This window comes from Lathyrus oleraceus, chromosome 3, assembly GCF_024323335.1.
Source record: "Lathyrus oleraceus cultivar Zhongwan6 chromosome 3, CAAS_Psat_ZW6_1.0, whole genome shotgun sequence".
In the NCBI taxonomy this organism is placed as follows: Eukaryota; Viridiplantae; Streptophyta; class Magnoliopsida; order Fabales; family Fabaceae; genus Lathyrus; species Lathyrus oleraceus.
In genome coordinates, this window is record NC_066581.1 from 328,867,225 (window position 1) to 328,939,313 (window position 72,089).

At 38.1% G+C, this 72,089-nt stretch overlaps 1 non-coding gene across 1 annotated transcript; it reads right to left on the bottom strand.

Moving 5' to 3' along the window:
• Positions 1-30,102: 30,102 nt before the first annotated feature.
• LOC127134093 (small nucleolar RNA R71) lies at positions 30,103-30,209 on the bottom strand. The gene has a single exon (XR_007807864.1). It is a non-coding gene; the product is annotated as a small nucleolar RNA R71 (small nucleolar RNA).
• Between the last annotated feature and the right edge of the window lie 41,880 nt (positions 30,210-72,089).

Consider the following 72,089-nt stretch of genomic DNA (forward strand, 5'->3'; position numbering starts at 1 on the left):
GCATGGTTGCAATACATGGCTCCATTTGGTAAGTATCATGACCAATTTCCATTTTACTAATGCATGATCCCATGTTATCATTTCAGGTTGATTAGCACATGATTTTGGACCTTTTGACATCATTTAATGGGCCTATCACACGCCCATGCAAGCTTGCACACTAGAGTTGCTATTTTTGGCATTTGAATGGAAGTGTGTGAAATCAATTGCCAAGCCTATAAATGCAACTCATTCTGCTCAGAATCAAGGACCCTTGGCCCAAGCTTTGAACTGCAAACACCCTTACCCTCCCTTGATAGAACACCTTGAGGATTTCTCTTGAAATCAAGTTTGAATTCCCCTTCTATTTTGGGATTGAAACTCCAATGGTTCAAGCCATTTTTGCATCCAAGTCATCTCCTGCAAGTAGATAGAAGCAAGCCAAGCTACATTGAAAGCAAGATCGAGCTTAATTGAAGCAAACCGAAGGTGAATTTTCAGATTTTTCTCTTCTTCAATTCTCCCTCAATTCTCCACCATTTTGCTTGATCTTTAGTTGTTTTAAGACCTACCAATGTAGGCAATAAGATCGAGTTGCTTAGAGGTTAAATCAAAGCAACTCAGTTCATGATCCTCAATTTCCAATTCGATGTATCTTTCAATATAATGAGAATTGGAGAGTTTTTAGGACATATTTGGATTCCTGACATTTTTTCCTTCAATTTAGTGTACTCACTTTTCATTTTCATGGAAGTTGGTGGTGGACCAGTCCGATGAGGTCCACCGGAGAAGATGATCGGAGCTAGGGCTCCGGTGGTGCGCTGGTTCAATCCAGGCCATCTGATCCTTGATCCATGTTCTAATCTCAGCCTTCCATCTTGATTACCATTGGTGATGCGCATTGACTTTGGTCTATGGTGGACTTGATGCGTGTGGTCATCAGATATGCCACCTCAATTAATGAGGGAGATCTGATGGCCCTTATTTTTTCTCATTTTATTTAATTTCTGATTTTATATTTTAATTAACTTATTTTGTTTAATTCATAATAAATTCATTTTTACTCCAAAAAATATGGGACTTTCACAAAAAATCTTTAAATATTTTCTTCTTCCATATTTTGAATTATAATCACTTTTTGGATTAATTTTGATATTTTTTGTGAATTAAATGATTTTGGACTTGTTTTTAAATATTTTAAAATACTTTTGATTTTCCAAAAGTACTATTTTTTTTGTCTAAGGTCCTTTGACCTTATTTGACCTAGGATAAATACCTTGTCTATTTATTTGGTGATTTGAAGGGATTTAAGGTTTTGTCCATTTAAAAATGCATTTTAATTCATTTTAAAATGCATTTTTAATTTTTTAATTGTTTGGTAATATTGTTGAGCCATTTGGTTGACCTTGTGATGTTTGACTTTCTGTTTGGCCTTGATCATGGTTGATTTAAACTTTTATTTGATCAATACTATTGGACTTAGGGGGTTGATGAAATGTACATTTCATCCCTCATAATGAATGGATAGTATTCGTCAGATCAAATTCCTCCTATGATCAATTTGGGTTTCTATTTCCCATTCCCTCTTCATCTTCATCCCTATTCTTCCCCAATCCATCATTGACCAATGATTTCTCTAGTGTCCAAATGCTAGTTGATTCATCATTGACCTTGTGTCAAATGAATCAACATGAGATAGGTCCATCCCATTTTTATTTTTGTATGTGGTATGTTTTAGGAGCTTGGTTCTTTGTACCATGTCTCTAACATGCATTAACACCAATATCTTTATTGCCCGGCCTCAGATAGTTGTGACTTCTATATAAGTCCAATTATGATTGCTTAACATAGAGCTAAATTTGTCCCACAAGGCATATCATTCTAGTAAGTGAGATTATAAGTCTCCCATTCTTCATGGCATTGTGTGAAAACTTGACCTTTTTTTCCTTTCATGAGAGCTAGTGGCATACTTTTTGATTTATCCAAGTTGGAGCCCTTCTCATGGATGATGTCTTGACTCATGGATTCATACTTATGAATGAATGGTTGAGTGTTCTCTAAAGAATGACTTAAACAATTAAAACTCTTCACTAACATTTTACTAACATTTCACTAACATTTCTTTACTTACAAGTCATTTACTTAATGTGATTTAAATTCAAGTACATTTATCATTCATTGCCATTTACATTTCATGCAAGATGTTTATGTTTCTATCATTTTCACTTTGCTCACTTGAGCCATATCATTTGTGCTTGTATATATTGTGTGCTTGTGATGTTGTTCTGTTTGTGGTGTTAGGACCTTAAGATACTTAATAAACAACAAAAACCCTAAAAAATATGTTGGTGGACTGTTGGACCTTTGCCCTTGACTTGATATGAACTCTTGGACTTAGAAGTAGGCAACATTCCCTATGCTCTAAAGGACTTGGACAATGCCAATATTTTGAGACTGAGCCATCCTTGATAGTACCTTTCATCTGATGCAAGCCTTGGTTTCCACTTGGGTTCATCTGTCACTTTGTCTCTATGCTTAATTGTTATACTATTACTATTGTTAATTGTCTGATGATTGTTTTTGAGAGTTTGCCAAGTAATCTTTCATTTGATACATTTGAAGACATTGAAGTCTGCTAACTATTGGAGTGTTTGCTTGGATATTATGGCTATCTTTATTTGATGCCTGGGTCTTCATATTATTTGCTTGCATGTTGCTTATACTTGTTGCTTGCACAATAGTCCAAAGGATATGGGTTTCTATCTGACATTCTTGTCTTGTGGATTGCTTCCCATTGGTCAGATCTTTTCAACTCTTAACTTTTAGTTTTGTTTAGGGAAGTCCCTTCATCTCCTCCATTATTTCTTAAATTTCAAAATCTCTCTCTCCTTTTAAAAACTTTCTTTGTTTGTGTTTTCAACTTAGACATGTTTTAATGAGTATAGACTTTGGCCTTATGCCATTGATTTTTAAAACCTTTTTCTTTAATCAAGCTTGTGAATAAAATTAATTATATTGACTTCAATTTAAAAAGACAAAAAGAATTAACAACTTCATCTAACTCTTTTGGCCTTAGTGCCATTTTATTTTAAATCTTTGTTAAAATTAATTCACCAACTTCTCTGAAATTTTTACCATGAACTACGGGGTTTTAATCCCTCATTTTTATGTTGGTACGTAGGCATAAGATCGAAGGTCTTGTTAAACACAAAAGTATAATAAATGAATTCTTTTCTTATCCCTCCATTCCATTTTTATCAAACATCTTTTCAACAAATACACTTGCGCACAAAAAAGGCCCCCCTAGGAGTACCTAGGACACTTTGGATGCTAATACCTTCCCTCTGTGTAACCAACTCCCTTACCTATAATCTCTGGTATTTTATTAGTTTTGATTTGAAAGCCTTATATCTCTAGGTTTTGTTCGTGCTTTCCCTTTTCCTTTGGAAACAAATAAGGTGCGGTGACGACTCTGACTTTTCATTGACGTCGGGTTTAACCATAGATCGATGGTCACAAATACACCGCTACAATTGCAAAATCCCAAAGTGAAGAGGATCATATAGATCACTTGAAGAAGCTATTTGAGCGTCTCCAGAAATTCTGACTACGACTGAATCCTGCTAAATGCACCTTTGGTGTCTGATCTGGAAAGTTGCTTGGTTTCATTGTTAATCAACGAGGAATTGAGGTAGATCCAGACAAGGTCAGAGTAATACAATAAATTCCTGCTCCACGTACAGAGAAAGAAGTTAGGGTATTCCTTGGACGATTGGATTATATTTCCAGGTTTATATCTCATATGACTGCTACGTGTGAGCCTATATTCAAGTTGCTTCGAAAAGATCGAGCAGTTAAATGGAACTCTGACTGCCAGAAAGCTTTTGAGAAGATCATTCAATACCTGCAAGAGCCCCTTATTCTAATTCCACCTATTCAAGGGAAACCACTCTTTATGTATTTGACTGTGCTTGAAAAGTAAATGGGATGCGTCCTGGGGAAACACGATGAATCTGACAGGAAAGAACATGCCATCTATTATCTGAGCAAGAAGTTTACCGATTATGAAACCCGATATTCACTCTTGGAGAAAACTTATTATGCTTTAGCACGGTCCGCTCGCCGTCTAAGGCAGTACATGATTTGTCACACCACTTTGTTGATCTCAAAAATGGATCCAATAAAGTATATCTTTGAAAAACCTGCTTTAACTGGAAGACATGCCCATTGGCAGATGTTACTGTCCGAATATGACATCCAATATATATCTCAGAAGGCCATTAAGGGAAGCGTGTTTCCTGATTACTTGGCGCACTAGCCTGTCGAAGACTACCAACCGTTGAAATTTGACTTCCCTGATGAAGACATTATGGTTAGGGGTGGAAATTGGATCCATTAAGACAAAATTCATCCACCAAAAAATCCATCCTATCCATCCACTACATAGAAAATAAGTTAATGGATTGAATTAAATCCATCCAACACATTTTAATGATCCAATAGATTTTTTTTATCTAATTCTAAAAAATGATTTTTTTAAAATATTTTTTTTTTAAATACAAAAAACCAATTTGTCTTAAAAATTTTAAAATCGTTTTTTTTGAAAAATATCAAAATTCGATTTTATTTTCGAATTTTCTTTATGAATTTAAAAAAAATGTTTTTAAATACTTTTTTCTGAAAATACAAAAATATGTTTTTTCCCCCAAAAAAATATTTTTTCAAAAAAATGATTTTTCTCGAAAAAAAACTGAATTTTTTTCTTAAAAAAATGATTTTTTCAAAAAACTAAGTGGATTTTTTCCAAAAGTAAAAAAATCGAATTTTTTAAAAATAAAAAAATTAATATTTAAAAAAAAACAATTTTTTCAAAAAAAAAAGGATGGATGGATATCCATCCATTAAAAATATGATAATGGATGGATTGGATGAATTTTATTCTTGATAGATGGATTGGATTGGTTATTTTTAAGAAACTTTTAGTGAATTGTTAATGGACTAATGGATTATTTTGATCCATCCATTAACGATCCAATCCATATCAATCCAATCCATCCATTTTGCCACCCCTAACTATGGTAGTAAAAGATTATGAAATCCCAGGACCTGATGAAGGGCCTGAACCCGAATCTTGGTGGAAGATCATGTTCGATGGTTCCTCCAATTACATGGGGCATGACGTAGGAGTTATTATGTTAAATCCGGATGGTGGATACACTCCTTTCACAACAAGGTTGTGTTTTGACTGCACAAACAATATAACAGAATATGAGGCGTGCATCCTAGGCATTGAAGCATCAATTGACATCTGAATCAAAATCCTTGAAGTATGTGTAGACTCAACCTTGGTGATCTACCAAGTCAAAGGCTAATGGGAAACCTGTGATACCAAGTTGATCCCATATCGTGCCTATGTCTTAGAGCTGATAAAATACTTTGATGAAATCACTTTCCATCATATCCCGAGAATTGAGAATCAAATAGCTAATGCCCTGGCTATGTTGGCTTCAATGTACCAAGTTAGATTCCATAATGAATCGCCTCTCATTCAGATAAAGCAGAAAGTTGAGCCTGCCTACTGTCAGTTGGTTGAAGAGGAGGCCGATGGTAAACATTGATTTTATGATATCAGATGCTATTTGCAAAACCAAGAATATCCAACAGATTCAATAACCCTTGACAAGAAAACTTTGAGGAAGTTAACATCCAAATTCTTCTTAAGCAATTGTGTGTTATACAAGAGAAACCACAACATGGTTCTGCTCAGATGTGTGGATGGACACGAAGCAAACCTGCTGATCAAAGAGATTCATGCAGGATCATTTAGAACTCATGCCAATGGGCATGCCATGGCCAAGAAGATTTTGAGAGGTGGTTACTACTGGTTGACCATGGAATCTGATTGCTTCAATTATGCCAGAAAATGTCATAAATGCCAAATTTACGCTGACAAGGTGCATGTGTCGCCAACACTGCTAAACATTTTGACACCACCTTGGTCGTTCTCAATGTGGGGCATCAACATGAATGGCGCCATCGAGCCTAAAGCTTCCAATGGTCACCGCTTCATACTAGTTGCCATAAATTACTTTACCAAATGGGTAGAAGTTGCCTCTTATGCTAATGTGACAAAACAAGTGGTCGCGCATTTCCTCAAGGAGATTATTTACCGCTATGGAGTTCCAAGCCGGATCATTACATACAATGGGATGAATCTGAACAATAAGACAATAAAAGAATTATGCGAAAACTTCAAGATTGAGCACCATAACTCTTCACTATATCATCAAAAGATGAATGGTGTTGTTGAAGCCACTAATAAAAACATGAAGAAGATCCTGCAAAAAATGGTGAAAACCTACAAGGATTGGCACAAAATGCTATCCTTTACACTACATGGCTATCGGACCTCTGTCTGCACCTCAACAAGGGAAACCCCATTCTCTTTGGTATATGGGATGGAAGTTGTTCTCCCAATCGAAGTGGAGATACCTTCAATGAGAATCTTGATGGAGACTAAGCTAGAAGAGGTTGAATGGATCCAAAACATATTTGACCAGTTAAACCTCATAGATGAGAAGCAAATGACCTCTCTGTGCCATGGGAAATTATACTAGAAACGGCTCAAGAGGGCTTTTAACAAGAAAGTATATCTTCGGGAATTCAGAGAAGGAGACCTCGTGCTCAAGAAGATCTTGCCAATACACAAGGACTCACATGGGAAATGGACTCCCAATTATGAAGTCCCATATGTTGTAAAGAAAGCCTTCTCCGGAGGTACCTTGATCCTTTCATCTATGGATGATGAAGAGATCTCACACCCTGTGAACTCTAATGGAGTTAAAAAAATACTATGCCTGATAAAAACTCGCTAAGTCGAAAACCTGAAAGGGAGACTTAGACAAAAATGGGTATCCCGGTGGATCGAAAACCTAAAAGGGCGATCCAGGCAAAAGTTAGGGATAATAAAAAATGATAGCTCGCTAAGTTGAAAACCCGAAAGGGTGAATTAGGCAAAAAAGAGCGCCACGGTGGATTGAAAACCCGAAAGGGTGATTCAGGAAAAAATTAGGGACAAAAGTCATAAACTGCATCAGTTGTCAATGACCAACATAGAAGAATCAGAGGTGGAAGGTCAATCCTATTACCCCCTCTAGAAGCAAGATTTTGGGGAGACATGTTTATTAGGGATGGTAGTGGTCACTGGATTCAGTGTAAAACTTCCCTCATTTCCATTTTAAAAATTGTAATATTCCATGGAGCTACGCCATTTGTGTGCTGCCATTCTTGAATAAAATACAAATTTTTCCTACCAACCACTATCAATTATGTTCTTGTATGTTTTTTCTTTGTTATGAAAAATGTCATTTATTTTTTAATAATCAAATTTTGAAACTTGAAAAGAAATAAAAACGTATTAAAAAAACAACACAAAATTGCTTTGACATAAGTGAAGGCCAAAAGGAAATCATTTGTTTTCCCGAAACTCTCAAGGTTGTAAAAGCACTCATAGATCACCGACAATAATCTCCATGAATCAAAACTTATTAATCCTCTAGAAATACCCCCTTGGATAGTGGTACTTGTCTCTTGATAGATTCTCCTTTGAATGTGCCTATCACGTGTACTTGGTTGAGTTATTGGTGTTGAGGAATCAGGACCTTTGTAAACAGTCTCAACAAACTCCCAGTCTGCCTAGCGTCAGCATTGCATATCATGATCATTCATATATCATGCATAAAACCAAGATCAAATCATGTATGGTTCAAAGTGTACTTTGCACACATTCGCATTGACCGATGGTCTCGTTATTGATTGTTATCCCTGAACCTAAAATCCAGTTGTGGCACTCTGTTTGGAGTCCAATCATAATTGGTCACATGAAAAGTCAGTTATCACTAGTGTTAAGTCCCATCCAATTCTCATTGGTATACCCAAAGTTTGGTTTCCAGTGGTATCTTGTTAGAAATCCAATTGTTATCTGGAACCCTTAAGATCTAGTTGTTACTAGTGTTATTTCAAAATCCCCTTTGTCACTGGTATCTATTTAAAGCCCAATAGTAATTGGCGCTCTGTTATTAAAAATCCAATTGTTGGCTTTCTAAAAAATCCAGTCATAACTGGCACTCTGTTTGAAAATCCAATTCTAATTGGTACTTGAAGTTTGGTTGTCGCCAACATCATTTAAAGACAAGTTGAATTTGTCACCAATCCATTAGAAGTTGGTTGTAACCCATTGCTTGCGGTCCAAGTACAATTATTGTTGGCATGTACAGAGAGTTTGATTACCCTGTTTTTCCTGATGGTTCCTATAAGGTCATGTATGGCTCGTCATTTTAAGGAATTCCCGGAAGCTTGGATGTTATTCTAGTTAGAAATAACTCGAATGATGTTTGCCTTGATTAATTTCTTCACAAAGAATCGTCTTAGCCTTTTACATGGATGCTCTTCTCATAAGAAGATACCTGCTTCGATTTGACCTCAAAGCATTTCAATCTTCTTCCCTACATTGGTAGGACTTCGGCCAACCAAAAGTCACATAGAATAATGGAGAATTGAGGGAGAATCGAAGAGATGACAATTCTGGAAAATTACCTTCGAGGGAGCTTCAACCTTGCTTGATCTTAATTCCAATTGTCCTTGGCTTTGTTTCAGAAGCTTGTAGGAAGTGATTAAGATCAGAATATGGCCTAGACTCTCGGAGTTTCAATCTCAAAACAGAATGAGATTTGAAGCTCGATTTTCAAATGAAAAGCTTCAAGATTATCCTTTAATGGTGAGGGTTTGGATTGCAGGTTCAAAGCTTGGGCATGAGGTCCTTAATTTTGAGCAATGAGGGTCTTATTTATAGGCCATGAGATCCATTTTCACACACTTCCAAAAATTGCCAATTTTAGCAATTCATCTTGCATGCTTGCATGGGCATGTAATAGGCCCAACAAGTGATGTATTCAGGTCCACAATTGAGTGAGAATCATGCTGAAATCATGTCATGTGACCATGCACTTGTGTTTGAAATGTGGAAGTGAAACTCATCCAAATGGTGTCTCACATTGCACCCATGTGCAAGTCCTTCATTCTTTGGCTAAATGAGATGATCTTGGACTTTTTGGAAAGGTGAGATCTAGGGGAACAACTTTCATGTTGAACACTTTTTTCATTTGAATCTTGGATCATGATGAATTTTGAGGTGGAAGTTTGGAAAATCAAACATGTTTGAAAATTTTCTAAGTACCAAGTCAATTGCTCACTCCTTCCACCTTGAATAACTTTTGATATGGACTTAAAATGAAAAAAGTTCCTTCATAAATGTTGTAGCTATTTCAAAACTATTCAATTTGGTTACAAATGTGACCTCATTTTGATTTGGCATGAAGGAGTTATGCATTTTAGAAATTGAGGAAAATCACTTGTTCATTGGTAATGGTCCAAAGTGACCTATAATATTTCCTCTTGACACATGCATTTGCAAGTTGAATTTGAACTTCCTCCAAAAATAAAAGTTGAATTAGACATATTGAATTTTATCATGGAATTTTAATGGCTTTCATATCATAAAATTGAGCATGTTATGGTCCTTGGGGAAGTTGACCTCCAAACTAGGGTTCAGACAAAATGACATATAATCGTTCACCATAAAAATTTACTTTCCAAGCAAAACTAGTTCTTGACTTCAACATGAAATTTGTTTGTAGTGTCATTTTGAGTAACTTTTATCTTTGAATTATTTGTATATGAAAACAATTGTAGGAGACAGGGTCTAGGGAACCCCAGTTTTGACCAGTTGACTTTCTCTGGTCAACCACTATGAATCATCCTGATAGCTTGATATTATCTTGACTTTTGGGACTCATGGAGAATCATATATGAATAAGATGATGTAATATTAAGTATCCCTTGAAATTTTTGATCAAATTTTGATGAAACTTGTTGAAGAAGTCACACAAGACACCCATATGAATTAGGGTTTCCAAGGCTAACAAACTTCAAACTCTTGATGAATTATTGATCAAAATGACATGTGAAGATCATGGGGATCCATATATGATGTCTAGAGTCAATGTGAACCAATTCTTGATTGAACTCCTTCCATTGAGGGTCTCATACCCTAGATATGAGCTTGATATAACATGGGTGAACACACACACTACCTACAAAAGTAACAAACTATACATTGACATATTTTTTTGTATTTTGGTTAGTAAATGATGAAAAACAAAGTATGATACAATCAAAAGTGTGCTTGGTAATCTCTCCCAATGCAAGCCCAATGAATGAAGGGTAAAGAGGATGCCAAGGTATGATCCCAAAGCCAATGCATATGATGAGGTAGCATGAGGGATCTTAGGGTCAAATTTAGCCGTGCAACTGTGTAGCTTTGGAAGCTTATACTACTTGGGTGAAGAAGAGAGCTTTGGAGTTGAAGATGTCGTATGCTTCTGAGAGACTTGTGTCTTTGGTTGTGGCTGAGCCATCAACTCTTCCTAATCAAGATATAAAGGAGTTGTAAGACGCACTTGTAACACCCCGATAATAATAAAACAATTATTTAAAATTGAGTTAATAATTTATTTATTAATTTAATTAAATAATTGGGAATTTTATTATTATTATTATTTGTTGGATTATTATTATTATTATTATTATTTGGAAAATATATAAGTTGGAAATAAGAGAAGAGAGCCTCATTTGGAACAGAAGGGTTTTCACGTGAAAAGTTGAGAAGCTGCAGAGAAGAGGAAAAAGGGCAAGAGAAAAACTGAAGAGCACGGTTGAAGAACGGAAAAGCTAAAGCTTAGAATCGCCGGATTAACTCAGGTAAGGGGGGTTTATCGTCGATTAATGGGTATTATGGGATAATATGTAGTGGGTAGTGATAAGCCGTTAAGTTAGCCCTAATTGGAACTGTATATGCTGAAATTGATGTTGGTTAAACTGTGTAAAATCTGTAAATTGAATCGGTAGTTGTGTGAGTCTTGAATGTTAGACTAGGGCAAGAACCCCAACCAAAAACTTGAATCGGTACTACCAATTTACCAAAACAAATTGTTATGTTTAGAGATGGTTTCAGATGAGGAAACGGCCGGAAAACCGGATCTGCGTAAGCTGACAGAACCCTGGAATAATGCAGAAAATCTGAGTCTGCGCGCGAGCGGTCGACCATAGGGTCGGCGTGCGCTGACCCGTGAGGCATGCGCCGACTGCATGCGTCGACGCAAGGGATTTTGCGCTGACCCGTGAGGCATGCGCCGACTGCATGCGTCGACGCAAAGGAGTTTCGCGCTGACTCCCTCCAGTTGGGCAGAGTGGAAAAATTGGATATTTAATGTGGTGTACATAATTGAGAGCTGAACTATGTTGGTACATGATGTGATAGGGAATTATACCCCTCTGTTGTGAGCAGTATAAGTATTAGTAGAGAGTGCTAATACTGTGTTTAATTGATTTGCATAATAATGATGTGTTGATGATGTATGATGGCATGCATAGTGAGGTGAATGTATATATTATGCCTGTGTTGTGAATGGACTGCTGTATGGCTTATATGTGTGAGCTTATGTCCGTTGTGAATTGTTGTTGATGCTGCATTGCTAGATGATTAGCGTGCATAGCATAGCCTTCGGGGCTGTAGCTAATTCCCATGGTGAGGAATTAGTGAGTGAATCATTGTGGAGTTGTTGTTGATGTTTGCATACTAGATGATTAGTGTGCATAGTCTAGCCTTCGGGGCTGTAGCTAATTCCCATGGTGAGGAATTAGTGAGTGAGTCATTAGATCTCAATGAGTGGAACTAATGAGCTTAGTAGCCGTATCCGGAGGGATCGGTGAGCTTGAACTATATGTTCAAGAATAGTCGGTACCGCACGTGTAGAGTCTCATTGCATAATGAATGTATGGCATATAATATGAATGGATGTATTCCAGTATTATATGTGGGTGGTGTGTTGTGTTGTTGATGTTGATTGTGGTCGAGAATCTACTGTTAAGTATGTTGTTGGAACGGATATTGCTGTTGCTGAATGCGTAGTATGATTAGGGTGATTTAATGCGTTAATTACTTAACATTACATAATGTTGTATAATGCTTATTTATAGATTGAGGAACTCACCCTTACACCTATTTTTCAGGTAACGAGAAATGAATCGAGTAGAAGCTAATGCTTGGAGTTTAGAGTAGTTCTTATGGGTCATGCTCTGATAGATGTAACATCGGGAGGGGGTGTTTTAACTAAGTTGTTATTGGTTGTTGAATGATTTACATGTATTGTGTTACATGTTTTACTTGATGTAGAATTTATTCCGCTGCGAATTATGCAAAGAATCTTATTTTAATTGAATAAATGAGCATGACATGATAATATGATGAACGTTGAAAAAAATGATTATGTGACACCCTTCGGGGCATAATTACTCTGATGAATATATTGTTATTGTAATTATAATAAATTGGGGTGTTTAGAAGGGTGTTACATTAGTGGTATCAGAGCATAGTCGGTCGAGTCGAGTCGTAATTATTCTGTTTCCCCTGTACGGAATAGGTGTTGTGTAACCCTATCAGTACTTATTGTTTTAGCTTGTTGGGTTTTCAGAATAGAGATGGCTGGAAGAGGTAGAGATGATGCTGCGATTGCTGAGGCTCTGGGTATGCTGGCTGGAGTACTTGGAGGGAATCCAAATGTTATGGGAATGGGAGCTGCTCGTCAGTTGAGTGAGTTCCAGAAGAACAATCCTCCAATGTTTAAGGGAGCATACGATCCAGATGGCGCTCAGAAGTGGTTGAAGGAGATCGAGAGGATCTTCAGAGTAACTGAGTGTGCTGATAACCAGAAGGTCAGGTTCGGTACACATATGCTGTCAGAGGAAGCTGATGATTGGTGGGTTGCTACCCGCACCGAGTTGGAATCCGCTGGGAATGCTGAGATTACTTGGGCTGTGTTCAGAGAGAGATTTCTGAGGAAGTATTTTCCCGAGGATGTCAGAGGAAAGAAAGAGATAGAATTCTTGGAATTGAAGCAGGGTAACCGGACTGTTACTGAGTATGCTGCGAAGTTCACCGAGCTGTCAAAGTACTATACTCCCTATAATGATGCTGCTGGAGAATTTTCGAAATGTGTGAAGTTTGAGAACGGGTTGCGTCCTGAGATCAAACAAGCTATTGGATATCAGAGGATCAGAGTGTTTTCTGACTTGGTTGACTGTTGCAGAATTTTTGAACAGGATTCCAAGGCTAGAGCTGAGAGCTATCAGCAGAGGGTTGATAGGAAGGGTAAGAATCAGATGGATCGTGGAAAACCGTATGCAGCTGGCAGAGGTTTTCAGAAGCAGAGTGGGATGAAGAGGCCTAGTGGGGGAGACTCTAGTGCTCCTGTTAAGTGTTACAGGTGTGGTCGGGCTGGACATCGTGTTCATGAGTGTACCAGTGCTGAGATGAAGTGTTTCAAGTGTGGCAAGGGTGGTCATTTGGCTGCAGAGTGTCGGTTGAAGACTGTAACTTGTTTCAACTGTGGAGAGTTGGGTCATATCAGTCCACAGTGTCCTAAGCCGAAGAAGGAGAATCAGTCAGGAGGCAAGGTTTTTGCTCTATCAGGTTCTGAGGCTTCTGCAGATGATCGTTTGATCAGAGGTACGTGTTATATTAATGGCTTTCCTCTTGTAGCTATTATTGACACAGGTGCAACTCATTCTTTTATATCGTTGGATTGTGCTGTGAAACTTAAGTTAGAGATATCTGAGATGCATGGAAGTATGGTGATTGATACTCCTACGAAGGGTTCAGTGACTACTACTTCGGTTTGTTTGAGTTGTCCTTTGAGTATTTTTGGTAGAGACTTTGGGATAGACCTTGTGTGTCTTCCATTAGTGCAGATCGGTGTTATCTTGGGTATGAACTGGTTGGTGTTTAACCGAGTTTCTATCAATTGTTTTGATAAGACTGTGATATTTCCTGAGGTTGAGGAAGGAAAGGATTTGTTTCTATCAGCTAGGCAGGTGAATGAGGAAGTAGCAGATGGGGCAGAGTTGTTTATGCTGTTGGCAACTTTAGAGGCTAAAGATAAACTGGTGATTCGTGATCTAGCAGTGGTGTGTGATTTTCCTGATGTATTTCCGGAAGAGGTGAATGAATTTCCGCCAGAGCGTGAAGTTGAGTTCTCGATTGATTTGGTACCTGGTACTAGACCGATATCGATGGCTCCGTATCGTATGTCTGCTGTTGAGTTAGCTGAATTGAAGAGTCAGCTGGAAGATCTGTTGGATAAGCAATTTATTCGTCCGAGTGTGTCACCGTGGGGTGCACCAGTGTTGTTGGTTAAGAAGAAAGAAGGTACGATGAGGTTGTGTGTGGACTACAAGCAACTGAATAAAGTGACGATCAAGAATCGGTATCCTTTGCCGAGGATTGATGATCTGATGGATCAGTTGGTTGGTGCGAGCGTGTTCAGCAAGATAGATTTGAGGTCTGGGTATCATCAGATACGTGTGAAAACGGAGGACATTCAGAAGACTGCTTTCAGGACAAGGTATGGACATTATGAGTATTCTGTAATGCCGTTTGGTGTGACTAATGCGCCTGGAGTATTTATGGAGTATATGAATAGGATTTTTCATCCGTATCTAGATCAGTTTGTTGTGGTGTTTATTGATGACATTTTGGTGTATTCGAAATCTGAAGAAGAACATGCTGAGCATTTGAGAGTGGTGTTGGAAGTTCTACGAGACAAGAAGTTATTTGCTAAACTCTCTAAGTGTGAATTTTGGTTAGAAGAAGTTAGTTTTCTTGGTCATGTGATTTCAAGAGGTGGTGTTGCTGTGGACCCTTCTAAGATAGAAGCGGTAGCTAAGTGGGAAGCTCCTAAGTCTGTGGCTGAGATTCGAAGTTTCCTTGGGTTGGCTGGTTACTATAGGAAGTTCATTGAGGGATTTTCTAAGTTGGCGTTACCGTTGACGATGTTGACTAGAAAGGGGCAAGCGTTTGTTTGGGACTCGAAATGTGAAGAAGGTTTCCAAGAGTTAAAGAGAAGGTTGACTACTGCTCCTATTTTGATATTACCGAGTTCGTCGGAACCATTTGAGGTTTACTGTGATGCTTCCTTGTTGGGTTTAGGTGGTGTATTGATGCAGAATAAGCAGGTTATAGCTTATGCTTCGAGACAGCTGAGGGTTCATGAAAGGAACTATCCGACGCACGATTTGGAGTTGGCAGCTGTAGTGTTTGTTTTGAAGTTGTGGAGGCATTACTTGTATGGATCAAGATTTGAGGTTTTCAGTGACCATAAGAGTTTAAAGTATTTGTTTGATCAGAAAGAGCTGAATATGAGACAGAGGAGATGGTTAGAGTTTCTGAAGGATTATGATTTTGGTTTGAATTACCATCCAGGTAAAGCAAATGTAGTGGCTGATGCATTGAGTCGGAAATCATTACATATGTCTATGTTAATGGTTAGGGAATTGGATCTAATTGAGCAGTTCAGAGACTTGAGTTTGGTGTGTGAGGGCACTCACAATAGTGTTAAATTGGGAATGTTGAAGTTAACAAGTGGTATTCTGGATGAGATCAGAGAGGGTCAGAAATCTGATATGCATTTGGTTGATAAGTTGACCCTCGTGAAGCAAGGTCAAGGTGGTGAATTCAGAGTTGATGAGAATGGTGTTTTAAAATTTGGTAATCGGGTGTGTATTCCGGATGTTACCGAGCTTAAGAAGAGTATTCTTGAGGAAGGACATCGTAGTGGCTTGAGTATCCATCCTGGAGCTACGAAGATGTATCATGATTTGAAGAAGTTATTTTGGTGGCCGGGAATGAAAAGAGAAATTGCAAGTTTTGTGTATTCCTGTTTGACTTGTCAGAAGTCGAAGATTGAGCATCAGAAGCCGTCTGGTCTGGACTAATGCAACCGTTGGCTATTCCAGAGTGGAAGTGGGACAGTATCAGTATGGATTTTGTTTCTGGTTTACCGAGGACGAGTAAGAATTTTGAAGCTATTTGGGTGATTGTTGACAGATTGACGAAATCGGCTCATTTCATTCCGATCAGAATGGATTATCCGTTAGAAAGATTAGCCGAGTTGTATATTGAGAAGATCGTAAGTTTGCATGGTATTCCGTCGAGTATTGTTTCGGACAGAGATCCTAGATTTACATCGAAGTTCTGGGAAAGTTTGCAGAGGGCGTTGGGAACTAAGCTGAGATTGAGTTCTGCATATCATCCGCAGACTGATGGTCAGACTGAGAGGACGATTCAGTCATTAGAGGATCTGTTGAGGGCTTGTGTTTTGGAAAAAGGAGGTGCTTGGGATTGTTATTTGCCTTTGATTGAGTTTACCTACAACAATAGTTTTCATTCGAGCATTGGTATGGCACCGTTTGAAGCTTTGTATGGTAGGCGATGTCGGACACCTTTATGTTGGTATGAGTCCGGTGAGAGTGCTGTGGTTGGACCAGAGATTGTTCAACAGACTACAGAAAAGATTAAGATGATTCAGGAGAAGATGAGAATTGCTCAGAGTCGTCAGAAGAGTTATCATGACAAGAGGAGGAAGTCACTTGAGTTCCAAGAGGGAGATCATGTGTTTCTTCGTGTTACTCCGATAACTGGTGTTGGTCGAGCTTTGAAGTCAAAGAAGTTGACACCTCGATTCATTGGTCCTTATCAGATTTTAGAAAGGATAGGAGAGGTAGCCTATCGTGTCGCTTTACCGCCGTCGCTTGCGAATTTGCATGAGGTTTTTCATGTGTCTCAGTTGAGGAGGTATATTCATGATCCGTCGCATGTAATCCAAATAGATGATGTACAGGTGAGAGATAACCTGACTGTTGAAACATCACCTATGAGGATCGAGGATCGAGAGTTGAAGCAGTTGCGGGGTAAAGAGATTGCCTTGGTGAAGGTAGCTTGGGGAGGACCAGCAGGTGGCAACGTGACTTGGGAACTGGAGAGTAAGGTGAAGGAATCTTACCCAGAGTTGTTCGCTTGAGGTATGTTTTCGAGGACGAAAACTCTTTTAGTGGGGGAGAGTTGTAACACCCCGATAATAATAAAACAATTATTTAAAATTGAGTTAATAATTTATTTATTAATTTAATTAAATAATTGGGAATTTTATTATTATTATTATTTGTTGGATTATTATTATTATTATTATTATTTGGAAAATATATAAGTTGGAAATAAGAGAAGAGAGCCTCATTTGGAACAGAAGGGTTTTCACGTGAAAAGTTGAGAAGCTGCAGAGAAGAGGAAAAAGGGCAAGAGAAAAACTGAAGAGCACGGTTGAAGAACGGAAAAGCTAAAGCTTAGAATCGCCGGATTAACTCAGGTAAGGGGGTTTATCGTCGATTAATGGGTATTATGGGATAATATGTAGTGGGTAGTGATAAGCCGTTAAGTTAGCCCTAATTGGAACTGTATATGCTGAAATTGATGTTGGTTAAACTGTGTAAAATCTGTAAATTGAATCGGTAGTTGTGTGAGTCTTGAATGTTAGACTAGGGCAAGAACCCCAACCAAAAACTTGAATCGGTACTACCAATTTACCAAAACAAATTGTTATGTTTAGAGATGGTTTCAGATGAGGAAACGGCCGGAAAACCGGATCTGCGTAAGCTGACAGAACCCTGGAATAATGCAGAAAATCTGAGTCTGCGCGCGAGCGGTCGACCATAGGGTCGGCGTGCACTGACCCGTGAGGCATGCGCCGACTGCATGCGTCGACGCAAGGGATTTTGCGCTGACCCGTGAGGCATGCGCCGACTGCATGCGTCGACGCAAAGGAGTTTCGCGCTGACTCCCTCCAGTTGGGCAGAGTGGAAAAATTGGATATTTAATGTGGTGTACATAATTGAGAGCTGAACTATGTTGGTACATGATGTGATAGGGAATTATACCCCTCTGTTGTGAGCAGTATAAGTATTAGTAGAGAGTGCTAATACTGTGTTTAATTGATTTGCATAATAATGATGTGTTGATGATGTATGATGGCATGCATAGTGAGGTGAATGTATATATTATGCCTGTGTTGTGAATGGACTGCTGTATGGCTTATATGTGTGAGCTTATGTCCGTTGTGAATTGTTGTTGATGCTGCATTGCTAGATGATTAGCGTGCATAGCATAGCCTTCGGGGCTGTAGCTAATTCCCATGGTGAGGAATTAGTGAGTGAATCATTGTGGAGTTGTTGTTGATGTTTGCATACTAGATGATTAGTGTGCATAGTCTAGCCTTCGGGGCTGTAGCTAATTCCCATGGTGAGGAATTAGTGAGTGAGTCATTAGATCTCAATGAGTGGAACTAATGAGCTTAGTAGCCGTATCCGGAGGGATCGGTGAGCTTGAACTATATGTTCAAGAATAGTCGGTACCGCACGTGTAGAGTCTCATTGCATAATGAATGTATGGCATATAATATGAATGGATGTATTCCAGTATTATATGTGGGTGGTGTGTTGTGTTGTTGATGTTGATTGTGGTCGAGAATCTACTGTTAAGTATGTTGTTGGAACGGATATTGCTGTTGCTGAATGCGTAGTATGATTAGGGTGATTTAATGCGTTAATTACTTAACATTACATAATGTTGTATAATGCTTATTTATAGATTGAGGAACTCACCCTTACACCTATTTTTCAGGTAACGAGAAATGAATCGAGTAGAAGCTAATGCTTGGAGTTTAGAGTAGTTCTTATGGGTCATGCTCTGATAGATGTAACATCGGGAGGGGGTGTTTTAACTAAGTTGTTATTGGTTGTTGAATGATTTACATGTATTGTGTTACATGTTTTACTTGATGTAGAATTTATTCCGCTGCGAATTATGCAAAGAATCTTATTTTAATTGAATAAATGAGCATGACATGATAATATGATGAACGTTGAAAAAAATGATTATGTGACACCCTTCGGGGCATAATTACTCTGATGAATATATTGTTATTGTAATTATAATAAATTGGGGTGTTTAGAAGGGTGTTACAGCACTCGCCAAGATGAAGCAAGAGAAGGACATGTGGGAAGAGCGGTTCCATGCTTTGAGCCGAAAGTGTAACAACCCATTTTTTTTAGTATTGAATTATTATACTATTATTATTATAATTTTAATTTAATTATGTTGAGTGTTAATTAATTAATTGGTGTATTAATTCATTATCTAGTGGATATGAGAAATAATTAAATAATTGAATTAATTAATTAACTTGGTTGCATAGTGAGTGGTTAATATTTAAATTTAAATAGAGGTATTTAAATATTAGGTATTATTGGGCCTAGTGAGTAAATTAGATGATTTAAGCCCAACTAGAATACTATTATAAATAGTAAGAGTGAAGGAAGTGAGAATTAGAATTCACTTGAGCACTGAAGGCAATAGAGAAAGAGGAGAGGAAAAGCGAGAGGAGTCAAGGTTTCCATCAAATTGACAAGGTAAGGGGGGAAATCGTTGTCATTGTGGGTTAGTATGATTGGGTCATTGGGTAGGAACATGTTGTAGGTTGAAATCCTTAATTGGCATGGTTTGGAATTATTAGGTTTTGATAAATACTCAAGAAGCGCATTCTGTTTTACGTTAACTGATTAACCCAGGGCGTTAACCGGTTAACACTGTTTGAAAAGTGAAAAATTGATATTTAAATGTTGTGTGCGTTTTGGAATGAAATCTATGTGTACATATTTGATGATTGGCCTATATTGGTGAATAATATATTGTATGAATGTGTATGTATACCATTATTGAATTGTGAATGATTTATGGTTATGGATGTGTATATGTAATCGTAATTGATGTGTTGTGATGAATGTGTATATGTACCAATTGTGAGTCATGGTGATATGTGGGATGTTAAGACGGTATATAGATGGTCTTAATTGCATATGTGTTGGTATGTATGCATTCATTCATAGCATGGTTGACTTCATTGTGGAAGTGGTTAAGCGGTGATCCTTCATTGGAAACAGACGTAGCAGACGTTAATCCTTAATTGGGATTAGGCGTAGTATTTAAGCGGTGATCCTTCATTGGAAACAGACGTAGCAGACGTTAATCCTTAATTGGGATTAAGCGTAGTATTAAGCGGTGATCCTTCATTAGAAACAGACGTAGGGCTTTGGTCTTGTCCGGATCGGAAGCGTGGCTTGGATTCTAGATATTGAATTGGAAAACGGTGAAACTTTGAGTTCACATTGAGGTACCACATGCATAGAGTCACATTGTCTTGCATTGAGTCGTCTATAGTTATGTGATCATTGAATGCACGTATTGATGTGGATGCGATGTACGTTTGAAATATGTGAGATGATTGTTGGTTAATATTATTGACGTGATTATACCAAGTGTGATGAATTCTTAAATTGTGTTTTAATTCATTGTGCCTTATTATGCTATTTCATGATGATTTGAATTCTCAACCTTTCTGTTTGAATGTTACCTTTACATGGGTATCGTGCAGATACTACAGAGTAGCATTGCTGAAGTAGGTGGACGGTAGCTCGCTCAAGAATAGCTGGAGAGTTTTCGTATTTAGTTTGAAATTAGGTAATGAGTCAATGCTCTGGTCATGTAACACTGGGTAGATTAGTAGTATTGAACTCATATCTTATTTTGATATGCTTTATGTCATTAATTGTTTTATTTTATTTGAAGTGATTATTGAGAGATGATCATGGTATGGGACATGGATCATATTATGAAATACATGAGTATTCTTTATTTTCCGCTGCGAACGCATATTGCTTGAATATTCATGATGAGTGAAATGTGTTATTTTGAATGACCAGGTGTATTGTTGGTTTTTTGAAAGTTTTAAGTTTCGAAAACGTCGATGTGACGCCCTTTTCTTTATATGCGTACTTATTTACTCTGATTATATGCTAAATAATTTGGGGTAGAAAAAGGGGTGTTACATTAGTGGTATCAGAGCATGGTCGACCAGTTAGTCAATAGTAGTAGGTTTTCCGTGGTATTTGATTTGTGTATCTGACACGATCGATACTGTTTGTTTGATGTTTTGGGTTGTTTAGGACAATGGTTGCAGGCAGGAATGACGATTCCATTACTGAGGCGCTGAGGATGCTGGCTGAATCCATGGGTCAGATCCATCATGCGAATGCCCATCAAGTGAATGCGAATGCCGGTAACAAAAAGGGAGATGATGATGAGTTCCGTGCTTTGGGGAGATTCCAGCGGAACAATCCTCCTATCTTTGAGGGTGAGCATGCACCTAAGAAAGCTCAAGCTTGGCTGAAAGCAATTGAGAAGATCTTCAGAGTCATGAACTGTACTGATGCTCAGAAAGTGCAGTTTGGTACCCATATGCTTGAGAAGGAAGCTGAAGATTGGTGGAATAACACTCTTCAGAGGTTCGAAGAAGACAACATTGAAGTTACTTGGACTCTTTTCCGTGATACCTTCTTGGAGAACTATTTCCCAGAAGATTGTCGTGGGAAGAAAGAGGTGGAGTTCCTTGAATTGAAGCAAGGAAATGGTACCGTTGCTGATTATGCTGCTAAATTTCAGGAGCTTATCAATTATTTCCCTCATTACAATACTGCTAATGCTGAGAGATCTAAATGTTTGAAGTTTGTGAATGGCGTGAGACATGATATCAAGAAGGCCATTGGTTACCAACAGATTACTCGTTTTACAGAATTGGTTAACAAGAGCCGGATTTATGACGAGGATAGTAGGGAGAGCGCTTCTGTCTACAAGAGTCTAAAGGGGAAAAACCAAGATCGGGGAAAACCATATGATGACAAGAGGAGACAATCTAGTGTTGGCAAGAAGCCAAGTGGGGGAGTATCTTCTATTCCACTTAAGTGCTTCAAATGTGGTGTGGAAGGCCATCGTGCTACGGAGTGTAGTAGAGATTCTGGGAAGTGTTTCAATTGTGGCAGGATGGGTCACAGAGCAAACCAGTGTAGAGTTGGTTCGAACGTAACTTGTTTCAACTGTGGTGAGAAAGGTCACATTAGTTCGCAATGTGATAAGCCGAAGAAGGAGCAAGTGAAGGGAAAGGTGTTTGCATTGTCTGGTGCGAAGACCACTACCGATGATAGACTAATCCAAGGTACGTGCTTTATTAATAGTACACCTTTGATTGCCATTATTGATACCGGTGCAACACATTCTTTCATTTCTTTGGGTTATGCTAAGAGGCTGAATCTCATATTATCTGATATGCGTAGAAGTATGATTATTGATACACCTGCTATGGGTTCTGTTTCTACTTCCTATGTGTGTTTGAATTGTTCGTTGAGTATATTTGGTAGGGATTTTGGAATTGATTTAGTTTGTCTTCCGTTAGAGCAACTCAACGTGATTTTGGGTATGAATTGGTTAAAAGTTAACCGGGTGTATATCAACTGTTTCGAGAAGACGATTATTTTTCCTGAGGTTGATGCTAAGGAAGATTGGTGTGTGTCTGCTAAGCAAGTTGATGAATCGGTGCAAGATGGTGCCGAGTTGTTTATGCTGTTGGCAACTTTGGATATTCGGGAGAAGAGGACGATCGAAGAACTTCCAATAGTTTGTGAATTTGCGGAGGTATTTCCGGAAGATATAAGTGATTTACCGCCGAAATGAGAGGTCGAGTTTTCGATTGATTTAGTTCATGGAACTAGTCCTGTATCGATGGCTCCCTATCGAATGTCCGCTTCTGAGTTGAAAGAGTTGAAGAGTCAACTTGAAGACTTACTCGAGAAGAAGTTTATTCGTCCTAGTGTGTCGCCGTGGGGTGCACCTGTGCTATTGGTTAAGAAGAAAGAAGGTTCTATGAGATTATGTGTTGATTATAGACAACTGAATAAAATGACGATTAAGAACAAGTATCCACTTCCGAGGATTGACGATCTGATGGATCAGCTGGTTGGAGCTTATGTGTTTAGCAAAATTGATTTGAGGTCTGGGTATCATCAGATTCGTGTAAAGGCTGAGGATATTCAAAAGACTGCTTTTAGGACAAGGTACGGTCACTACGAGTACTCCGTGATGCCTTTTGGGGTGACGAATGCACCTGATGTATTTATGGAGTATATGAATAGAATCTTTCATGATTATCTGGATAAGTTTGTAGTTGTGTTCATCGATGATATATTGATTTATTCCAAGGGCGAAGAGGATCATGCAGAGCATTTGAAGGTTATATTATCGGTGTTGAAAGAGAGGAAGTTGTTTGCTAAACTCTCTAAATGTGAATTTTGGTTGAGTGAAGTAAGTTTTCTTGGACATGTGATTTCGAGCGGTGGGATTTCTGTGGATCCTACGAAGATCGAAGTTGTATCTCGGTGGGAAGCTCCTAAGTCTGTTGCTGAGATTCGAAGTTTCCTTGGTTTGGCTGGTTATTATAGGAAGTTCATTGAGGGATTTTCTAAGTTGTCGTTACCGTTGACGCAGTTGACTAGGAAGGGTCAAGCTTTCATTTGGACTTCGCAGTGTGAAGCAAATTTTCAAGAGCTTAAGAGGAGATTGACTATGGCTCCTATTTTGATTTTACCGGATCCGTTAGAAACCTTCGTGGTGTATTGCGATGCTTCTTTGTTGGGTTTGGGAGGTGTTCTAATGCAAAAGGGGCAAGTGGTAGCTTATGCTTCAAGGCAACTCAAGGTTCATGAGAAGAATTATCCGACGCATGATTTAGAGTTGGCCGCCGTTGTGTTTGTGTTGAAGCTTTGGAGACATTACTTGTTTGGATCGAGGTTTGATGTGTTTAACGATCACAAGAGTTTGAAGTACTTGTTCGATCAGAAAGAATTGAATATGAGGCAAAGGAGATGGTTGGAATTCTTGAAGGATTATGATTTTGGTTTGAATTATCATCCTGGGAAGGCGAATGTTGTAGCCGATGCATTGAGTAGGAAGTCATTGCATACGTCTATGTTGATGATGCGAGAGTTTGAATTGTTGGAGCAATTTAGGGATTTGAGTTTGGTTTGTGAAGCGACGTCTTCGTGTGTTAAGCTTGGGATGTTGAAGCTTACGTGTGACATTCTTAACGAGATTAGAGAAGGTCAGAGGTCAGATTTGAAGTTAGTCGATGTTATGACATTGATTAACCAAGGAAAAGGTGGTGACTTTCGGATTGATGAGAATGGTATCATGAGGTGTCATGATCGAGTGTGTGTTCCGGATGGTATGGATTTGAGAAAGAGGATTCTTGAGGAAGGGCATAGAAGTGGTCTGAGTATTCATCCTGGTGCTTCTAAGATGTATCAAGACTTGAGGAAGATGTTTTGGTGGCAAGGTATGAAGAAGGATGTAGCGGAATTTGTGTATTCATGTTTGACTTGTCAAAAGTCAAAGATTGAACATCAAAAGCCGTATGGGTTGATGAAATCGTTATCTATTCCTGAGTGGAAGTGGGATAGTATCTCTATGGATTTTGTTTCGGGCTTACCAAGAACATCGAGTAATTGTGAGGCGATTTGGGTCGTTGTGGACAGACTGACGAAGTGTGCTCATTTTATTCCGATGAGAATGGATTATCCGATGGAGAGACTTGCTAAGTTGTATATCGAGAGGATTGTGTGTTTGCATGGTATACCGTCGAGAATTGTTTCGGATAGAGATCCGAGGTTCATTTCACGATTTTTGGGAAGGTTTGCAAAGTGCTTTGGGTACGAAGTTGCGTTTGAGTTCAGCATATCATCCGCAAACTGATGGTCAAACGGAGAGGACTATTCAGTCACTTGAAGATCTTTTGAGGTCTTGTGTTTTGGAACAAGGAGGAAATTGGGATAGTTTCTTGCCTTTAATCAAGTTTACATATAATAGCAGTTTCCATTCGAGTATTGGAATGGCACCGTTTGAGGCCCTTTATGGCAGAAGGTGTAGAACTCCTTTATGTTGGTACGAATCGGGAGAGAGTTTTGTGGTTGGACCCGAGTTGATTCAAGAGACTACATATAAGATTAAGATGATTCAAGGGAAGATGAAGGCTTCTCAGAGTTGTCAAAAGAGTTATCATGATAAGAGGAGGAAAGCTCTTGAGTTTGAGAAAGACGAGCATGTATTTCTTCGAGTTACGCCAATAACGAGTGTTGATAGAGCTTTGAAGTCGCGTAAGTTGACACCGCGTTTCATTGGTCCTTATCACATTTCCGAGAGGATAGGTGAAGTGGCATATCGGATTGCATTACCACCATCACTTTCTAATCTTTATGATGTATTCCATGTGTCTCAATTGAGGAAGTACATTGCGGATCCATCGCATGTTGTTCCATTAGATGATGTGCAAGTACGGGATAATTTGACGGTTGATACATCACCTGTGCGGATTGAAGATCGAGAAGTGAAGAAGCTTCGTGGTAAGGAGATTGCTTTGGTAAAAGTGATATGGGGCGGAATCGCCAATGGAAATATCCGGAGTTGTTCGTTTGAGGTAAATTTTCGAGGACGAAAATCTTTTAAGTGGGGGAGAGTTGTAAAAACCCATTTTTTTTAGTATTGAATTATTATACTATTATTATTATAATTTTAATTTAATTATGTTGAGTGTTAATTAATTAATTGGTGTATTAATTCATTATCTAGTGGATATGAGAAATAATTAAATAATTGAATTAATTAATTAACTTGGTTGCATAGTGAGTGGTTAATATTTAAATTTAACTAGAGGTATTTAAATATTAGGTATTATTGGGCCTAGTGAGTAAATTAGATGATTTAAGCCCAACTAGAATACTATTATAAATAGTAAGAGTGAAGGAAGTGAGAATTAGAATTCACTTGAGCACTGAAGGAAATAGAGAAAGAGGAGAGGAAAAGCGAGAGGAGTCAAGGTTTCCATCAAATTGACAAGGTAAGGGGGGAAATCCTTATCATTGTGGGTTAGTATGATTGGGTCATTGGGTAGGAACATGTTTTAGGTTGAAATCCTTAATTGACATGGTTTGGAATTATTAGGTTTTGATAAATACTCTTGAACTGTGATGATTAAATTATGCTAAAACTGTGAATGAATATATATTTGGATGAGTCATAATTTTCTGAACGTGTAGCTTTTTACGGAATCGAAATCGGAGGTCTGGAAGTCCTCCAACGATGAAAAATGCGGGGAAATCTGCATTCTGTTTCGTGTTAGCGCAGGAACAGCTTTCTGTTTTGCGTTAACCGGTTAACCCAAGGCGTTAACCGGTTAACACTGTTACGATATTGAAAAAATTGAATTCTGTCTTGCGTTAACCGGTTAACCCAGGGCGTTAACCGGTTAACACTGTTAAAAATTGCCAAGAAGCGCATTCTGTTTTGCGTTAACCGATTAACCCAGGGCGTTAACCGGTTAACACTGTTTGAAAAGTGAAAAATTGATATTTAAATGTTGTGTGCGTTTTGGAATGAAATCTATGTGTACATATTTGATGATTGGCCTATATTGGTGAATAATATATTGTATGAATGTGTATGTATACCATTATTGAATTGTGAATGATTTATGGTTATGGATGTGAATATGTAATCGCAATTGATGTGTTGTGATGGATGTGTATATGTACCAATTGTGAGTCATGGTGATATATGGGATGTTAAGACGGTATATAGATGGTATTAATTGCATATGTGTTGGTATGTATGCATTCATTCATAGCATGGTTGACTTCATTGTGGAAGTGGTTAAGCGGTGATCCTTCATTGGAAACAGACGTAGCAGACGTTAATCCTTAATTGGGATTAGGTGTAGTATTTAAGCGGTGATCCTTCATTGGAAACAGACGTAGCAGACGTTAATCCTTAATTGGGATTAGGCGTAGTATTAAGCGGTGATCCTTCATTGGAAGCAGACGTAGGGCTTTGGTCTTGTCCGGATCGGAAGCGTGGCTTGGATTCTAGATATTGAATCGGAAAGCGGTGAAACTTTGAGTTCACATTGAGGTACCACATGCATAAAGTCACATTGTCTTGCATTGAGTCGTCTATAGTTATGTGATCATTGAATGCACGTATTGATGTGGATGCGATGTACGTTTGAAATATGTGAGATGATTGTTGGTTAATATTATTGACGTGATTATACCAAGTGTGATGAATTCTTAAATTGTGTTTTAATTCATTGTGCCTTATTATGCTATTTCATGATGATTTGAATTCTCACCCTTTCTGTTTGAATGTTACCTTTACATGGGTATCGTGCAGATACTACAAAGTAGTATTGCTGGAGTAGGTGGACAGTAGCTCGCTCAAGAATAGCTGGAGAGTTTCCGTATTTAGTTTGAAATTTGGTAATGAGTCAATGCTCTGGTCATGTAACACTGGGTAGATTAGTAGTATTGAACTCATATCTTATTTTGATATGCTTTATGTCATTAATTGTTTTATTTTATTTGAAGTGATTATTGAGAGATGAACATGCTATGGGACATGGATCATATTATGAAATACATGAGTATTCTTTATTTTCCGCTGCGAACGCATATTGCTCGAATATTCATGATGAGTGAAATGTGTTATTTTGAATGACCAAGTGTATTGTTGGTTTTTTGAAAGTTTTAAGTTTTGAAAACGTCGATGTGATGCCCTTTTCTTTATATGCGTACTTATTTACTCTGATTATATGCTAAATAATTTGGGGTAGAAAAATGGGTGTTACAGAAAGCATGAGGGGTTTCAGCTTGAGTCGAAAGCCAAAGACGCACTTATTGAACTTCTTGAAGACCGAGTAGTGGAAAGACAGAGAGAGCCAGAGGGTCCATATTCCTCTAGTATTCCTCAACCTTCCGGTGCTTGGAAGAAGATTGCTGATCAGCTTGTCCTTGAGAAGACCCAGATGAAGACATCTTTTGAGTCTGAGATTCGACGCACCGGAAGAAAGTATTCGTCCGCAGCTAGATCATCTGACACTATTTCTAGGGGATCCTTAGGATGATTGGTTTCCTTTTCTCTTACATTTGTACTTTGGTTTCGGAAATTGTACTTGATAACGCGAAAATACATCGTATATTTGCCTTGATTTACACTCAAAAATTGTAACACTTTCATTTATATTCCGATTATTCCGCAAGTGTTCGAGTTATTTTTGCAGGTATTTCAATCCCCATGCTTAAATGAGCAAAGTATAGAAAAGGAAGGAAAAGAAGAAGAAACATAAGAGAAAGTAGCAGAAAAATAGAAAAATAGAGAACACAAAAATTGTGGATGTGACGACCGTCACAAATCATGTCACGACCGTCACAGGCCCATCACGAACGTCACGCGACCAAAATCAGCGCCTTGAAATAGTCAACAGAAGTGACCCAACAAGCCTAAATTCTCGTTGGTCAGACACTTGTCCATGATTTCCTCACTCAACCAAGTCATCCTTGTTTCTCTCAACTGCCAAGACCTAATGGGGGATATAAAAAGATGGAAGTTGGAAACACTGGGGACGCAAAAAATTTCTTTTGGAAGCCAGCCTTGAAGACCTTTTTCTCTCTGCATTTTTTTCACAGCAATTCTACTTTGTCTTTTACTTCTCTTCAGCAACATTAATTTTCTTTTATCGTTAAGAGATTTGATTTTCCCCTTTTCCTTTCCGCCTTTCATTTAGCCAAAGTAGTAGTTTCCTACACTGGGGAACTACTATGATTTATTTAATTTAGTTTAAGCTATTATTTCGAAGAGGCAGAATCCTACCGACCTGTGGAGGACTACTTAAGTACTTCAAGATTCGGTGTATTCTATTAATCCAATTTCCAGGTTTTTATTCAATTGTTATTGCTTTATTATTATTGTAATCATGTATGTTTTATTGTTGATTTGTTTATATTCGTGTGTGTTTGTGTTGTTTAACATGTTTGGCTAAACTACTGGTATCGGTATGTAACAATTTAATTAGACGGGATTTAATAATAATCCGTGTAAAACTTCTTTCCTCAAACAATCTTTTTGGCTGTGATTTTTAATTTAAATTTAATTAACTTTGTCACAAGAGTGAGAAGCTATTTAATACGATTTTGCCACGAGAGTGGGAAATTAACCAAGGTGAGAACCAACAATCGCGAGAGTGTGAGGGTCGAACTGGATAGTAAAAACTAGGCATTAATTTTAAAAACAGCGAGAGCACTTTAAAAGCAATTATAACTTATTTATTTTCAAAAAGTATATTTAACTTCAATTGGGACAGCGAGAGTGTACATTCCGACTTAAAGGTATAGTCCGAATCAGCAATCACGAGAGTGTGAGATAAAGCCTTTTAAATAAGTATTTTCTACTGAAAGATATTTGGTACTTAAATTATACACCGATGAATTATCGAATCCCTGATGATTAATGCGTTGCATACTGATATCCTTCTATTAATATTTTTTTAAAACTCAACTTCCCTTAGATTTAATTTTCTTCAACCAAACTTCTAAAAATCATTCCCTTAGCTAAACATAGTAACGTCGGTAGCATTAGTTTGACCATCGGTCCCTGTGGGTTCGATATATTTTAAAACTAAAATGACTGGACTGTGCACTTGTAGTCAAGTACCCGATAGACTATATTCTATATACAGTCACGAGACGTATCAAGTTTTTGACGCCGTTGTCGGGGATCTGATTTAGTCAAATAGTGTGATTCTTTCGTTGCACGGTATAGACTAAGGTAAAAACTGATCTCCTTTCCCTTATTTCTCTCAATTGTATGCCAAGTACTCGCTCACAAGGCGATAACTTAGCACCACCAATCGCTGAATTGGAGCATTTCTTATATTTAAGACGCCGAATTCTAGAGTACCAACAAAGGTACAATATTCCCGATATCTTCTTTCCTACTATTGAACCAGTTGAAAAACCAACCATGGCTGCAGTAGATCCACAGAATCGTCCTCTTAAGTTCTACGCTACCCCGTCCCAACAAGAACCTCACAGCAGCATTGCTGCCCTTGCTATCAATCAAAACGATTTTGAGCTGAAACCCTCATTATTATTCGTTGTCCAACAACATCAATTTGCTGGAATTCCTACGGACGACCCTAATGAACATTTGACCATGTTTGTGCAGTACGCAAACATTGTGAAGGTGAATGGTGTATCTCAAGATGCGATAAGACTACGCCTCTTTCCTTTCTCACTAAGAGACAGAGCTTGGGCTTGGTTTCAATCCTTTCCATCCAACTCAGTTACACCATGGGAAGAAATGAAGAACGTTTTCTTATCCTAATATTTTCCGTCAACAAAACTGCTATGCTGAGAGCTCAAATCAACGGATTTCGACAAAAAGATGTAAAATCTCTCTACGATGCATGGGAGAGATACAAATACATGATGAGAATATGTCCATATCACGGTCTCGAAGACTGGGTGATCATTCACACATTTTACAATGGGCTTCTGTATAACACAAGACTGATAGTAGACGCTGCCACAGGCGGTGCACTTATGGACAAGCCATACAATGAAGTCTATCAACTCATTGAAAACATGGCCCTAAACCATTGCCAATGGGGAGGTGAAAGAACTCCGGTAGAAAAGTCCCAAACAAAAAGTGGAATGTACGAAATCAGTAGCCTTGACCATGTCCATGCTAAGGTAGATGCCCTTGTTCAAAAGTTAGACAACTTGACCATACCACCCGCAGCCACCGTGGCTGCCGTGACTCAAAACTGTGAGTTATGTGGAACCCCTGGACACACTGCACCAGAATGTCAGATATTAGCAAGAGTCCTAACCGATCAAGTGAATTATGCACAAGGAAATCTTTATTCGAATACCTATAACCCAGGTTGGAAAAATCAACCTAACTTTTCGTATAAGAATAACAACGCCATGTATGCACCTGACCAAGCACCCGTTGTTCCGCCTGGATATCAAAAGCCAGCTAATAATGCTCCTAACATGCCTAGGAAGTCCAACCTTGAACTAATGATGGAAAGCTTCATAGCTACCCAAGCTCAGACAAACAAAGACTTCTTGAACCAAAACATACATACTAACGGGCAACTTAAACAACTAGCGAGCAAAGTAGACGCCTTAGCCACCCACAACAAAATGCTTGAAACGCAGATTTCACAAGTGGCTCAACAACAAGCATCTACTGCCGCTCCCGCTGGCACATTTCCTGGACAACCACAACCTAATCCAAAAGGACATGCAAATGTCGTTATACCGAGGAGTGGAAAAGAAATAGATAGACCCGTAGATCCAAGACTCCAAAATCCTGCCATGTACCAAAAACCAGACAAAACCATAACCGAGGAGGTAAGTGAACCGAAGGAGAAGGAAGATAATACCCAAGAGGCCGAAGAGAAAGAAAAACCTTATATGCCTCAACCACCTTATAAACCACCCATTTTGTATCCTTAAAGACTCACAAATTCTAAAACTACAGAGAAATTTAGGAAATTTGTTGAACTTCTGAAGCAACTAAACATTACAATTCCCTTTACAGAAGCCATCAAACAAATGCCCTCATATGCCGAATTTCTTAAGGAGATCCTATCCAATAATAAAAAGATCGAGGATAATGAAACAGTTACACTTACTGTTGAGTGTAGCGCAATAATCCAAAATAACATGCCTCCCAAACAAAAAGACCCAGGTAGTTTCTCCATACCCTGTGTCATTGGAAAATTCTTCATAGACAAAGCTTTATGTGACCTAGGAGCCAACATTAGTGTAATTCCCCTAACCATCTGTAAAAGGCTCAACATGGGAGAACTAAGACCAACCAAGATGTTTGTTCAATTAGCTGATCACTCAATCAAATATCTTGTTGGTATACTAGAGAATGTCCCAGTACGTGTAAGACAATTCTACATTCCTACAGACTTCATAATCATGGACATCAAATAAGATGCCAGTACACCTATTATACTAGGAAGGCCATTCTTAGCCACCGCCGGAGCCATAATAGACGTGAAAAGAGGTAAGCTAACATTCGAAGTTGGAGAAGAAAAGGTTGAATTCATCTTGACATAATTCTTACAAGCGCAAACTATAGACGATACATGTTATCTACTTGATGTCATAGACAAGTGCGTAAGAGAGATGGAGATGCAAGAAACCACATATTTCGATATAATGAAAATCCAAATCCCTCCAATCTTTGAAGATGATAATTGGCATGAACCATACCAAAATGACAGTCTATGCGAATGCTTAGCACTTACACCCAACCACATGCCATGCCCGAAGAAACCAGACTGGGAATTAAAAACACTACCAGAGAGCCTAAGATACGAATTCCTAGACACTGAACTCAAAAGACCAGTAATAGTCAACGTTGACTTGGGGCAGATGGAAACTGAAAAGTTACTAGATATCTTAAGAAAATATCCAACTGCGTTAGGCTACAACATCCCCGACCTAAAAGGAATAAGTCCTTCTATCTGTATGCATCGCATTATGCTGGAGGAAGATTGTAAAACCTCTAGAGAACACCAGAGAAGGATCAACCCAATCTTAAGTACTTTAGTCAAGGATGAAGTAAAGAAGTTACTAGATGCTGGAATCATATACCCGATCTCCGATAGTCAATGGGTTAGCCCCGTTCATGTAGTACCCAAGAAAGGGGGTGTTACAGTTGTTAAGAATGATAAGGGCGAATCTATAGCACAAAGAGTTGTGACCGGAAGTAGAATGTGCATCGATTATAGAAAACTAAACAAAGCCACTCGGAAGGATCATTTTCCTCTGCCTTTCATCAACCAAATACTTGAACGATTGGCTAAGCATTCCTACTTCTGCTATCTAGACGGTTATTCAGGATTCTTTTAAATTTCAATCCATCCTAACAACCAAGAGAAGACAACCTTCACGTGCCCTTATGGTACATTCGCTTACCGACGAATGCCATTTGGATTATGCAACGCTCCCGCAACATTCCAAAGATGCATGATGTCAATCTTCGCTGATTTTATAGACGGCATTATGGAAGTCTTTATGGACGACTTTTCTGTTTGTGGGCAGAGCTTCGAAGGATGTCTATTAAACCTTGAAATGGTACTTGAAAGATGCGTAAACGTGAATCTCGTTTTGAACTGGGAGAAATGCCATTTCATGGTCCAACAAGGAATCGTGTTGGGACACGTAGTATCTGATAAAGGAATTGAAGTATACAAAGCTAAGATCGAAATCATAGAGAATCTTCAACCTCCGAAAACCGTACGAGAAATACGAAGCTTTTTAGGACACGCCGGTTTCTACCGACGTTTTATCAAAGATTTCTCGAAAATTACCAAGCCACCTACGGGTTTATTAATGAAAGATGCTAATTTTATCTTTGATGAAAAATGTTTAACAGCGTTTAAGAAATTAAAAACATCTTTAATCACCGCACCTATCATGCAACCACCTGACTGGAGATTACCTTTCGAAATCATGTGTAATGCAAGTGATTGCACCATAGGCGCAATACTAGGACAAAGAAAGGATAAGAAACTTCATGCTATCTACTACGCAAGTAGAACACTAGATCCATCCCAAATGAACTACGCCACCACTAAAAAGGAACTTTTAGCCGTTCTGTTCGCCTTAGACAAATTTCGTTCCTAGTTAGTAGGGGCGAAAATCATTATCTATATTGACCATGCCGCTATTAGATATCTTCTAAGTAAGAAGGATGCCAAACCAAGACTCTTAAGATCGATCCTACTCTTACAATAATTTGACTTAGAGATAAAAGTTAAGAAGGGTACTGAAAACGTAGTAGCAGACCACTTATCACGAGTCGAAGGGAATAAACCTGAAAAAATTCCAATCAATGATGATTTCCCTTACGAACGACTTATAGCCCAAATGGAAAGCGACATGTCTGAACTAACAATAAATGATACCGAAATAGAAGAATCCGTGGAAGAAATTCATACGAATGCAACTCTGCCATGGTATGTTGATTTTGTCAACTACCTAGCTGCTGGAGTACTTCCAACAGACCTATCTTACCAAAAAAAGAATAAATTCTTTCATGATCTAAAACAATACTACTGCGATGAACCTCTGCTTTTCAAAAGAGGTACCGATGGTATTTTCTGTCAATGTGTTCCTGAGGATGAAACAGACGACATAATCTCTCATTGGCATTCTGCCCTCTATGGTGGGCACGCAAGCACATCAAAAACTTGCGCTAAGGTCTTACAATTGGGCCTCTTTTGGCATACTCTATGGAAAGATGTCCATAATGCGGTTATAAATTGCGACCGGTGCCAACGCACTGGTAACGTTTCAAGACGCAATGAAATGCCACAAACAGGAATCTTAGAAGTGGAAGTCTTTGATGTGTGGGGGATTGACTTCATGGGACCATTCCCATCTTCTTTTGGTAATAAATACATACTCGTTGCTGTCGATTATGTTTCAAAATGGATCGAGGCCGTAGCCTATCCGACAAATGACACACGAGTAGTGATTAAGTTATTCAAGAACATCATCTTTCCTAGATTCGGTGTGCCAAAACTAGTCGTTAGTGACGGTGGCTCCCATTTCATATAGAATATCTTTGGAAAACTTCTTCTGAAGTACGGAGTCCGACACCGTGTGGCAACACCTTATCACCCACAAACCAGTGGGCAAGTCGAGGTCTCGAATAGAGAAATCAAGCAGATTCTAGAAAAGACTGTCGGAATATCCAGAAAAGACTGGTCATCTAAACTAAACGAAGCTTTATGGGCCTACAAGATAGATTACAAAACCCCAATAGGGACCACACCCTTTAAATTAGTATATGGTAAATCATGTCATCTCCTTATGGAATTAGAAAACAAAGCTTACTGGGCAATTAAGACCCTAAATATAAGTTATACTTCCGCAGGTGAGAAACGAATTTTGGACATTCACAAATTGGAAGAACTTCGACTAGACACCTATGAGAATGCCAAGATATACAAAGGACGAACCAAAAAATGGCATGACAAATGTATATCTACGAAAGAGTTTAAAGTCGGTGACATAGTACTACTATTTAATTCGATACTTAAGCTTTTTCCGAGAAAACTTAAATCTAGGTGGTCAGGCCCTTTCGAAATCACAAAAGTCTTTAAAAGCGGTGCGATAGAAATCAAAGGTCGGAATAGTGAACCATTTATGGTAAACGGACCGCGATTGAAACATTACCATAATATTGACAACAGAGACTATTCAAATAGTATAAGACTTATAGAGCTGCCTGCTCAACCCCAAAACTAGTACATCGCAACGTTATTGTCGAACTTACAACATTAAACAAAGTGCTTAGTGGGAGACAACCCGCCTTTTCTTTAATTTATTATCTTTGTTTTTAAGTATTTTACTTCTTTGACTTTCATCTGTATTTTTGCTCCCTTTCCCTGATTCTATGCAGTAATACTTGTTGCTTCTAGTTACTAACTTAGAAACATTGGATACTGATTAACAGGCGAATTTATAACTAGTTAGTCACTAACTTTCATCATGCAACCAGTAGATACAGTTTCCAGAGGCAGAGTTCAGAGAAGGCGCTATGATTATTTAGCTCATAAGAATATGGATTTATCCATATATTATGATGGACCTACCATGGATAGGTTAGGTATCCGAGATAGCATCTTGTTTATGTTTAACCAGCTAGGATGGGAGAATGTTGCTATTAAGAGAAGGCTTGTCACTTACCGTGAACTCACCCTAGAATTCCTTAGCTCCCTAGTTTACAACCCCGAGCATGGTTACAGACTCAACAAAGGGTTGATTTCCTTTAGGCTGTTTAGTATGGACTTCACTTATAACCGTTGAGACCTTGCTGACCTCCTAGGATTTCCTAGTGGCCCATTTGTTTTCACTATCCTCCAGGAGGAATTAATCGATGATATCGACCTAGATTACTTTTGGGGTAGTTTAACTAGAGACTACCACCCTAACCCAAACAAGATGCACTCCCAAATGATACACAACCCTGATATCCGCTACTTCTATAAAATACTAGCCCACACCCTGTTTGGAAAGGAAGCGAACAACACCATAGTGTCACGAGATGAACTTTTCATCTTACTATGTGTCGACCAAGTTCGACATGTCAATGTTGTGACATTTATGATGGAGAGATTCATTCACCTTGAAAAGAACAATCGCACCCCAATCATAATAGGTTGCCTAGTAACCATGATAGCTAATGCCATTGGACTTAGACACCCACTTTACGAGCATGTACCGTTTGGACACATCCGACCCATGGACATTGGAATTTTCTTTGACCGTAGAATCATAGGAAACCTTGGGCCGAATACTTTTGCTTACCTAATTAATAAAGAAGTTGTCCAGCTGTTTACCCTACCTCACCATGAGAGAACAAGTGTTCATAACCGAAATAACTGGCTTTATGATTTAGATGAACACCCAATTGATCCACCTTAACCTCCTGAGACACCGCCTATATATGAGTCTTTAGATGACCATATTCCTGTTGATGAATCTGACCCTGAAACCCCTCCAAACTACTATAACATAGATGAACCGGAACTTCCATCCTATGCAGAAAATCTTGCAATAATCCTTACCCGTCTGGATGGTTTCCACACTGACATTAGCAATGTGAAAGAAGAAATAAAGAGCATGCACCTTGATGTCTTAGGCCTAATGGATGTCTCCGTCGAACAATTTGATCACTTGAACCAGGCTGTAGCTGCTTTGGGACAGAACCGTGGCTGATTTCATCGACCGCTGACCTCTCCTACTCACATTAAGCAATGAGGACACTGCTATGTTTTAGTGTGGGGAGGGATCACTTTTATTGCTATTATTTAACATCGTTATTATTTTTCTTATGTTACATTTAACTTTCAATTTAATTTAATTTAAACAACATTGTTATTTCTTTTTGCTTCTACAATAAATTCTATTTTCCAGTCATTTTATTTTTACTGTTGTTAATTTCATACTACTTTTATGCTGCATCCATACTATGTTAATGCTATAATTACTACTGAGTTTCTGCTGTTTTCTAAAAAGCTAAAAAATTGTGAACGTTGCATGTGAGGACCGTCACATGTAGTGTGACGCCCGTCAGGGATGCCCCACGCCCGTCATACATTATGCAGATGATTGTTACACCCAGATGACCATCATAGACGACCGTTACGCAACCGTTATGTGTGACGACCGTAACCCCCCTGTAACGACCATCACGGATCCAGAGGGAGCGCCTATAAAAATAGGCGCACTTCCTCTCTTCTTCCTCATCAAATCATCCTACTCTCCTTAACCTTCCCACTCACACCACTCTTTTCTCCATTAACCCTTTTTTTCACAACCTTTTAAGCGAGAAACGTGTGAGTACCTTATAACTACGAAATCCATCTCTCCCACGAAAACCTATATTTTCATAAACCACACTAATGGCCCGTCAAGAAAGAGCTGCTCCCGACCTCTCAAACATCGTATTCAGAAATGGAGAAGCCAGTGAGCGACAGAGAGACAACTACCTCAGGTTCTATCAACGTTCAGTACAAGCTACGAGGTATGTTGATAACGAATGTCTGACGGAGTTGGGACTTTCAGATGGCATGGAATGGATGTTGAACAACTCCAGTTTGACGCAACTTTGCACCAATCCGTAACCAACTTATGAGGCGCTGACCTTGGAATTCCTAAGTTCTTTCTCCTACACTACCCTCCTGGCGCAACTCAGTTTCTCACCGGAGTCGCCACATTTAGAATGTTTGGTACCGAGTATTCCCTGAACCAAACTCAAATAGCACGAATGCTTGGCTTCCTACATAGAGAGGGAATTCACTGTTGTATCCCTGACGGATGGTCAGAAATAAATTTTGGAGTGTGGCATAGCCTTACCAACATGAACGTTGCAAGCTGGGATGTGCTCAACGCAACTTACATCCACAACCCATCTATAAGATATTTTCACCGCGTCCTAGGGCACACGGTTTTCGGAAGAGTCAACAATCATAAGGTAAACTCTAAGGAGCTCTTCTTTCTTCACTGTGTGTTCACCCCGATCGCGTTCAATGCCACCCCATTCCTATTGGCCAACATACAGGCTGCATGCATGAGAGGCAGCCAGGCGTTCTGTTTTGGAGGAATCATCACCTCCATAGCACTAGGCCTGAATCTGGGGGATAGGCTCGCCAACTTACTCGCCTTGCTAGTCGAGTTCCTCGACATCGACTATTGTCATTCCTCACACCTCATAAAGGCCAGAGACGACGGGAAGTACCATCTTGTGGTTAGAAATAAGATAGTTTGACGCATCATCGTGCCCAACAGGAACCACACAGATCCGCAGAATATGGCGAATTGGATTTTTGATCTGAACGGCCCTTAGCCAAATGAAGGAGATCCTAATAATGGAGCAGATGAAGTCAAATAGGAACTTGACCGAGAAATCAAACAACCACCTTCTGAGTATGTTACGGAGACATCTTCTCGAGGCCAGCAAAGAAATAAGCGACGACCCGCCACCATGGAAGACATCTATGCTGAGATGTTGCGACACAACCAGAGGATGGAGGAGTGCCAGACATAAATGATGCAAATGATCCAGCAGATACAAAGGGATCAACACGACTATGTAAACTGGCACGACCAGGGGATGGCAGAGCTTTTCGAAGAGATGAATGCCCTGACACATCGTATTGATGCCATCCAGGAGTACACTCAGCATGTGGGGTTGGATCCTACCCAGCGAGGAAGAAGTGAGCATGCACGAGCAAGAGCCAGAGCGTGCAGAGGCCAACGTCGTGACGACGAGTAGTGATCTTTGTGTTTCTTCCCTTTTTCTTTATATTGTCGCATTGAGGACAATGCTTTGTTTAAATATGGGAAGAAATCATTATCTTTCCTTTACTTGTTCCTATTTTTAGCCATAACAAAAATAATTCTTTATTTAATCGTGCATATCTAATTTGCCATAACAAAAACTTTGTTTTAAGTTAAATGCATACCCTACGAGTATATAGGTTGCCTTACAGAGGTTCTGTTAGGAAGCTGAGAAAAATCTAACAAGATTGATACCGTCCTGACACCTTAGATCTCTCACTTTTACGAGATCAGTTTGAATACCCATTATACCAATACCTATAGTCTCCATTCTAGATTAACCCCTAGTAGTTTATACTAGCAGTCAGCACCGTCTTAAGCAAAAACCATGTGAAGAGCCGATGAATATAAGTGATTGATGCCTACGAATAAAAAAAATCCTTCATACTTCTGCCTGAGAAATTGAAAAATGCACCATACAAACGGTTGCAAGATACAAAAGGAAGAACAGAAAATCTCGGCTGGTTGGTTCAGAGGTACCTGGTACTGGGCTCGATAGGGAGAACTATGGTTCGATCCCCCACAACCTTCAAATGCGATATATAAAGGGGTACCACACTAGTGTACCATACCCCTTGCTAAGAAAAGGATCAAAGTCACTAACCAGCTGCTTCACTAAGTGCGTGTGAAGGCAAAAGGCTTAATGTGATTGCGCTATAATGTAACTAGGTGAAATATGAACGAGAAGCACTAGGTTGAGCTATAATAGCATGATTAGAACTGGCTTGTACAAAGGAGAGATCTACGTTAATGCTTATTGCCTGTGTCGTCACTGTATCTTTAGTGTTTTACTTGAGTATCTATCATCTTAACAAAGTACCTAGCAACCACGTACGAATTGGAAATGTACTCAACTAGTGTTTTCAAATTTTATTTGCTTGAGGACAAGCAAAGATTCAAGTTTAGGGGAGTTTGATAACGCGAAAATACATCATATATTTGCCTTGATTTACACTCAAAAGTCGTAACAGTTTCATTTATATTCTGATTATTACACAAGTGTTCGAGTTATTTTTACAGGTATTTCAATCCCCATGCTTAAATGAGCAAAGTATAGAAAAGGAAGGAAAAGAAGAAGAAACAGAAGAGAAAGCAGCAGAAAAACAAAAAAATAGAGAACACAAAAATTAAGGATGTGACGACCGTCACAAATCATGTCACGACCGACACGCCCAGCCTGTGACAACCGCCACAGGCCCATCACGAACGTCACACGGCCAAAATCAGCGCCTTGAAACAGTCAACAGAAGTGACCCAACAGGCCTAAATTCTTGTTGGTCAGCCACTTGCCCGTGATTTCCGCACTCAACCAAGTCATCCTTGTTTCTCTCAACTGCCAAGACCTAATGGGGGATATAAAAAGACGTAAGTTGGAAACACTGGGGACGCAAAAAATTTCTTTTGGAAGCCAGCCTTGAAGACCTTTTTCTCTCTGCATTTTTTTCACAGCAATTCTACTTTGTCTTTTACTTCTCTTCAGCAACATTAATTTTCTTTTACCGTTCAGAGCTTTGATTTTTCCCTTTTCCTTTCCGCCTTTCATTTAGCCAAAGTAGTAGTTTCCTACACTAGGGAACTACTACGATTTATTTAATTTAGTTTAAGCTATTATTTCGAAAAGGCGGAATCCTACCGACCTGTGGAGGACTGCTCAAGTACTTCAAGATTCGGCGTATTCTAGTAATCCAATTTCCAGGTTTTTATTCAATTGTTATTGCTTTATTATTATTGTAATCATGTCTGTTTTACTGTTGATCTGTTCACGTTCGTGTGTCTTTGCGTTGTTTAACATGTCTGGCTAAACTACCGGTATCGGTATGTAACAATTTAATTAGACGGGATTTAATAATAATCAGTGTAAAACTTCTTTCCTCAAACAATCTTTTTGGTTGTGGTTTTTAATTTAAATTTAATTAACTTTGTCACAAGAGTGAGAAGCTATTTAATACGATTTTGCCACGAGAGTGGGAATATAACCAAGGTGAGAACCAACAATCGCGAAAGCGTGAGGGTTGAACTGGATAGTAAAAACGAGGCATTAATTTTAAAAACAGCGAGAGCACTTTAAAAGAAATTAGAACTTATTTATTTTCAAAATGTATTTTTAACTTCAAATGGGACAGTGAGAGCGTATATTCTGACTTAAAGGTATAGTCTGAATCAACAATCACGAGAGTGTGAGATAAAGCCTTTTAAATAAGTATTTTCTACTGAAAGATATTTGGTACTTAAATTATACACCGGTGACTTATCGAATCCCTGACGATTAATGCGTTGCATACTAATATCCTTCTATTAATATTTTCTTAAAACTCAACTTCCCTTAGATTTAATTTTCTTCAACCAAACTTCTAAAAATCATTCCCTTAGCTAAACATAGTAACCTCGGTAGCATTAGTTAGACCATCGGTCCCTGTGGGTTCGATATCTTTTAAAACTAAAACGACTGGACTGTGCACTTGCAGTCAAGTACCCGATAGACAATATTTTATATACAGTCACGAGACGTATCAGTACTCAGTGTAACCCTTCCAAATTTTATGAATAAAAAGAGATTTTGTGGTCAATCAAATTGTTACTACTATTATTTTTTAAATATATTTGCAAATAGAACTTCATGTGTTCCTTGAAATTAAAAACAAAAAAAAATATTGCATTACATTCATCATATGCATAGCAGTTTTTTCTTCCGCCAGATTGTCTTATTGGTTATTCTTTTGTGCTTCAGCCAAGATGACTCACCGATACAACACTCATGCCAATCAAACCAAGATCATGGAACATTTGGAACAAGAGAAAAGAGAGATGAAGCATGAGATTACACGGTTGACTGCCATGATGGAGTCTGTTTTTGCTGTGTAAAATCAGTCTTCACCAACTCCCGTAACTCCTCCCCAGAGGATTGTCATTTCTAAGGTTGCTACTTCAACCATTCCCGTTGCTGCTAGCCAGTATGGTCCTTTCATTCCTGCTGGATTCCCTTGGGGAATTCCACCCAACTTTATGCCTGAAGGGTTTGCTCCCACCTTTGTTTCTATGCCGGAATCTAGCCATGTCATGTTTGTGCCGCCACCAATTGTTCATACTTTGCCTCGTGTTAAGGACACCATCTACCATTCTGAGCCATCTGAGGGCCCATATGTGTATGAGAAGATGGACGGAATGAAGGATCAGTTACTTGAGCCGCAAAAGGAGTTGAAGACGTTGAGAGGAAATGACCTGTTTGGTAAGAGTGATGTTGAGCTCTGCCTAGTGCCGAATGTGAAGATCCTGATGAAGTCCAAAGTCCCTGACTTTGAAAAGTATAAGGGAAACACTTGTCCACTAAGCCACCTTGTTATGTACGCCAGGAAGATGTCAACTCAAACTGATAATGATCAGTTGTTGATTCACTACTTTCAAGACAGTTTGACTGGTGCTACTTTGAGATGATATATGGGGTTGGACAGTGCAAGTGTCCGTACTTTCAACGATTTGGATGAAGCTTTTGCTAAGTAGTACAAATACAATGTTAATATGGAGTCTGATAGAGACCAACTGAGGTATATGTCTCAGAAGGATAAGGAGACATTTAAAGAGTATGCTCAGAGGTGGAGGGAACTTACTGCCCAGATTAACCCTCCATTGGAAGAAAAAGAGATGACGAAGATTTTCCTGAAGACCCTGAGTTTGTTTTATTATGAACGCATGATTGCTAGTGCCCCCAGTGACTTTACCGAAATGGTAAATATGGGGATGAGGTTAGAAGAGGGAGTCCGTGAAGGATGTCTGTCCAAGGAAGAAGCATCGTCCAATAAGAAGTATGGGAGTGGTTTCTCCAAGAGAAAGGATGGGGAAACTAATTCAGTATCAGTGGGGAGGGATAGAAGGCCTCATGTTAGAAAGAGTTCTCAAACGCGACAGCATCAACGTCAAGTTTCTTCAATAATTCCAATTTTTTCCAACAATTCCAATAATCAATCTGTTCCAATTCAACAACAACAACATCAACAACAACCGCAACAAAGAATCAACTACAACAACAACAATAATCAACAACAAAGTTTTGAGAGGAAGAAGGTCTCCTTTGACCCTATTCCTATGTCCTACACAGAATTATATCCATATTTGGTTCTCAAGAACCTACTTTAACCTAGAAATCCACCACAAACTCCCGAGCCACTTCCATGGTGGTTCAAACCTGAACTTCGTTGTGCCTTTCACCAGGGAGCCCATGGCCATGACATTGAGAACTGCTACCCATTGAAATATGAAGTACAAAAACTTGTGAATAATGGTATAGATGTCCTTTGAGGACCGTGTGCCTAACATGAAAACCAATCGATTGCCTGCTCATGGTAATGCTACCGTCAACTTGGTGGACGGATGTCCAGGGAATTTCCGGGTATTCGATGTACGACGTATCCGTAGGTCGTTGGTGGAAATGCATAGAACCTTGTGTTTGATCAGTGACTGGGAGCACGACCATGATGGTTGTGCAATCTGTAGTGTGAACCCCCGTGGGTGTACGAATGTCAAGAGAGATATCCAAAAGTTGATGGACGAGAATGTAATCTAGATTCAACAGTCAAGGGATATAGATGATGTGAATGTAATAGTGACAGTGTTCAAGATCCCTGAGTGTGTAGTAATCTAATTTGGTAGCAGCAGTAACAACAATGTCAACAGATCGGTATCACCGTTGGTAGTACGGTTAGCGCGCCCTGTCCTGTATGCATCTGATAAAGTTGTGCCTTATCAGTATAATACCACCATGGTGGAGAATGGTCAAGAGATTCTGTTAACCGTAACATATTTTATGGTAAATATAGTTGATATTGCAAAGGTGACCCATAGTGGTCGTGTCTTCGATTCGGTCTTTCTGAAGGAGATAGAGGATGTTTTAAGCAGTAAGAAGGTGGATATGCCATCAGTGAATCCAATCAATTCTCCAGTATGTCAGTCTGGTGAATTCATCAAACTGAAGACTAATGACGATGATGAAGTTTTGAGGTTAATAAAAAGTATCGAGTTCAATATGGTGGAGCAGCTGCTCCAAACCCCGTCAAAGATCTCAGTGTTGTCTTTATTGATGAATTCTAAGGCACATAGAGAGGCATTGCAGAAGGTACTAGAGCAGGCCTATGTTGAGCACGATGTTACTGTGGATCAGTTTGACCACATTTTTGGTAACATCACTTCTTGCAATAATCTAAGTTTTTGTGATGAAGAACTTTCTAAGAAAGGCAGAAATCACAACCTAGCACTTCACATTTCAATGAATTACAAGGAGGACGCTCTATCCAATGTATTGGTCGATACTGGTTCTTCTTTGAACATACTCCCGAAGTCAACTATGTCCAAGCTTTCTTATCAAGGCGCCCCTATGAGGTACAATGGCGTAATTGTCAAGGCGTTTGATGGTTCTCGCAAAACCGTCATTGGTGAAGTGGACCTTCCAGTCAAGATAGGTCTGAGTGATTTCCATATTACTTTTCAAGTAATGGATATCCACCTAGCCTATAGTTGTTTATTGGGAAGGCCATGGATTCATGAAGTAGGAGTTGTGACGTCTATTGTGCACTAGAAGCTTAAATTTGTAAAGAACGACAAGCTTGTCGTTGTCGGTGGAGAGAAGGCGCTTCTAGTAAGCCATCTATCATCCTTTTCTTATGTTAAAGCTGAGGAGGAGGTTCGAACTCTATTCCAAGCCTTTTCTATTGATGAAGTAAATAAAATTGGGGCACCCATGTCTTCTTTGAGGGATGCTCATAAAGCTATTGAAACTGGCAACACTAATTAGTGGTGCCGTATGATAGAGATTGTCGAGAACAAGAATAGGGTTGGATTGGGATTTCAACCAGGGTTGTTCAACGTCAAAACTGAAGTTATGTATTCGAGTTTCCACAGTGGTGGGTTCATTCATGGTAATGATAAACACTCAACTGTTGTGGTTGAGGATTGTGACATTGAAGACGAAGCTTGCACTAACTTTGTGACGCATGGCCAGACTTGCAATAATTGGGTTGTTGTTGACGTTCCTATTGTTGCTCACCGCTCTAAGTAATTTGTTTTCATTTTTTAAGAAAAATCCTTCTCCTATGCCTAAGGGAGAAGTGAACATTTTTAGGCATTTCAATTATCGTCAATAAAATACAATTATATTCATCCACATCTATGATGTTTTATTTTTACTTTTTTCTTTTCTGAAAATGGTAATCACAAAAAGCATAAAATAAATAATAATTGTCCATCTGCATAATATTTGGTCACAATTCACTTCTCTAAAATCAAAATATCAAATCATTATGCAGGTTGGTTCCCAAACCCATTGAATACAATGATCCTACTCCCTCTCCAAACTTTGATTTTCCTATGTTTGAGGCTGAGGAAGAAATTGATAATGAAGTAGTATCTGATGAATTATCTCGTCTACTTGAGCATGAAGGAAAAACCATTCATCCGTTTGAAGAGCATATTGAATAGTCAACTTGGGTTCCGAAGATGATGTGAAGGAAGTAAAGATTGGGTCTCAACTGTGTCCAGAGGCTAAGAAGGGGTTGGTTAATCTTCTTCGAGAATATTCTGATGTGTTTGCTTGGTCCTATCAAGACATGCCTGGTTTGGATTCTGATATCATGGAGCATAGATTGTCGTTGAAGCCAGAATTCTCGCTAGTCAATCCGAAATTGAGGAGAAATCATCCTGATATAGCAGTTAAGATCAAAGAAGAAGTGCAGAAGCAGATGGATGATGGTTTTCTTGTGACCTCCGAATATCCGCAGTGGGTGGCTAACATTATGCATGTTCCTAAGAAAGATGGAAAAGTCTGCATGTGTGTTGATTATAGAGATTTGAACAAAGCTAGTCTGAAAGATGATTTTCCTCTGCCACACATTGATATGCTGGTAGACAATACATCTAAATTCAAAGTCTTTTCGTTTATGGACGGATTTTCCGGATATAACCAGATCAAGATGGAGCCTGAAGATATGGAGAAGACCACATTCATTACACATTGGGGAACATTCTATTATCGAGTGACGCCCTTCGATTTGAAGAATGTTGGTGTAATATACCAGAGAGCTATGACCACTCTTTTTCATGACATGATGCATAAAGAGATTGAAGTCTATGTTGATGATATGATTGCCAAATCAAGTGATGAAGAAGAATATGTTGAGCATTTGTTGAAGTTATTCTAGTATTTTAGGAAGTACAAACTCCGCTTGAATCCCAATAAGTGTACTTTTGGTGTTCGTTCTGGTAAGTTGTTGGGCTTTATTGTCAGTAAAAAGGGTATTGAAGTTGATCCCGCCAAGGTCAACGCAATACAAGAGATGCTTGCGCCCAAAACTGAGAAGCAAGTAAGAGGATTCCTTAGCCGCTTGAATTATATCTCCAGATTTATATCGCATATGACTGCCACATGTGCGCCTATGTTCAAGCTTCTTCGGAAAGATCAGTCTTGTGATTGGACTGAAGATTGCCAGAAAGCTTTTGATAGTATCAAAGAGTATATTCTTGAGCCTCCGATTCTGTCTCCGCCTGTGGAAGAAAGACCATTGATCATGTATTTAACTGTGCTGGATGAAAGTATGGGTTTTGTTCTTGGTCAGCAAGATGAATCTTGAAAGGAAGAGTACGCAATTTACTACCTCAGTAAGAAATTCACCGATTGTGAGACTCGGTATTTTATGTTGGAAAAGACTTGTTACACATTGGCTTGGGCTGCTAAGCGTCTGCGCCAGTACATGTTGAATCATACTACTTGATTGATATCCAAAATGGATCCAATCAAGTACATTTTCGATAAGTCTGCTTTAACTGGGAGGATTTCCTGTTGAAAGATGTTGTTATCGGAGTATGATATTGAATACCGATCTCAAAAACCGATTAATGGTAGTGTCTTGGCTGACCATTTGGCTCACCAACCGATTGAAGATTACTAGTCAGTGCAATATGATTTTCCTAATGAAGAGATTTTATTACTCCTCAAGGCACTCATTTTCCGTTTACAGCTAGATTGACTTTCAAGTGTACAAACAACATGGATGAGTATGAAGCTTGCATTATGGGGCTCAAAGAGGCCATTGATATCAGAATCAAGTATCTTGACGTCTATGGAGATTCAGCTTTGGTTTTGAATCAGATCAAAGGTGAATAGGAGACAAATCAACCCAATTTGATACCATATAGAGATTATGCGAGGGGGATATCAACTTTCTTTACAAAGGTTGAGTTTCATCATAGCCCTAGAGATGAAAATCGGATGGCAGATGCTCTTGCAACATTGACTTCCATGATCATGGTGAAATTCTGGAATGAAGTTCCCAATTTGACTATAATGCGTCTTGATAGGTCAGCTCATGTGTTTGTTGTTGAAGAGGTCAAAGATGAAAAGTCGTGTTATTTTGATATCAAGTGTTTTCTCCAAAGTCATACTTACCCACCTGGGGCATCTTTGAAAGATAAGAAGACTTTGAGGAAGTTAGCTGGCAACTTCTACTTGAATTGTGATATGCTTTACAAGAGAAACTTTGATATGATCTTGCTCAGTTGCATGGATAGACACGAAGAAGACTTATTGATGACTGAAGTCCATGAAGGTTCCTTTGGTACTCATTCTAATGGACATGCTACGGCTAAGAAGATCTTGAGAGCAGGTTACTATTGGTTGACAATGGAATCTGACTATTGCAAATTTGTGAAGAAATGCAACAAGTGTCAAATTTATGCAAATAAGATTCATGATCCTCCGACACTGTTGAATGGAATTTCCTCTCCCTGGCCCTTCTCCATGTGGGGAATTGATGTGATTGGTATGGTTGAGCCTAAAGCCTCTAACGAACATCGTTTCATTTGGGTGGCTATTGACTACTTCACAAAGTGGGTCGAAGCGACATTGTATGAAAATGTAACCAAGCAAGTTGTTGTGAGGTTTATCAATAATCGGACTATATGTCGTTATGGTGTGCCAAGTAAGATCATTACTGATAATGGATGAAACTTGAATGATAACATGGTAGAAGCTCTTTGCAAAGACTTCAAGATTGCACATCATAATTCTTCTCCCTACAGACCCAAGATGAATGGGGTTGTTGTAGCTGTAAACAAGAACATCAAGAAGATCATTCAGAAGATGGTTGTGACGTACAAGGATTGGCATGAGATGCTCCCATTTTCTTTGCATAGGTACCGTACAACCATTTTCACTTCAACAGGGGCAACCCCTTTCTCTCTCGTTTATGGCATGGAAGTTGTGCTCCCAGTAGAGGTTGCGATCCCATCACTATGTATGCTAATAGAAGTCAATTTGATAGAAGTTGAATGATGTCAGACTGGATATGATCAGCTGAATTTGATTGAAGAGGAGAGGATGATTGCCATGTGTCATGGTTAGTTATATCAGCAACGAATGAAGAAGGAATTTGATAAGAAGGTCAGGCCTCGTGTGTTCAGAGAAGGTGACATTGTGCTCAAGAAAATTCTATCTTTTAAACCTGATGCTAGGGGCACATGGACTCCTAATTATGAAGGCTCATACATTGTTAAGAGAGCCTTTTCAGGCGGCGCTTTGATTCTTACAACTATTGATGGTGAAGAGTTCACTCGTCCTGCGAATGCTGATGCAATCAGGAAATACTTCGCCTAAAATAAAAAGAACAACTCGCTAAGTGGAAAACCCGAAAGGACGGCTTAGGCAAAAATGAGTGTCTTGGTGGATTGAAAACCCGCAAGTGCGATCCAGGCAAAAGTTAGAGACATAAAAACAGAAGAATTATCCCGGTAGATTGAGTACTCCACCTTGGAGAAATCTAGGAAAAAATTAGGGATTATGGAAAGTAACTGCATTCAGTTGGTCCTAGTCATTGGAGCAGTTTTGAGCAGGTCGTTTGTTCTGAGTCATTTTTCTCAACTGAAGTCAAGAGCACAACAGATATTGAAATTGGTAGGAAGAGTAGTGACCATTGTATTCAATGTAGTCCTTTTCCATGTAAATTTCCATTTTTAACTTTGTAAAGATCTATAGAGTCTTGTCATTTACAGACTACCATTCTGTTAAATCAAGTTGAGCTTCTTTATCCAATTGTTTCTACTCTTATTTACTCTTCAGCTAAATAGAATTGAATTTTATGATGATAATTTTGAAATAAATTAATAGAAATCCTTTTTCTTATAAATACAAAAGCAATCACTTTAAAAAAATCAGTCAATTTCAGTAAGGAATATCAACAGCGATCCGAGAACAGGTAAGTCCTAAAGTGAAAAGCATTGTTGGTCTTCCCCAAGCAGTTGGTTTGGTAACTTTTTCCTCCCCAACAGTAAGTCAGGTTTCCCCAAGCTTAGTTTGTGGGTCACCACCGCAGTTGATTGACAGGCTCACATCTTCAACAGTTTTCCTGGGCAGAGGCTTATCTCTTGTAGTCCCTAGCGGAGTTCACTTCTGATTCCCAACAGTGATGATTCTGAGCAGTATTTGATTTGGTCCCTTGTGAGGTTATCTCCCATTTGATATAGCAAGATCTAAAATCCCCCGCAGAGTGGACAGTTTGGATCCTCGGTTGATCTTCTCTCTTTCCCTAGCCAGGGTTGAGATATTCGAAGCAAGATGATTTGCATCCATTCCCCAACACATTTCTCCAATTGGTGTCTCCATCTTGTCGAGATTAGCCGAGTGTTGTAGCGATGATTCAAATCGGTGACATTTGTATCCTTTGCGAGAGTTTTATCAGCATAATCATCAATCATATACATACATATTCATGCATAAAGCACAACATCATATATTTCATTACTCATTTGCTATTGCATTTGACTCCTTATTTTTGATCCCCTGCTATGGTGACATTATTTCTCCATGCATATTTGGTATGTCTATCCTCTTTCAATTGTAGAGTGTCATCCCCTTAGGTAGAAAGAGTTTAACCTTTCTCATTCCCGATTGAGTTATTTCCTCGTGGGTGATTATTATTTCAGTTTCCTCCCTAGTTAATTATCTAGATGAAATCACTCCCCTTGAGTTACATCCTCATCGGGTTGAGTCTTTGATTGACCGTTTCTTTCTAACTCTTACCTATATAGATACTTTTGGTCCCCCGAGAGTCTATTGCCCAGTAACTGGTAATATTCTTTTTAGCGGATTCGTTTTCACGTTTCCCCAAGTAGTTTATCCTTGATATGTTAATCCTAACCGGTGACGGATATTCTACCTTTGTGGTTTTCTACCTAGTAAAAAGGTGGTTGTAATCCCTACTTTTCATTCCCCATAGAGTTAATCCTTGATAAGTTCATCCTAATTGATGACGGGTTTTCTCTTATTTGCAGTCTTCTACCCAGTAACCGGTAGTTGTAAATCCTGCTTCCCCCTGCTGAGTTTATCCTTGATATGTCCATCCTAATCGGTGACAGATATTCTCTCTTTGGTATTCTATCATGTAACCGATAGATATAATTCCTATTTTTTCAGGCAGTTTATCCTTGATATGTTTACCCTAACCGATAACAGATATTCTTCCCATTTACCCATTTGTCTATCCTTGATATGTTCATCCTGACTGATGACGGATATTCTTCCTCTGAGTGTATCATTGATATGTTCACTTTAACCGGTGACAGATATTCTCTCTTTGGTCTTCTGCCCAGTAACCAATAGTTGTAAATCCTATTTGATATTTTCCCCAGTAAACTATTCTTACCCAGTAACTAGTAATGACTACACCTCACTTTTCCTCAGCGGGTCATCCTTGATATGTTTACCCTAATCGGTAACGGATGCCTCTCTGTCAGAATATGTTATCTTCCTACCTAGTAATCGGTATTAGATAATGTACTTTTGGTACTCCTATGTTGAAGTTCATTTTCCCCAGTTTAGTTTGAGTGCGTATTTCCACGGTGAAAGTCGTCAATTCCCTGCTCGATTCGACTATTTCAGTTTATTCTGATTTACTCATTTCCCCTATAGATTTTCCCTTCCCCCAGACTGAGTCCTTCCATTAATTTATTTTCATGGAATCCCCCATCGTGTCTCCAGCTGTTTTCAAGTCATAACCTGGCTTACGCACATCTTTTATTCCCCAGAGTCTCTGTCTCCCCAGTGAGTTTTCCTTACGGAATGCATTATGCTCCTGTGGACTTTCAGTCTCTCCGGATTCTTTTTTCTTTGTGGCAATATTTCCCCATAAAGATTATTTTAACATTTCATATCATATGCATCATGAGATATCTTAGGGACCAAAATTTGTTTCTAGATGTTGTTATTTAAGTCCATTCTACTGAGTTGATACGAAGATTTTAACCTTCACATCCTCAGTTAGAATGTCCTTAAATAGGGGCAGCTCTAAGACCCCAATTTTGACCCTAAGATCCCTCATGCTACCTCATCATATACATTGGTTTTGGGATCACACCTTGGCATCCTCCTTACCACTCATTCATTGAGTTTGCATTGGAAGAGATCACCAAGCACTTTTTATTGTATCATACTTTGTCTTTCATTACTTACTAACCAAAATACCAAAAAATATGGCAATGTATGGTTTAACTCTTTTATAGGTAGTGTGTGTGCTCACCTATGCTCCATCAAGCTCATATCTAGGGTTTGAGACCCTCAATGCAAGGAGACTAATCAAGAGATGGTTCACCTTGACTTTAGACATCATATACGGGTCCCCATGATCTTCACATATCATTTTGATCAAGAAATCATCAAGCGTTTGAAGCTTGTTTGCCATGGAAGCCCTAATTCATTTGGGTATCTTATGTGACTTCCTCAGCAAGTTTCTTCATCAATTGATCAAATATTTCAAGGTATACTTCATATTACACCATATTACACATATATGATCCTCCATGAGCCCTAAAAATCAAGATAATGTCAATTTTGCAAGTTGGTTCACGGTGGTTGACCACAGAAAGTCAACTAGTCAAAACTAGGGTTCCCTAGACCCTATCTCCTACAATTTTTGTCATATTAAAATGATTCGAAGATCAAAGTTACTGATAGTGACATTCCAAACAACTTTCATGTTGACGTCTAGAGATAGTTTTGCTTGGAAAGTCAAATTTTATGGTGAAAGATTATATGTCATTTTGTCTGAATCCTAGTTAGGAGGTCAACTTCCCAAGACCATAACTTGCGCAATTTTTATGAGATGAAATGCATTCAAGTTCCATGATCAAATTCAATATGTCCTTTTGAACTTTTATGTTTGGAAGAAGTTCAAATTCAACTTGAAAATGCATGTGCCAAGAGGAAACATTATAGGTCATTTTGGGCCATTACCATTGAACAAGTGATTTTTCTCAACTTCTAAAATGCATAACTCCTTCATGACAAATTCAAATGAGGACAATTTTCTAACCAAATTGAAGAGGTTTGAAAGAGATACAACTTTTATGAAGGAAGTTTTTCCATTTGAAGTCCAAAACAAATTTATTCAAGGTGGAAGAAGTAAACATTTGACTTGGTACTTAGAAAATTTTCAAATATGTTTGATTTCCCAAACTTCCACCTTAAAATTCATAATTATCCAAGCTTCAAATGGAAATGTTTTCAACTTGAAAGTTGTTCCCCTTGATCTCACCTTTCCAAAAAGTCCATGATCATCTCATTTGGATCAATATTGAAGGACTTACGCATGGGTGTAATGCATGGTACCATTTGGAAGATTCTCATGATCAAATTCATTTCAACATTGCATGGCTTATGCATTTCTTTCAACATCACATGTGCTTGATCTTAGACCTTTTCCCATCATTCTTTGGCCTTTGTACACGCCCATGCAAGCTTGTATGATGCAATTGCTATTTTTGGTTATTTAATGGAAGTGTGCAAAGAGCATTTGATTTGGCTATAAATACAAGTGCAGTGAGCTCAGAACTTCATCCACACCTTGCCCAAGCTTTGCCAGAACAATCCAAACCCTCCATTACATAGAATTCTTGAAGATTTCAATTGAAATCGAGTTTGAATTTCACCTTCTATTTTGAAATTCAGATTCCAAGAATTCATTGTCCTTTTCATCTCAATTGATCACTACAAGCAAGAGGAAGAGGAATCAAGCAAATCCAGATCAAGATCAAGTGAATTTGAAGCAACACAATGGTGAAATTTCGGAAACTTCATCTCTTCGATTCTCTCTCAATTCTCCACTATTCTTTGTGATTTTTGGTTTGGTGAAGTCCTACTAATGTAGGCAACAAGATTGAGTTGCTTTGAGGTCAAATCGAAGCAACTCAGATCATGAACCTCAAATTTCAAATCCATGTATCTTTCAATATACTTGGAATTGGAAGAAATGGAGGTCAGATTCGTGCTTTTGAGCATTTTTTCTTCAAATTAGTGTATTCATTTTCTATTTTTCATGAAGTTTTGGTTGGACCAGTTTGGTGGTCCTCACCGGAGAAGATGATCGGAGCTAGGGCTTCGGTGGTGTGTTGGCATTGTCCAGACCATCTGATCTTGGTTCCACGTTTAAATCAGGGCCCTTGATTTTGAATATCATGCGTGTACACGCATTGACTGAAGCGTTTGGTGGAAGCATGCGCTTGGCCATCAGATTTGCCCCCTCAATTAATGAGGGAGATCTGATGGCCCTTGTTTTTTTTTTAATTTCTTATTTATTTCTAATTTTTCATTTAATTTCTTTATTTTGTTTAATTCATATTAATTCCATTTTAATCCAAAAAATATGGGTCTTTCACCAAAAATCTTTAAATATTTTTCTTTCATTTTCTGAATTAAAATCATTTTTTGGATTAATTTTGATATTTTTCATGAATTAAATGTTTTTGTGCATATTTTTAATTGGTTAAAAATACTTCTGACTTTTCAAAAATCATGAAATTTTTGGTCTAAGGTCCTTTCACCTTGTCTGAACTAGGATAAATATTTTGGCCATTTATTTGGTGTTTTGAAGAGGTTTTAGGTTTTGACCAAACTAATTGTGTTTTAATGTATTTTTCATATGATTTTTAATTGATTAATTGTGTGAAAGTTATGTTGAGCCATTTTTATGGTCTTGTGATGTTTGACTGTTTGTTTGGGCCTTGGTCAAGGTTGATTTGATATTTATTGGATTAAAATCATTGGATTTAGGGGATTGATGAAATGTACATTTCATCTCCTAAAATGAATGAATGATTTTAATTTGATAAAATTCCTCCCATGACCAATTTGTGTTTCTCTTATCTCCCCTCCCTCTTCATCTTCATTCCCATTCTTTCCCATCCCTCTCATTGACCAATGAAATCTCAATATCCTAAGGCTAATTGGTTCATCAATGACTTTGTGTCAGATGAACCAATACAAGTATGGAGGAGATAGGTCCATCCCTTTTGATATTTTCTTTTAGTGTGTGGTATGTTTTACAGAGTTTGGTTCATTATACCAAATCTCTAACATGCATTAACACCTAAATTTTTATTGTCCGGCCTCAAATAGTTGTGACTTCTACATAAGTCCAATTACGATTGCTTAACATAGAGTTAAAATTTGACCCTAAAGGCATACCATTCTAGTAAGTGAGATTGTAAGTCTCTCATCTTTCATGGTATTGTATGGAAACTTTGCCTCTTTTCCTTCCTATGGAATATGTCTTGGTTCAAGGATCCATGCTTGTGAATAGATGGTTGAGTGTTCTCCAAAGAATGACCTAATCAATAAAAAAGCAAAACACTACTAACATTTGACTAATTCTTATTAATATTGCTTTACTTTCAAGTCATTTACTTTATGCAATTTAATTTCAAGTCATTTTCCATTCATTGTCATTTACATATCATTTAACTTGTTGATGTTTATGCCATTTTCACTTTGCTCATTTGAGCCATATATTGTGATTGTATATATTTGTTTGTGTATTTTGTTTGTGTTTGTGGTCTTAGGACCTTAAAATACCTAATAAACAACAAAAACCCTAAAAATTGTTTGGTGGACTGTTGGGTTTGATCTGAACTTTTGGACTTAGAGCTAGGCAACATTCCATATGCAAAAGGACTTGGCCAATGCCAACATTTTTGAGATCAAGTTATTGTGATTTGAGCCTTCAACTGATGCAAGTATTGGGATCCACATGAACTTATCTGCTACATAGTCTTGATGCAACTCTTATTTTGATCTTATATCTGATGTATTATTCTAAGTCAATAAAGGAGTTTTTCATTTAGTACATGAGAAGAGAAAGAAGACTGATGGCTATGGAGTTACTTGTTTGGATGTGGCTATCTTTATTTGATGCCTTGATCTTCATGATGTTTGATATTGCTAATTGCTTGTTGATTATTTCTTGATTCAAAATCCAAAGGGAAAGTGGGTTTTTTATATGACATTCTTGTCTGTTGGACTGCATCCCATTGGTCAGATCTTTTCAACTCTTACTTTTAATTTTATGCTTTAGGATTAGTCTCTTCATATTCTCCCACTTCTTAAATTTCAAAACCTCCCCCATTTTTTCAAAAACTTTCTTTGCTTGTGATTTCAAACTTAGACCTCATTTCAAAATAGAAATTTTGGCCTTATGCCGTTAAATTTTCAAACTCTTTTCTTAAATCAAACTTGTAAATAAATCTAATCATATTTGACTTGAAATTTCAAAAGGCAAAAAGGACTAACACCAATTCAAACTTTTGGGCCCTTTGTGCCTCTTTTAACTTAAATTTTGATTAAAAACAATCCATTCATTTTGATATTGATACCACGAACTACGAGATTTTGATCCCTCATTTTTATGTTCGTACATAGGCACAAGTCTGAAGGTCCTGTGAAACACAAAAATATAATCAATGAATTTTTTTCTCATCCCCACACTCTATTTTTTCTTAAACTTCATTTTATACCAAACACACATACACACATAAAAAAGGCTCCCTGGGAGTACCTAGGACACTTTGGGTGCTAACACCTTCCCTCTATGTAACCAACCCCCTTACCTGTAATCTCTGGCATTTTATTAGCTTTAATTTGAAAACATCTTATCTTTGGGTTTTGTTCGTACTTTTCCCTTTTCATTTGGAAACAATAAAAGCGCGGTGGCGACTCTGGTTTTATTGATGTTAAGCTTATCCATAGTTTGATGGTCATGAATTTACCGCTACAAGGAGTATGTCGATCTCTCGGGTATACCCGTATCTAACAAGGTACCTTTCAATGCATTTGAGGAGATCCCGAGATCTCATGTCATAGATGAAGCTCTTAATCTGAAGAAATCTGAGATTGATGCTTATTTGGTGAAGAAAGGAGGAATTCTTGGATTGAATTCTGAGTTTCTCATCGACAGAGCTACTATTTTTGCTCAGGCCAGTAGCATGGATGCTTTTGAGACTATCTTGGTATTGCTCATTTATGGCCTAGTTTTGCTCCCTAATATTGACAGTTTTGTTGATGTTAACACCATTAGAATCTTCTTGATTGGGAATCCTATTTTGACTCTGTTGGGTGACATGTATTTCTATTTGCATTTGAGGAATTCTAAAGGTCGTGGGACTATTGTGTGATGTGTTCCTCTCTTATACAAGTGGGTTATTTTGAACCTGCCTCAGACGCCTGATTTCGTGGAGAATCGACAATGTCTACGGTGGTCCCATAGACTTATGTCTCTCACTAATGATGATATTTTTGGTATGATTATGTATTGGGTAGTTTGGACATTATTGATATTTGTGGTGAGTTCTCTAACGTACCTCTCATTGGTACGCAAGGAGGAATTAACTACAACCCAGCATTGGCCCGTCGTCAACTTGGATTCCCCTTGAGAGATAAATCTAATAACACTCAGATAGAAGGTTTATTCTATCAAGAGGGTAAAGATCACCAACTTCTAAAGAGTAGAATGGTGCATGCTTGGCACAATGTGCATAGGAAAGGAAGATCCTAGTTTTGTCCATGCAACTGTGTAGCTTTAGAAGCTTACTCTATTTGGGTGAAGAAGACAGCTTTGGAGCTCAAGATGTCATACGGTTGTGAGAGGCCTATGTCTGTGGTTGTGGCTGAGCCATCAACTCTCCCTAACCAAGATGTAGAGGAGTTGGAAGACACACTTGCCAACATGAATCAAGAGAGAGACTTGTGGCAAGAGCGGTTTCATGCTTTGAACCGAAAGCATCAGGAGTTGCAGCTTGAGTCAAAAGACAAGGATGTACTTATTGAGATTCTTGAGGATCGTTCCATAAAGAGACAGAGAGAACCAGAGCGTTTAGTTGCCTCTAGTATGCCTTAACCTTCCGGTGCTTGGAAGAAGATTATTGACCAGCTTGTCCTCGAGAAGGCTCAGATGATGACATCCTTTGAGTTCGAGATTCGACGCATCCGAAGGAAGTATGCTCCCATAGCCAGATCGTCTACTATAGTTGCTAGGGATCCTTAGGATGATAGTTTCCTTTTCTCTTATATTTGTACTTTGGTTTCTAAAATTATACTCAGTGTAATCCTTCCAAATTTTATGAATAAAAAGAGATTTTATGGTCAATTGAATTGTTATTATTAATATTTGCAAATAAGACTTCATATGTTCCTTGAAATTAAAATAAAAAACATTGCATTTCATGCATCATTTGCATAACAGGTTTCTCCCGCCATGTGTCTTATCAGTTCTTCTTCTGTGTATCAGCCAAGTTGACTCATCCTTACAACACCCGAGCTAATCATTTGAAAAGAATGGAGCACCTCGAGAAAGAGAACAGAGAGCTGAAGAACGAGATAGCTAGACTCACAACTCTAATGGAGTCTGTAATAGATGCTCAGAACCAATAGTCTCCATCTCCTGCAATTCCTCGTCCTCAGAGGAATGTCATCTCAGAGATTACTTCATCAATTATGCTTGAGGCGGCTAGCCAGCCTGCTCTTACCATGCCAGCTGGATTCCCGTAGGGAATGCAATTTTGTGCCTGAAGGGTATGCGCCTACTTTTGCTTATTGTAGCGGGGTATTCGTTACCATTAGAGATATTGACTAAATCTAAGGTAAACCGTACAAGTCGAGTCGCCACCGCACTTCTATTTATCTAAAGGAATGGTTAGAAAGCGAACAAAAACCTAAAAGTTTTATCGAATCAAAAACTAGTAAAAATGTCAGAGATCGGGGTAAGGGGGTTGGTTATGCAATGTGAAGGTTTTAAGCACCCAAAACATCCTAGGTATTCCTAGGGAGCCCTTTTCACACTTGTTGTAAGATTGGTATTTTTGTGAAAATTTATTTGCGCAAACATGATTGAAGAGATGAGAGAAGAATATACAAGTTATTTACATTTTTGTGTTTGGATGGATAAACCCATTGCCTACGTACCATCTTAATAAAGATTAGGATCAAAACCTCGTAGTTCGGGGTAAAAATCTCAAAATGAGTTGGTGAATTGATTGGTCCAAAAGCCTTAAGGTCTTTTGTTATCCAAGGGAGAAAACTCAACCCAAAACCACAAATTCACCATGTGAGGATAACTTCAACATGCTAGTGAGGGGTTAACCCTATAATAAGCATGGAAGACTCATTGTCCATCACTAAGGATATATGTGAGTATTACATCTACCTCAAGGGTAACTCTAACCTAATAGCTAAAGGCTATGAAAAAGTTTTGATTAAGAAAGTGGCCATTGAAACCACAAAAGAATTTGAATGAGTTATATGTACCAAATGAAAAGTATTTACAAAATATGGTCAAAGTTGATTTAAAGGTTCAATTCAAAATAAGTGTTATGAAAAGAAAGTTGGAAAATCAAAAGCATAAGGCTTAGGTTTCTAATGTTTAAAATAAGTGTTAATGTTTGCACAAAGTTTTGGCTTGGGTTAGAGTGGAGGGAAGAAGAAGAATGGCTAAAGTCCTAATCATACAAGAGATGAGGGATAAGAAACAAAACCACAAATGGAGTTCCTCTCTTGAGATCATATTGATGATCCAAGTAGCTCCCATCCTTTGGAATATGCAAGAAAAATAAGTGTAAGCTCAAGCAATCCACATAATCAAACAAGCTCTTAGAAGATCCCCAATGGCTCTTGTATCTTTCACTTTGGATGAACAATGGCAATGGTTCTTCAATTTGGCTCAAAATAGGATTCCATAGCACAAAAGCACACACATCAAAGAGTTCCATGAAGTAAATCAAGAATGGACAAGAGTGAGTTTAGAGATTTGGTCCTTCTAATCCATCTTCAACATTTAGGTCCCTTTTACTCCAATTTTGCATAGGGAATGTCCTAGAAACTAAATCCATTTGTCCATTTCTTTGCATTTGGTCCACAACAATCAAAACAAAACACAAGCACAATAATATATACACAATTATGTGCTCAAGTGAGCAAAAGGCAAATTACATTAACATAAACATGTGCTCAAATGAGCAAAGGAAAAAGCAAATGAATAATATGGACAAGAATAGTAAATTGCATAAATGTAAAGAGCAAGAATTAAATGTTAATAGTTAATGGTTAGTGTTAATAGTTAGTGTGCCATAAGACAATTTAGCGCTATGTTAAGAAATCATAATTGGACTTATGTAGAAGTCACAACTATCTGAGGCCGGTCAATAATAATGTAGGCAACAACACAAGTTAGAGATTTTGATTAGTGAATCAAACTCCTACAACTTGCCATGCCAAAAAGAAGAAGAGAAATGATCTTGTATTGATTTAGGTTCTTCGCATGATTTAGGAAGCAATCAATCCTTAATGCAAAGCCATTCACTTGATCCATGATCAAGATGAATTAGATTTGAATTAAGGAAGATTAAACCTCCATGTATCAATGCTAACCATCAATCTTTAACTCATTGATCAAAAAGAAAAAAAAGAAGAAGAAGATGAAGATGAAGAATTAAAGTGCATTAATGGAAATGGTATATACTAATCAACAAGTGTTAACCAAAGATAGAGAAGATCAAGGTCAAATAATAGAAAACAAAAGCAAAATGAGAATTAGAAGTCAAGAAACAAATAAAATATTTTTGGCATTTTAATATTTAAAATAAAACTTGAATTAAAATAATAAAGAAAGGTCAAACTTCAAATTCACTTCAAATCAACTTTGAAAAGTCCAAGTGAATTATCCCAAGTTCAACAAGGTCAAACAAAGTTTGACAAAAAATTTCAGCATTTTTAGAAGTCAGAAACTATTTTAAATCAATTAAAAATGCATAAAAATAACCTAATTGAACTAAAATCTCAAATCAATTAATAAATTGATTAGAATATTTTTCATAGATCTATCATCATTCAAAGATGTTAGAAAAATATTTTTGTATTTTTTGAATATCAAAAACTATTTTAAATGAATTAAAAATAACCAGAAAAGAGAAAATTACTAAAAAATGTCAAATGATAAAATAAAAAATATTAAAAATCATTTTTAGAAAGTAGAAATTAAAAGGAGAAAAATGAAATTGGTCCCATAATTTTTGGACCAATAATGAGAGAGATATGAATTTTTGAAATAAAATGGAATTAAAAGAAATAAAAGAAATTAAAATCAGAAATTAGAAAATAGGAAAAAGTGTGAGCCATTGGTTCATCCTTCATTAATTGACGTGGATCATCACACGGCCTAGAAGCGCCCGTTCACCAAACACGTGAGTCAAACGAGATACACCCAACCTTTAATGAAGTTATAACAATGGATGCACGAGATTCAATCTAGAAAAACAAATGGAAGGTCCTGATTGCATCTGGAGACCAGACGGTGGCCAACGCCACCGTCTTCTCCGACCAACTTTCGGCCAAACCAAAATTTGCAGAAATGAAAATGGTAACCAAATGGCATGATCCAGGCATCATTCGAAAGCTGGGGTGATGTACATCACCCCTGTACCACTCAATTCCATTCTAGATCTCTAGATTGAGAGAAATCAGAAGTGGAAATTTTGTGGTGTTCAAGTGAACTTAATGATTTTCAAAAATTGAAAGCATAATAATGTTGCCTCTATGCAGAGGACTTCAGATCACACAAGAACAAAGAAAATAGAGCAATATACAAGCTGGTTCAAAGCAAATAACAGTTGAAGTAAACCTTTAAATTTGCAAGGATTTGAGTCAAGATCTTTGGATTCTTTTGCAAACAGTAAGCACTATGGATCAAGTAGAGAAGGTTTAGGAACTTTGAGATCTGAAGATTGATCAATGAAATCAAAATTCATATCTGAAAAATTGGAAGAGAAATGAAATAGTTCCTTTGGTGATGGCTAGGATTTCAATTTAGCAGCAATTGGGGCGCCTTCAGGTTGAAGAAATGAGAGGCCAAGGCATTGTATTTATACCTGAGCAAGGCTGAATTGCATGATCAAATCGTGTGCATGGATGGAAAGGGCCTCCATGCATGGGCCTATACAGGCGCATGGAGGGCCCAATTCCAACTGGAAATGAAAGCTTATGCATGATGTAAGTAGAATGGACGTGCAGATTGGATTGTTTCATCTTATGCATGGCAATTGAAATGATTTTCCAAAAATGCACTATTACATTGAAGTCTTCGAAAATGCCATGTCCAAAATTGAAATGCAACCTTATGAGTAATGGTTGGAAAGCTTATTGCATAAGGAACAAATGTTCTGTTGATCAAAACTCCATTTGGGCCTTGTAAATTAATGAAAATTGAACTTGAAGTGTAGGGTGCAAAACATGCATATGTGGAATTTTCAAATTTGGCCAAAGTTCAAGCCCTTCTGTCTCAATGATGCAAGCTCCAAATGACAAAATGTTCAACATGAAAGTTGTATATCTTTTCAAGGAAATCAATTTGGACTTAAATTTTGCATCATTTGGATTTTTGATGAAGAAGTTATGGGCACTTGAAGTTGGACTTTTTCACATTTCAATGCATTTGGTCCAAAATGACCTATAATGTTTTGCATTATCACATGTATTTCTTTTGAGATTTTGAAAATTTTCTCAATATAACATTTGAATTATACATCTTAAGATTTCCAATGCATTTTATCTCACCTCAAAATCATAAAAAATGAAGGAGTTATGTCCTTGGGAAGTTGACCCAAAATTAGGGTTTCAGTCAAAATGACCTATAATGTCTTGGAATGGATGATGACCTTACAAGCCTCAAATCAACTTTTTATGAACATGAATGTTGTGAATATGGTTCTTAATAACATTTTTGCTCTTGGGGTTATCTCCATTTAACAAACACATAAAAAGTTAGGTCTCAGTGTAGTTCGAAATAGTCAGATGAATTGACTGATCAACTTCTCAAGTCCAAAACTCATATCTTGATGAATTGATGATTGAGGACGCTCAAATAAGTTCAAATATGCATGAAATTATGAATTAAATAACTTCCCTTGGTTGTATTTGACCATGGGCTAAGGTTGCTTCATGAGCAAGGCATAGTTAATGGACAGATCAATATTAGGGTTTCCTTGGGAAACAAACCTCAAACCCTTTGATTTTCTTTGATCAAAATAATGAATTGAGATACTTGGGAGGCATATTTGATGGATGATAGCTTTGGGAACTGTAGCGGGGTATTAGTTACCATTAGAGATATTGACTAAATCCAAGGTAAACCATACAAGTCGAGTCACCATCGCACTTCTATTTATCCAAAGGAATGGTTAGAAAGCAAACAAAAACCTAAAAGTTTTATCGAATCAAAAACTAGTAAAAATGTCAGAGATCTGGGTAAGGGGGTTGGTTATGCAATGGGAAGGTTTTAAGCACCCAAAACATCCTAGGTACTCCTAAGGAGCCCTTTTCATACTTGTTGTAAGGTTGGTATTTTGTGAAAATTTGTTTGTGCAAACATGATTGAAGAGATGAGAAGAGAATATACAAGTTTATTTACATTTTGTGTTTGGATGGATAAACCCATTGCCTACGTACCATCTTAAAAAGATTAGGATCAAAACCTCGTAGTTCGGGGTAAAAATCTCAAAATGAGTTGGTGAATTGATTGGTCCAAAAGCCTTAAGGTCTTTTGTTATCCAAGGGAGAAAACTCAACCTAAAACCACAAATCCACCATGTGAGGATAACTTCAACATGCTAGTGAGGGGTTAACCATATAATAAGCATGGAAGGCTCATTGTCCATCACTAAGGATATAGGTGAGTATTACATCTTCCTCAAGGATAACTCAAACCTAATAGCTAAAGGTTATGAAAGGTTTTGATTAAGAAAGTGGCCATTGAAACCACAAAAAGACATTTGAATGGGTTATATTTACCAATGAAAAGTATGTACAAAAATGGTCAAAGTTGACTTAGAAGTTCAATTCAGAATAAGTGTTATGAAAAGAAAAGTTTGAAAATCAAAAGCATAAGGCTTAGGTTTCTAATTTTTGAAAAGAAATGTTAAATGTTTGCACAAAAGTTTTGGCTTGGGTTAGAGTGGAGGGAAGAAGAAGAAAGGCTAAAGTCCTAAACGTACAAGAGGTAAGGGACAAGAAGCAAAACCACAAATGGAGTTCCTCTCTTGAGATCATATTGATGATCCAAGTAGCTCCCATCCTTTGGAATAAGCAAGATAAACAAATACTCAAGCAAGCAAGCACACAATCACAACAAGCTCATAGGAACCTTCCAATGGCTTTTAGATCTCTCTCTCTTGGGAGCTTATGGCAATGGTTCCTCAATTTGGCTCAAAGTTGGAATCCCTAGCACAAGAACACACACATTAAAAAGTTCTATTAACAATCAAAGAATGGACAAGAGGGAGTTTAGAATATGGTCCTTTCAATGTTCATCTTCAAGCTTTAAGCATTCTAAAGGCATGAGACCTAGTTGCTCTTCAAATTCCAATAGCTTGGGTAAGAGCCTAATATCTAAGTCCATTTGTCCATTTCTTTGCATTTTGGTCAACAACAAACAAAACAAAACACAAACACAAATGATATATACACAATTATATGCTCAAGTGAGCAAAAGGAAAATTGCATTAACATAAACATGTGCTCAAGTGAGCAAAGGAAAAAAAAGCAAATGAATAATATGTACAAGAATAGTAAATTGCATAAAAGTAAAGAGCAAGAATTAAATGTTAATGGTTAATGGTTAGTGTTAGTAGTTAGTGTGCCATAAGGCAAATTTAGCGCTATGTTAAGCAATCGTAATTGGACTTATGTAGAAGTCACAAGTTTCTGAGGCCAGTCAATAATAATGTAGGCAACAACACAAGTTAGAAGTCTTGATTAGAGAATCAAGTTCCAACAACTTGCCATGCCAAAAGAAAAAAAGAGAATTGATCTTGTATTGGTTTAAGTCCTTTGCATGATTTAGGAGACAACCTATCCTTAATGCAAAGCCATTCATTTGATCAATTGATCAAGATGAATTAGATTTGAATCAAGGAAGATTAAGCCTCCCTAATCAATGCTAACTTATCAACCTTTAACTCATTGATCAAAAAGAAAAAAAGGAAGAAGAAGGAGATGAACAATGGAAAAGGAAATGGAAAGAATAAAGTGCATTAGATGAAAAAGAATGTACCAATCAACAAGTGTTGACCAATGACATTGAGGATCATGGTCAACAATCAAAAACAGAAGTGAGATGAAGATTGGAGGTCAAGAAATGAACAAAATATTTTTGGCATTTTTAATATTTAAAATAAACTTGAATTAACATATTAAAGAAAGGTCAAACTTCAAAATCACCTCAAATCAAGCTTGAAAGGTCCAAGTGATTTATCCCAAGTTCAACAAGGTCAAACAAGGTTTGACAAAAGATTCCAGCATTTTTAAAAGTCAGAAACTATTTTTAATCAATTAAAAATGAATAAAAATGACCTAATTGAACTAAAATCTCAAATAAATCTCAAATCAATTAAAAAATTGATGAGAATATTTTTCATAGATCCATCATCATTCAAATAGATTGAGAAAATATTTTTGTATTTTTTGAATATCAAAAACTATTTAAAATGAATTAAAAATAACCAGAAAAGAGAAAATTCACAAAAAATATCAAATGATGAAATAAAAAATATTAAAAATCTTTTTTAGAAACTAGAATTTAAATGGAGAAGTATGCAATTGGTCCCATATTTTTTGGAATTAAAATGAAAGAGTTATGAATTTTTGAAGTTTAATGAAATAAAAGAAATAAAATGGAAATTAAGAAAAATCAAAAAAAGGAGAGGCGTCTGATGAAGCCTCATTAATTGACGTGGCTGATCAGACGCTCCACATGCGCGCGCTCATTATGGGCTTTAGTCAACTAAGACACACCTTGCATTAAATAAAGTCATAAGATCTAGTGGCCACGATATAAACTGGAAAATGAATCCAACGGCTTAGGATTGATCTGGAAATGAGACGGTGGCCAGCGCCACCGTCTTCTCCGGTGAGCTTGCATTTTCCGGCCAAAGTTGCAGGTTCTAAAAACTTGATGAAATCAAACGATCCTCATATCATTGGAAAGCTGGGGTGATGTACATCACCCGTGTACCATTGGATTCTCCTCTAGATCCTCATATAGAGAGAAATCAGAGAGAGAAAATCATGGTGTTCATGCTGAACTTCATGGATTTACAAAATTAAGGTCACACACAAGTTGCCTCTATTGAGAGGACTTCAGCCAAGCAAAAGGACACAAGAAACAAGTTATAAATGAAGAGTTTCGAAGCAAATAAGTTCTGATATCCACCTTTGAAATGTAGATCTTGAGAGCACGATTCTCCTCAACTAATGCTTGCAGTAGGATCTAGTGATGAAGATGAAGCAAGGCCAAGGAATTATAGGTCTGAAAATCAACCAAGGTAGTTGAAATTCAGATCTGAATTTTTAAGAAGAAAGTGAAAATTCCTTTGAGTGTGGTTATGGATTTCAATCTTGCAGCATTTCAAGCGCCTTCAGGTTACCATTTGAAGTGAGCAAGGCCTTCTATTTATAGATGGGGCTGATGCAAAGTCATGAAGAATTCGTGTGCATGAGAATTGGGTCCTCCATGCATGGGCCTGTACAGGCGCATGTGAGGCCCAAGAGCAATTGCAAATGAGTTCTGAGCATCAACCAAACTGATTTGGACGTGTAATTTGCAAGGCATTGGCTTGTGCATGAAGTTTCATCATGAATTGCATAATTGTGCCTAAAACTTCATCTCTTCGAAAATGTCAATTAGAAAATCCAAACATAAGCATGTGGGTAATGGTTGGAAAGGTCTTGAAATAAGGAACAAATGTTATGTTGGGAAAAAACTCATTTGAAGTGTGGAAATTTATGAAAACAGACCATGAAGTTCATAGTGTAAAACATGCCTTTGAGAATTTTGTCAAAATGAACCAACTTCAAGCCCTTCTGTTTTGATGATGCAAGCCTCAAATGGAAAAACCTCTAACATCAAAGTTATAGATATTTTCAAGAAAATCAAGATGGACTTAAACTTTGCATCATTCGGATTTTTGATGAAGACGTTATGGGCACTTGAAGTTGGACTTTTTTGCCTTTCAATGCATTTGGTCCAAAGTGACCTATAATGTTTTGCATTATCACATGTATTTCCTTTGCGATTTTGAAATTTTGTTCAACATAACATTTGAAGTAGACACAGTTAGCTTTCCAATGCATTTGATCCCACATCAAAATCATAAAACATGAATGAGTTATGTTCTTGGGAAGTTGACCAAAAATTAGGGATTCAGTCAAAATGACCTATAATGTCTTGGAATGGGAGATGACCTTACAAGCTTCAAATCAATTTTTGATGATCATGAAATTTGTTCATATTGTCCTTAAGAACATTTTTCTCTTGGGGTAATCTCCATTTGACAAATACATAAAAGGTTAGGTCTCAGTACATTTCAAAATAGTCAGGTGAATTGACTGATCAACTTCTCAAGTCCACAACTCATATCTTGATGAATTGATGATTGAGGACACTCAAATAAGTTCAAATATGAATGAAATGATGAGTTTAAAGAACTTCCCTTGATTGTATTTGATCATGGGCTGAGGTTGCTTCATGAGCAAGGCACATTTGGTACACAGATGAATTAGGGCTTCCTTGAGAAACAAACCTCAAACCCTTTGACTTGAGTTGATCAAAATGATGAATTGAGATACTAGGGAGGCATATTTGATGGATGAGAGCTTTGGGAACCATTACCATGCTTTCTTTCATCTTCTCTTGGCCATATCTTTGCACAAAGGATCTCCTAGAAGCTTTTTGACCTTGTGATTGCTCAAGCTACAAACAAGAAATGTTAGTGACATATTTTTGTGCTTTTGGTTGGTACATAAAATGAGAAGAACAATGATATACAATTCAAGTATGCTTGGTGATCTCAAACCACTCACAAGAGATCTTGCCCAAAGGCAAAGGGAACCAAGATGCTTATGATCCTTGAGGCTTTGCAAATGCAATGTTATGATGCCATGAGGGATCTTAGGGTCAAAATTGGGGTCTTACAGATGCCCCTATTTTAGGTCATTCTAGCCGGAGAAGTGAAGGTTAAAATCTTCGTCTCGACGAGGTAGAATGGGCTTAAATAATAACAAAGAGACAAATTTTGGTCCCTAAGAGACCTCATGATGTGAATGTATGTATGCATATGGTAACACTCTGTGGAGATATGCGACCACAAAGAAAGAAAGAAAACAGAAACAATTGAAAAATCCACTGGAGTAACATGCTCACAAGTGAGACAGAGACTCCAAGGACTTTACTGGGGAGCAAAGGGATAAAAATTCATGAGCAGGTCACGACTTGAAACTTACTGAGAGACACGAAGAAATTCCATGAAATAAATCCTTGGAAAGACTCGAGCTGACTCAAAGATGCATGTATTGGGTAATATGCCAATATAGTAAAAAACTTATCCGTAACGGATACTTCGGATGAAAATCTGAACTCAGGCTGAGAGAATCCACTAAGGGACTCCGCTGGGGAAACACCCAAACAAAATTCCTCTGGGGAAGCAACGGGATGAGGTATTACCGGTTACTGGGTAATAAGCTCAAAGAGACATGTGGTCTGAACACCGATATAAGGGTGAGAAAAATAACATGCTCAGGAAGAATGAATATCTAAGACCGGTATAAAGGCGATAGATATCAAACATCCGAAAATATCTGAGGAAGACCTAAAAAGGTACACTTCGGCTCAGGAAAATCTGACTCCACAAGGGACAAAAGTCATAATAGGGAGCAGAAGGAAGGAGCACCAGAGATACCGGTTACTGGGCATATAATAGGTGACCAACCAAGGCGTGAATTGGGAAATATTTCCAAGACACTCATCATCCAAAAGAGGGATAAAAGCAAACTCGGTTGTAGGACGAACATTCGGTCCCATAAAAAGGGATACGAATCTTACTCGACTGAAGGAAAACAAAAGATTTCGACCGAAGAGTGCATGAGATATATTATTTATTACCGTCAGAACGTAGATAACATACTCGTATGGAAGATTATCCACAACCGGTTACTGGATTAATAAAGGATAAATCGACCGAAAAGAAAGGACATCGGGATACCGAATACTGGGTATAAAATGATGGCCAATCCAGGGGGAGAAACAATCATTATCAACAAACGGTAAGTGAGAGATGACTCGCTGGGGATAAATTTCTTTATTAGAGCAGTTATCCAAGGGATATATCACCGGTTATTGAGAGATATGCTCAAAAAGGAAAGGGGTGAAAGAATATCAATACCGAATATTGGATACAGATAACCGTCAAGGAGGGGATTACATCTACCGGATATTGGGTAGACAACCACGGAAAAGTAATCGTCATCGATTAGGATGAGTAAAAGGTTAACTCTATAAGGGGGACGAAAATAGGGTTTATAACTACCGGTATAAGGGTAGAAGACCACAGAATCTGCCGTGGCAAAGATGGATAACTACTTGCTACTGAGCAACTTATTCATCTATACCACAGGGGAGTGCAGGAAACAGTCACAAGAGGCCAATCTAGGATCAAACTAGAGAGGCACGCTGAATCATGATTTGTCCCTATGAGGATATAACTCAATGGGGAATTCCATCCCAATATATGTGGTTGGAGGAAACAGAAACAACCATCTTCCACGAGGACAAATCTCGGTGGGGAATATGGGAGAAAGGATAAACACTTTCTGCTTATGGGGCTGACTCTACATGGAGAGATCAGACACAGACATCTGCTTGGGGAAAATAATACCTTCAAACAAGAGATAACAAACAAAGATATATGGCAAATAATGCGTCATGAATATTTGGATGTTGTTAATATGCGCATATGCATGGTTTATGTATGATGAATGCTGACAAACAGACATTTCTAACACAAACAGGTCCAACGAACAAGTATACAAACATCCGGTACTACATCTCAAGAGAGAAAGCCAGGATCACAAAGACCTCTGCAGGGGAATGAGTATTAGTCATTCCAACTGGGGCAAAGTCGTTGCACAGATGAACTCTGACGTAGAAGCAACTCTATCGGGGAAGTTATCAAAGAGGAGGATGGATCTCCGGAGGGAATAACCACAAACTATAAGTTTCCAAGGGTCATCAAATATTGTCCTACCAATGAGATCAAATTTGCTAAGGAGGGAGAGATGAATAATCTTACCCAACACTCTGCTTGAGAGACAAAACCACAAGAGGTTCCTGGAGGAAAAGGACACAAGCAGGCCAGGCATATGAACAAGTGTCTTACCCTGTCAAGAATCTTACCATCCTTGGGAGAGCACTGAAGACATCCCCAGTATCCTTATGTCATTGTGAATGTTCACTTTGTTTAAAAACAAATTATGAAAAATTTCATTATTTAAAATAATGATATTTTTTTTCAATTAAAACATGCAAAACATTTGTTGAATAGAAACAAATAAGAGTGCAAATAATTGGATAAAGGCTCAAATTGATTTGATGGAATGGTAGTCTGCAAATGGCAAGACTCCATAGATCTTTATAAATTTGAAACCGGTGATATATATTGGAAAAGGGCTACATTGAACTTAATGACCATTTCTCCACCAATTCTGAATCCGATGTATTTGAAGCTTTGGTTGATGGTGAATGAGTGAGAATCTCTGACGGATGACAGTGGGTAGAACAAAGTCTTGTCAGGATGCAGTTACTTGCCAAATCCCTATTTTTTTCCTAGATTTCCCCTGGGTGAGGTACTCAATCTAGCGGGATACATATATTCATTTTTTATGTCTCTAACTTTTGCCTGGATCGCCCTTTCGGGTTTTCAATCCACCGAGACGCTCATTTTTGCCTAAGTCGCCCTTTCGGGTTTCAACTTAGCGAGTTATTCTGTTTTTATTTTAGGCGAAGTATTTCTTGACTGCATCTGAATTCACAGGACGAGTGAAATCCTCCCCATCCATAGTTGTAAGCATCAATGCACCGCCTGAAAAGGCTCTCTTAACAACATATGGACCTTCATAGTTTGGAGTCCACTTGCCCCTGGAATCGGGCGCGAAAGACAAGACTTTCTTGAGCACAAGGTCACCTTCTCGGAACATTCGAGGCTTGACCTTCTTATCAAAGGCTTTCTTCATCCTTTGTTGATATAACTGACCATGGCACATGGCAGTCAATCTCTTCTCTTCTATCAAATTCAACTGGTCATAACGACTCTGAATCCATTCAGCATCAGTCAACTTGGCTTCCATCAAGACTCTCATTGATGGGATCTCCACCTCTACTAGGAGCACAACCTCCATGCCGTAAACAAGAGAGAGAGGGGTTGCCCCTGTTGAAGTGCGGACAGAAGTACGATATCCATGTAAGGAAAACGGCAGCATCTCATGCCAATCTTTGTACGTGACAACCATCTTTTGGACAATCTTCTTGATATTTTTATTAGCAGCTTCAACATCCCCATTCATCTTGGGTCTGTAAGGAGAAGAATTATGATGCACAATCTTGAACTCACTACATAGCTCTTTCATCATCTTGTTGTTCAAGTTAGATCCATTATCAGTAATGATCTTATCTGGCACACCGTAATGGCATATGAGTTGATTCTTGATAAACTTCACAACCACCTGTCTGGTCACGTTTGCATATGACGCTGCTTCAACCCATTTGGTGAAGTAATCAATTGCTACGAGAATAAATCTGTGACCGTTGGACGCTTTTGGCTCTATCATGCCGATCATGTCGATTCCCCACATGGAGAAGGGCCATGGTGATGAAATCACATTCAGAAGTGTCGGAGGAATATGAATCTTATCCGCATAAGTTTGACACTTATGGCATTTCTTCACATATTTGCAGCAGTCAGACTCCATTGTCAGCTAATAATAGCCTACTCTCAACATCTTTCTAGCCATGGCATGTCCATTGGAATGTGTACCAAATGAACCCTCATGGACCTCAGTCATTAACAGGTCTGCTTCGTGTCTATCTACGCATCTGAGCAGCACCATGTCAAAATTCCTCTTGTAAAGTACATCGCCATTGAGGTAGAAACTGCCTGACAATCTCCTCAAAGTTTTCCTATCTTTCACAGATGCCCCAGGCGGGTAAATCTGGCTTTGAAGAAAACACTTGATATCATAATACCATGGCTTTTCATCTTGCACCTCCTCTACTGCAAATACATGAGCTGGTCTATTCAAGCGCATCACAGTGATATTGGGAACTTCATTCCAAAGTCTTACCACAATCATCGAAGCAAGTGTAGCAAGAGCATCTGCCATCCGATTTTCATCTCGAGGAATATGATGGAAGTCAACCTCGGTAAAGAACGTTGAAATCCTCCTTGCATAATCCCTATATGGAATGAGGCCGGGATGATTCGTTTCCCCTTCACCCTTAATCTGATTAACAACGAGGGCCGAATCACCATAAACATCAAGATGTTTGATCCTAAGATCAATACATTCCTCCAATCCCATGATACAGGCCTCATACTCAGCCATATTATTCGTGCATTTGAAAGTTAGCCTTGTTGTAAAAGGAAAATGTGTGCCCTGAGGAGTAATAATCATTGCCGCAATACCATTTCCATATTGATTTATAGCGCCATCAAACACCATACTCCATCTGGAACCAGGTTCTGGACCTTCATCAAGTGTAGGCTCATCACAACTTTCATTTTCAAATACAGAATCTCCTCATCTGGGAAGTCATACTGAACTGACTGATAATCCTCGATTGGCTGATGTGCCAAGTGGTCAGCCAAAATACTACGTTTAATAGCTTTCTGAGCTCTATACTCAATATCATACTTATATAACAACATCTGCCAACGGGCAATCCCTCCAGTTAAAGTAGGCTTCTCGAAGATATACTTGATTGGATCCATCTTGGATATCAACCAAGTCGTATGATTCAACATATACTAGCGTAAGCGCTTAGCAACCCAAGCCAAAGCACAACATGTCTTCTCAAGCATTGAGTATCGAGACTCACAATCAGTGAACTTCTTACTTAGGTAGTAGATAGCGTATTCTCTCTTTCCTGATTCGTCCTGCTGACCAAGGACACAACCCATCGAGTCTTCAAGAACAGTTAGATACATAATCAATGGTCTCCCTTCCATAGACGGAGACAGGATTGGAGGCTCAGACAAATACTCTTTAATGCGATCAAAAG